General features: G+C 43.4%; 3 protein-coding genes across 5 annotated transcripts in view; all 3 read right to left on the minus strand.

Moving 5' to 3' along the window:
• Positions 1-7,639: 7,639 nt before the first annotated feature.
• LOC310772700 (zinc finger protein DPF3-like) lies at positions 7,640-37,150 on the minus strand (the record flags this gene model as incomplete). Of its 3 annotated transcripts, none has more annotated exons than XR_014552512.1 (10): positions 7,640-9,725; positions 10,189-11,017; positions 11,711-11,815; positions 12,543-12,683; positions 14,480-14,543; positions 16,351-16,446; positions 18,494-18,621; positions 23,772-23,879; positions 25,403-25,563; positions 37,119-37,150. XR_014552512.1 is itself a non-coding variant. In XM_083632574.1 (9 exons), the coding sequence occupies 9 exons, from the start codon at positions 37,148-37,150 to the stop codon at positions 10,857-10,859; spliced, it is 996 nt and encodes a 331-aa protein (XP_083488700.1). In that variant the 3' UTR covers positions 7,640-10,856. The 3 variants fall into 3 exon arrangements, 1 of the variants encoding a protein (XP_083488700.1); XR_014552513.1 differs by lacking the exon at positions 37,119-37,150 and adding an exon at positions 34,459-34,518; XM_083632574.1 differs by having other exon boundaries at positions 7,640-11,017.
• A 576-nt stretch (positions 37,151-37,726) lies between these two features.
• Positions 37,727-50,416, minus strand: LOC310772707 (zinc finger FYVE domain-containing protein 1-like). Its single transcript, XM_083632582.1, has 11 exons — positions 48,926-50,416; positions 48,292-48,796; positions 46,563-46,777; positions 45,640-45,746; positions 45,436-45,544; positions 45,071-45,168; positions 44,700-44,817; positions 44,250-44,420; positions 43,838-44,018; positions 43,577-43,690; positions 37,727-40,367 (listed from the first exon to the last, which is right to left on the minus strand). The coding sequence occupies exons 1-11, from the start codon at positions 49,421-49,423 to the stop codon at positions 40,135-40,137; spliced, it is 2,349 nt and encodes a 782-aa protein (XP_083488708.1). The 5' UTR covers positions 49,424-50,416; the 3' UTR covers positions 37,727-40,134.
• A 19,539-nt stretch (positions 50,417-69,955) lies between these two features.
• Positions 69,956-72,089, minus strand: part of LOC310772704 (glutathione-specific gamma-glutamylcyclotransferase 1-like) — a 2,227-nt gene continuing 93 nt past the window's right edge. The window contains exons 1-3 of the mRNA XM_083632578.1: positions 71,944-72,089; positions 71,689-71,724; positions 69,956-70,681 (exon numbers count right to left, since the gene is read on the minus strand). The exon at positions 71,944-72,089 is cut by the window's right edge and continues 93 nt beyond it. Of these exons, the coding sequence (XP_083488704.1) occupies positions 70,259-70,681; positions 71,689-71,724; positions 71,944-72,089 (605 nt within the window). The 3' untranslated portion in view covers positions 69,956-70,258. The remainder of the gene's footprint in view (positions 70,682-71,688; positions 71,725-71,943) is intronic.

Here is a 72,089-nt window from a genome sequence, read left to right on the forward strand (position 1 = left end):
TTATGAAGCACATTATATATGTCACTTAACTGATAACAATTTTTGGCAGTGATCAAGAATATAGTTATGTGTTTTCTTCTTCCCCCCCATAATTATAATTACTGCAGTCTACAAAACAGATTTTTGAGGGTGTAATGTTTCATGCTTCATTACATTCCAAAATCCGGCATAAGGGCTTAATGTAGCATTGACAATACATCGTTGCATGTTTCATCAAAATGTCTTTGTTAAGAATTAATGTTTCATTTCTACAATAGTGCTTTATAATAAGACTTATGGCACAGTAGGCTTGATGACAGATGGGCTGAAACACCTGCTACTCCAGTTAAATTGACTTAATTGAAGCCAAATTAATACACCACTTACATAACTTAGAGGCTTGAATACCCACAAAATAAGTTGCAAAGTTTTCAGGCCATACACTCTAAAATTAGTCAATGCCAACAAATAAAAGTGGGTGTTTACAGCAAAAAAAAAAAGTGTAAAAACATGGTCCCTCGCAGTTATATCAGTTCTTCTGTATGAATCACAATGATTTGAGATTTTATTTCATTCACAGTTATAGTGTGTATGGTCACAAAAGTTCTGTATGAATGTCACTTTTAGTCATGGAAAGGTAGAGATGACTGGAGCACACGAAATCACTGGCAAACAAATTTAATAAGGTACAAAAACTGACGTTTCGACGCGAGCAGCGTCTTCTTCAGAGCTTTTTGACTCTGAAGAAGACGCTGCTCACGTCGAAACGTCAAATCCCACCAAATTTGTTTGCCAGTGATTTCGTGTGCTCCAGTCATCTCTACCTTTCCAATATTCTGTCCTCGTCCGAGAGCACCGATCTCCTCTTGTGGAGGGGCTGTAGCGCAAGAGATTCCTTCTACATTGTCACTTTTAGTCATGCCATGAAATAGCATCTATCTAACATGCTTCTTTTGGACTCCAAGTGCAGTCTTCTATTAAAAGTTGCCAGTGCCATCTAGTGGTGGGTAAACCACAAGACCTGCCATGGTGGGCGGAGACAGTGTTACACAGCTGTGCTGCGCAGCGTTCACCATACTGGAAGAAGTGAAAAGTCTATCTTTTTACCATGATATCAAAACGACTCTCTCTCTCTAGGCAGAGAGAATACAAGGCTTGTTGCCTTATATGGGACGTTCCTTTATGTTTTGTTGCTTTTGTATTGCATGGATATCTCATTCTTCCTTTTCTCGAAATGCCGAAACATACCCATTGTTCTTGAGGAATATGTCCATCATGACTCCTCACTGAATAACGTTAATGTGTTTTAATGACTATTGGGAAAACTGCATGTTGTTGGACAGTCATGGAGTCGCTGTACTCCTCAAACACAGCAGAGAGACAGACAGACAAGGGGAAGCCCTTTAAACTACTGAACTGGAGCAACACTCTTCAGTGGATGGACATCACCCCACTTGAATGCAACTGAGAACAGTGTTTGAGCCGTCATGGCCGTCACAGACTGAATATGGAAGGCCTCTTTGCTCCACTCCTCTTCAACAGAGAGGGTGTTGGACTGAGGAGATTTCTGTGTCACAGCTCCCCCATGGGGCCACGGTGTCAACTGCCAGTGACATTAGACCACACTGCTGAATGAGTGACTTATTTTCTATTTGAGTCATTGCAATGCACTGTACAGGTCATATTTATAATAATTATTATAAACCAATAACCTCTTGATTATAAGGTAGAGAGAGATGCTTAATTCATCAAGTCAATGTACTGAATATTATTCTGAATATTATCCTTAGCACAAACACAGATGCTATGTACAGAGTACATTGTAGATATAAATTGGCTCTATAGATTTTCATTAGCCAGAAGCACACTTTATGATATGAGCACATTACTATGCATGTAACATATCCAGGGCATTTTGTGCTTCTAGTTTCTCAATCAGCAAGATAACTACTGGCACTCTAAAACAGCCAAGCACCTGCTATCTTATCATAATAAAACCTCTGGACCTGTCTGCTCCTCTCTTATTCATGTTTCCTCTGCTGTGTCAACAAACAACCAAGGTGTCTCCTCTTTTGGCTGATGTCCTCATAACGTGCTACTGCTAATATAAAATGTCAATGCCTTTATCAGGTGTATTATAGTTCAACGCTGCTGAAATATGTGCAAATGTAAATCCTAACAATGGAATACTTAGAGAAGAGTGTGTCTTCAATCCTTTTGTACTGTGTCGTTTGATGTTCTTTGTACATTGGTCACATTCCCGATATTCACTGCCACAAACTGTTTAAACATATCACACACATTTATGATGGAGCATTTCTGTTCTCAATACCATCATCAACCCAAATAACAGTAAGTGAATGGGATGGATATTTCAGAAGCACATTGTATCAGCAAATAGATATAACTGTGATGAGTATTACACCAGGAGTGATGGGCAATAAAAGACTACGCCATTCTTATACCATAGCTACACAATCATAAGCTGAATTTGGCATCCATGCTTGCTTAGCATGCCATTTCCTCCTCCAAGTGTATTTACTCCACTACTAATTGTCTTTTTGCTCTGTTCCTTATGGGTTTTCATTGTTATACCTAGTATGTGTCCTGTGTTTAAGCACTTTCATTCTACCCAGGGTTCCTACACATTTTTCATTTCAAAATTCCATACTTTTCCAGACTTCTTGACATCTGAGTACACAAGGCCGTCACTTTGTGTTGGAAAGTGGTGGGGACATGTTGCCATTGGAAATGACTATGGCCACACCACAATTTGGAGGTTTTGGGTTGGAGCCTCAGTGAAAGCTTGGACTTTGAAGAACGTCTCAGTTCTCAAGTGAAGAGTGAAAAGCTCTGACAGAAATAACTTGACCTTGTGAGACTCAGTGGCTCATAAAGTTTGAGAGCTGCATGACAGTTTTGAGGTGGGTTCGAGCCTCGGTCAGTTTTGAAAGTGGACACCCAGATGAAAGACTGAAAAGCTCTGAGAAATCCTGTCTTGAGAAGTGTGATCCAGTGGCTCAGAGAGTTGGATTAGTGCTCAACGGTATTAAGCTTCTGGGTTTGAGCCTCAGTCACTTTTGAGGTCGTGGGTTCGAGCCTCAGTCAGTTTTGAATGCAAGAAGTGTGACCCAGCGCTCAGAGTTTGATAGCTGCCTAGCACTATCGAGATTGTGGTTTCAAGCCTCAGTATTTTCTGTGCAAAGTGAATAGAAACTCACGTCATATTAATTTAATTCAAATACTATTAAACTTAAAAGATCCCCTCAAAACAACTTTTAAGATGCATAGACTATAGTTTGATTAATAATTTGTGTTTTTTCCACAAAAAAGGTGCACATAATGCGAGAGCGTGAGACAGACAAAACCTAAGTCAGCTTTGACCGGCAACAGCCAGAGGAAAAGCTGAAAAGCTCTGAGAACACCTGTCTTAAGCAGAATGACGCAGTAGCTCAACTAGTTTGATTACTCTTTATCAGTTTGTGGGTTTGAGCCTCAGTCACTTTTGAGGTTGTGGGTTCGAGCCTCAGTCAGTTTTGAATGGCGACAGCCAGAGGGTGGCAGATTTGATTGTGCCACCACCGTAGTCCCACCGTAGTTGGTGAATTTTGAAAGTCAACAGCCATAGGAAAAACTGAAAAGCTCTGAGAAAAACCTCTTTTAAGCACTGTGGCTCAGTGAGTTGGATTGCTCTTCAGCAGTTTGTGGGTTTGAGCCTCAGTCACTTTTGAGGTCATGGGTTTGTCAGTCAGCCTTTACATCCACATAGAGAGGCGGGAACATGCGGGTGGCAGGTCTGATTCCCGCACCACCACCACAGTCGGTGCATTTTGAAAGTTGACAGCCAGAGGAAAAACTGAAAAGCTCTCCCAGCAAGCACGGACGGACCCGGACGAATCGAGAGAGCCCAATCGGGGCCAGCTCAAGTCATATCATGACGAGTCAGATCTGGCCCAAGTATCACTATCCAACTAATTTCACTCACCACTGAAATATCCATGAGGATAACTGAGAAAAACCTCTTTCAAGCACTGTGGCTCAGTGAGTTGGATTGGATTGACAGAAAATATGTCTAGCTAATTCTAGCTGACACAACAGTAGCAATTACAGTAGTAATAATAACACATTGAACATATGATAGAGAAATATAGAAAATATAGAATAGAATGGGTGCCATGCTTTAGGGGTGGAATGGGTGCCATGTTTTAGAATAGTGGGGGAGGAGAGATCAGGAGAGGGAGGAGGTGGGGAGGGAGAGCAGGGGGAATGTGAGAGGAGAGAGTAGGAAAGTGATGAGGTGGGGAGGGAATGGGAAATGTGGGGGAGGAGAGAGCAGGGAAGGCGAGGAGGTGGGGAAGGGGGAAAGAGGAGGGAGCAGGAGGGAGGGAGAGTGGGGGATGTGGGGGGGGAGAGAGCAGGGAAAGGGAGGAGGTGGGGAGGGAATGGGAAATGTGGGGGAGGAGAGAGCAGGGAAGGATAGGTGGGGAAGGAGCAGGGGAAGGGAGAAAGAGAATGGGTGCCATGCTTTAGAATATAATGGGTGCCATGCTTTAGAATGGTGGGGGAGGAGAGTTCAGGAAGGGGAGTTATTGATAAACGGGAAAAGTACACACATTCTTTACTTAAGTAGAAGTAGTTACTTGTGTAAAAGAAGACTGGTAAAAGAAGTACTGATTCAATTTGTTTACTCAAGTAAGAGTAAAAGACTGTGTTTCTGTGCAAAGCTAATAGAAACTCACATCTTCATATAATTCAAAGGGTAACACTTTGCAATACTGTAACACAAAAATTGGGTAGTTACTAAGGAACGAATCAGAAACGAACCATTAGTTCATGATTAGTTCATGAATAGTTAATAGGTAGTTCCTTAATGGTAGTTACTTAAGAACTGACCATTAGTTACCATGTTAATGAACCAGTAAGTAATGATTACTTCCTTAAAACATTTTTTTTTTCTTTCGCTAGTTCATGAGTAGTTTAATGGGTAGTTCCTTAATGACCCTTAATGGTAGTTCCTTAAAGATCCTTAATGGTAGTTACTTAAGAACTGACCATTAGTTACCATGTTAATGAACCAGTAAGTAATGATTACTTCCTTAATTTTTTTCTGCTAGTTCATGAGTAGTTAATGGGTAGTTACTTAAGAGCAGACTATTAGTTACCATAGTTGTTACTAGGGAATGAATCATTAGTTAATGATTACTTCATCATTAGTTACCATATTTTTTTCCCCCCATCAAGTAAAGCAGGCCATCATACTTAGTTGTTACTAGGGAGTTCATCATTACTTCATGATTACTTTACCATTAGTTACCATGTTTGTGCCCCCTCAAGTAAAGCAGGCCATCATACTTAGTTGTTACTAGGGAATTCATCATTAGTTCATGATTAGTTACCATGTTTGTGCCCCCTCAAGTAAAGCAGGCTTCATACTTAGTTGTTACTAGGGAATGCATCATTACTTCATGATTATCTTACCATTAGTTACCATCACGCTACCTATAACAAATAAATACAAGAGTTGTTCCAGGTGAGGTTTGAACCCTTGGCCCCAAGAACGCAAGATTATTAGTCTCTACCAAATGAGCTATCTATTTGTTATAGGGTAGGGTGATGGTAACTAATGGTAAGATAATCATGAAGTAATGATGCATTTCCTAGTAACAACTAAGTATGTAGCCCTGCTTTACTTGAGGGGGCACAAATATGTAAGTAATGATGAAGTAATCATGAACTAATGATTAATTCCCTAGTAACAACTATGGTAACTAATAGTCTGTTCTTAAGTACTGTAACTACCCATTAACTACTCATGAACTATCAGAAAAAAATTAAGGAAGTAACCATTACTTACTGGTTCGTTAACATGGTAACTAATGGTCAGTTCTTAAGTAACTACCATTAAGGATATTTAAGGAACTACCATTAAGGGTAATTAAGGAACTACCCATTAACTATTCATGAACTAGCTAAATAAAAAATTAAATATATATATATTTTTAAGGAAGTAATCATTACTTACTGGTTCGTTAACATGGTAACTAATGGTCAGTTCCTAAGTAACTACCATTAAGGAACTACCTATTAACTATTCAGGAACTAATCATTAACTATTCATGAACTAATGGTTAGTTCCTGACTAGTTCCTCAATAACTACCCATTTTTTGTGTTACAGTATTGTAAAGTGTTACCATTCAAAGACTATTAAACTTAAAAGATCCCCTCCAAGATGTATAAAGACTATACTTTTAATAATTTGTGTGATATGGTTTTTCCACGAAAAAGGTGCACATAATGCGTAAAAGCTGGGGGAGCGTGAGACGAGAGAGACAAACAACAAATGTTACATCGTCTGTCATGCATTAAAACTAAAGTAACAAGCCTGATTTGAAAATGTAAGGAGTATAAAGTACAGATAGCTATTTGTGTTAAATTGTAGGGAGTAAATGTAAAACATTGTCAGAAAAATACTCAGTAAAGTACCTGAAAACCCTATTTACTGTAAGTACAGTAACAATCAAACAATGCAGTAACTTCCCATCGCTGCTTTTCACTTGTTTATTGCCATCTGATGCTTTTACCCTATCTAGGACTACTTTCCAATCTGTCTTGATCCCCATTCCCTCTTTCCCCTGGCCCAAGATGGTTTCAGACTGGGTCTCTCTCTGTCTGACCTCCCTGCTCTCCAGGCCCTGTTTCAGACTGGGTCTCTCTCTGTCTGACCTCCCTGCTCTCCAGACCCTGTTTCAGTCTGGGTCTCTCTCTGTCTGACCTCCCTGCTCTCCAGACCCTGTTTCAGACTGGGTCTCTCTCTGTCTGACCTCCCTGCTCTCCAGACCCTGTTTCAGTCTGGGTCTCTCTCTGTCTGACCTCCCTGCTCTCCAGACCCTGTTTCAGACTGGGTCTCTCTCTGTCTGACCTCCCTGCTCTCCAGACCCTGTTTCAGACTGGGTCTCTCTCTGTCTGACCTCCCTGCTCTCCAGACCCTGTTTCAGACTGGGTCTCTCTCTGTCTGACGTCCCTGCTCTCCAGACCCTGTTTCAGTCTGGGTCTCTCTCTGTCTGACCTCCCTGCTCTCCAGACCCTGTTTCAGACTGGGTCTCTCTCTGTCTGACCTCCCTGCTCTCCAGACCCTGTTTCAGACTGGGTCTCTCTCTGTCTGACCTCCCTGCTCTCCAGACCCTGTTTCAGACTGGGTCTCTCTCTGTCTGACCTCCCTGCTCTCCAGACCCTGTTTCAGACTGGGTCTCTCTCTGTCTGACCTCCCTGCTCTCCAGACCCTGTTTCAGACTGGGTCTCTCTCTGTCTGACCTCCCTGCTCTCCAGACCCTGTTTCAGACTGGGTCTCTCTCTGTCTGACCTCCCTGCTCTCCAGACCGTTTCAGACTGGGTCTCTCTCTGTCTGACCTCCCTGCTCTCCAGACCCTGCGACTAATAATACAACCCTGTCTCCTCAGTGGCAGAGAAACTGATATGACTGCCAACTTTGTTTCTTTTTACGACCGGCTGCTGGACTTCAACTGCCTGACTTGGGTGATTTCTCAAGAGGCACCGATCAATGCGAGGTCCCTGGTCACAGCTGACCTATAGTCTTTACCAAACGGCAAGTTATTCATGACCTTTCTCACAGAAAATAAACAGAGCTTTACCAGGGCAAAGATTCTTTATTTTTTTTCAGAACAATAAAAATAGTTTAACAAACAAAGACTTCATTCTCTCCATTTGGACTCGTATTTACAGCTGAAGATGAAACAAACGCCCAGTTATGTCCATTTCATCTCCTCTTGGCTCCGTTCCCACCCTGATTCTCCCTCTCTACACATGATAGGCTTGACAAGAGAGTACCAGGGCCTATTGCTGTCTTTGACGAGGTATACAGGCTATTACATGATTGGTGACACTTAATAAGCAGACATCACTGACTTTGCATTAGAAGCGTTTTTGTTTTGTTTTGTTCAGAACTGCACCAGACTAGACCTGCTCATATAAGGTTAACGTTTAGAAGACTATGATTCATGACACATGCTTTCACTTATTGACATGACTTTGGAAGATAACGACATGGACCCATATTAATGTGGAAACTCCACATAATGGATACAGAAGACGAGATCATTAACTAGTCTCAGATCTATTCTTTGTCGAGAAGAAACAAATTGTTGCGGGGAGGGTCCCTGAGGGAACTGAGTGTTGTAGAAAGATATGAATGCACAAGCACTTCTGAGAGTCATCACAGACACATAGTGTATAATGATGTAAGCACTTCTGAGTCATCACAGACACATACTGTATAAGGATGTAAGCACAGCTCTCACCTTGTCCCCATAGGATTAGCGGCTGTCTTCAAATAACGGAGCAACATTGCGGATTATTACATTGTAGCTATACTGGATGATCACATGGAAGGACACAGACTTCTTACACAGAAGGTGCAACCTACGAGGACCTAAAAGGCTCTTTGATACAGCACTACAAGCACCTTCTAAATGTCATAAAGCAATTAGGCCTTTTAAAGCACTCAATTGAAATGTCACAGATAACTTGGATTTATAGATTTCATTTCTCGCCAACTGTGAGGCTCTGAGCAAAGCGACAAATATCATTTTCAAATGCTTCTGAGATGACTCTCTCTATTCAGTCACAATCTGAGACTGAAATGACCGTTTCAAAAAAAGAAGTGAAGAGGTTCTGAACGGAAAGCGTGAAGCCAGATAAATCAGTAGAGAGCAAATGGAGTAGAAGCTTGTTATTGCAATGTTGTCCGACAGCATGTGACATTGGTTACTGTGACAATGGAACTGCAGCATCCCAATTGATTACAATGGGATCCTTGTGAGGCGTTACTGTCTCTCTTTGCCAATTGAATACAATCACATGAATCAGGGCTGAATGGCTGAACAATCAACAGCAGAGTAAATGAAAGATGCCTGAGTAGTTGTGGCTATTGTGCACCTGATCAGGACAGAGGTATCAATAGTCTGAACAAACCCAAGGAGTCAATATCATACAAATATCAAATCCAGTCTTTCAACGGTTCAAAAACATAGAAATATACAACGGAGAAAAGATGCAAAAATGAGCTAAATTTATTGTGACCCATTCAAGTCATAATGAGAGGGCCAGGGAAATAGAGCGCAAAAGAGAGAAAGGGTGAAAGAGAAAACCTTCGAGTCTATGTGAGAGTATTAATACAGTAGTCCAGAGGTCTGCTTGGATTAGTGGTGGAGTTAAGCACCGTCTCTATGGCTGGGGTCAGGGGTCACTGGTCCAATCAGGTTGGAGGGTCATGGCTGTCAGAGCTGGCTTCCAGTGCAGGGCGGCAGGCTGGCACAGTGATGAGGATAATGACTTCTTAGTGTCACAGTGGATCACACAGCACAGACACAGTCACAGAGCAGGAGTGGGCAGGCCGAGGGGACAGCAGGGCCCAAACCCGTCCAGAGGCCGTCCGTTAGTGTTCCCACAGTCCAGTGGAGCTCCAGCACAGTGCAGGAAGGACCAAACGAAGCTGGATCTACTCACATTTCAAATGTTCAGAAGCGATCGATACATATTCTCAAGGGAGCGGTTGCTTCAATTAAGCCACTGGGTCTATGAGGTGGTTGATGGCTATCCAACCATTTGAGTCTGTTATTTTGGGCCCAGTTCAGGAGGGGCATGAAGGCTCATCAGTTTTAAGGGTTAACCCCTGATCTTCACTGGCCACCCTCACCCTTGGGGCCACATGCCATGGTGCTGGGTGCTCCTACATAACACAGACAATATGGGTTAGACTCACGGGCAGTATAGTTTGTTGAGGGTTTGCTGAAATAAGTCTCAGCAAAAACTAGGATATAGCTTGTTCCTAACAAGAAACATTGTTTCTCAAATTAAAAAGAAAAGAGTATGTTTTGTTGTTTTGGCATTTGTCAATTGGGTCCATGTGCCTTGAAGAGAGCAGAGATGGGAACATTTTCATTTGTAAGGCCAAAGCAGAGCTGTAGCCGTTTGATTGTCTGATTACTGTGCAACAATGATGCATTTAGTCCTAACCACACATTGGCACACATCATTACTCTGAAAAAGATCTCAGCGATGTACTTACTGGGACAACAATAGTCACTAACACATTACAACTCCTAGTTCACTGACAGTCTGAATGGTAACTTGCTTGTTGATCCATCAACAGATATTGTTAAATGCTAAATGAGAGGAGTACTGATGCTTACCTTTCATCTAACCAGTGCCCCATGTCTATAAGGTCTATGGTCTTCTTCATCTCCAAGCAAGTTTTCAGTGGCCTGTGGCAGTCCTTTCATTGGTTCCTTCATTTTCATACAAGTATAATCCAGAGCTAGAGCAGAAGAGGAGGCCTTCATAGTCACATTGACTACTGATTCTGAAACATCCAGTAGCTGGAGTATGGGTCTGTAATGACATTCAATCATCTTCCAAACTCATCATTCATGCCCTTCAATTTAAGTTAAATTGTTAGAACTTCCATTTCCCCTGGCAAATCATCCAGAACTGAGAATTAGAATTATTTGTATTCCAGTGTTTTTTTTGTTCATAGTTCATATTTGCTCCTTCTGCTCCAGTGGAAGGGGGGGGGGGGCTACTCTCCAAAAACGTTATTCTCCTGTTTTGCATGGAGAACATGTCACTTGTCAGGAAATACTGACAGTCGCTCATTGCCTTTAAAGTTAATATATATTAAAAAAGAGTGTTCATAAATTATTCAACAATGTTCAGTAGATAAAATAACACTTGCATTTCTGTCCTGAAATCATCACTTTGTGCTTTCTGCAAACAAAAAACATCGAAAAAGAAGCAGCAGATTTTTGCCAGAGGTTAATCCATATTTAAAAAATGTCTCTTTAAATCTAGAGGGTTTTCTCTATCTGTGTCGGTTGGATATTCCGTTGCCGTTCCGGGCCGGCTCTTCCAGCTCGTCGTCCTCGAAGCCGTGGAAGGTGGAAGTGTCGCTCTCCGAGGTGGTGCCAAACAACTCCTCTGCCCCGATCAAAGTCCCGTCTTCCTTCTCTTCTACACAGTTGGCTAGCATGCAGGACGGGAGGGGAGGAAGAGAGTGAGAAGCTAGAACACCATAACAAAGTAATCTAAGACTAAAGAACATTACAAGACTACAATGACTGGCTTTCTTCTTATTTTTTCATCCTGCCATCATAGAGGGACGTGCACACACACTCTCTCACTCACACACACACACACACACACACACACACACACACACACACACACACACACACACACACACACACAAGGTGGATTCAGGGATCACACACTTGAGGATGAGGTAAAGGCGGTGATTACACACTAACAAAGTTGTAATGCCACACAACACCCCCCCCCCCCATCTCATGAAAACATAAGCTCTCACAATATTACAGCATGGAAACAAAACAAACATGGAGCATTGCTTTCCACACTACCCCCACCCCCCTGTGTCCAACTCTCATTGGCTCATCAATCAATCAAATCAAGAATCAATGTGTAAAAATGAAACGTATGTATGAAATAATTGTGGGGTATCAAACATCCATTGCAGTCACGCAAAACACAGATGTGGCCTGATGTTGAAAACAATTGTGATGGACAAATTGTGGCTATAATTGGGCTAACAGTCATATAGTGTGTCCCTCAGCACAACACATAACCCAACAGATTTATAACTAGTAAAGGCATCGCTGGTATATTGGCTCCTAACGATGTCAGTGTTTGTACACTCACTTGTGCATTGGCAGGCTGAGCAGGGTTTAGCGGTTTTCCTGTTGGAGCCATGGCATTTATTACAGTAGTTATTGGGAATGCCAGTCCCACCTGGACCCTTTGGACCTACACGGGAACGCCAGGGACAAGAAGACAAACATGTATCCTCTCTAACACATCACACTTTGTCCTTAATGCATTTGTGCTGCTGCAAACTGGGCATCGGATTCAGTGAGACGGTTTTTTTCTCCATCACAAAAAATGCAATGTAGCGCTAGCAAAAAAAACAGAAGTGCGAAACATCTATTATATATCAACATGATGAAGTAGAAACACAATGCAATGCATGCAGCACCTTCATCACAACGCGATGCACCTGCAGTCTAACGGAACGATGGAGTGGAAACAGATCATCTCATTCCAAATGAATGAGCTTCCACGTGCAAGCAATGCATTCAAGTCATGAAGTATGATTCAGGTGTAAGAAAACAGTTAATCTGCCATAGATACATTACACAGTCATTATGTACAAGTGTCTGCTGTCAACAGCCTGAATCGAGTGGATGATAAGAAGATAATAACAGCCTGTTGGGATCCCTGAGATGATGCAAGTACAGGTGGAGCCAGGTTCAAGGTTCCTAAACCTGGTGCAGTGTTACTACTACAGCTACTTAAGGTAATTAGTTTCAGTCCGGCTTTCAGCTCAAACCAGCTGCCTGCTGTATACAGGCAACAGGCAAGTACTGCGTATGTTTACGCAGCTCTTTAGTCGTATGTAAATATGGGACCGTAAAGTGATGGTTAGTTTGAGGGAGCGGAGCCCCGTGATGCACGCCAGCAGTCCAGCTCTTACGTTTGTGTGTGTGGGCTCGTTGTGCAGAGGGCGATCTGGACGACACGGAGCCTCTCTCCCCGGCTCGCTCCTCCTCTGCCAGGTGGGAATGGGTGTAGTGGTAGCTTAACCCTGTACGGTTCCTGTAGCGCTTCCCACAGACTGCAACACACAGAGCACAAAACACAGAGGCTACATGTTCAGGCCTACCATTCCCATGACCGGTTGCACTTATTATACACAAATCATTTCTGCCAGACAGATCAGGGAGGACAGTCCATTTCTACATGCATCTTTTGTTTTGTTTACTTCTCCGACCACCTCAAGGATAGAGGCTTATAAACCTCAGTATCCCTTGATTGTAAACAGAACTTCACACAGCAAGAGGTCAAACACCCGCCCGCCACCAAAAATCAAGTTTTCATCAGGATGTTCACCTGTGTGGAAGCTGTTAACGCCCCTAAGTTATAATGCAGCATGTCTCTAGTTTTGCATGAGTGCATTGTTATTTGTAGGGGGAAAAACAGCAAAGTACGGGATGATAAATTCAACAAGTGGGGTTATATATGACTGATACTGTAGCATCCATATCTACATCTGACTCCACGAGGAAAGGAATGATCTGAAGGAGCTGATTAAGTTACTCAGTCAAATAAATGACAAATACAGGAGACAGCACAGCCCATTTTTGGCAGGCTACAGTATGCCTCAGCAGGGGCTGGAGAAGAGGAATGTATGAATAAAGTCAGAGCACCAAGGGGGCTTTTCAGCTTGGGAAAAGCAAGACAGTGTAGGGGCTAGATCATTCATCACACTACCACTCAACAATCTACCAAACCACTCCAAATATCCTAAAGAACTACCGACAAAAAGAGTCAACAAGTCCAGATACCTGAAGTCGAAGATTTTGAGTTATGCTTTTGTTTGTATCTGTCTGAAACAGAGAAAACACAAAGCAAAAAGAAAAGGAAAGGGAGAATAGCATGAGTATGTGTCGCTGAAGAAGAGTCACCACAAGAGTAAAATCCAATACCCCCCCGCCTAGGTTTCCACATGCAACTTGCATGTCTGTCTACGGGAATACATGAGACATCTGTGGTTTCATCTCTCTTGCTGTACTGTCTCAGTCTTGGTCCCCGGTCACCTTTTTCAGCACAGTAACCGTGACTGTATTTTTGGAATAACATCTTGATCTGTATGTATTCCATAGATAGAAAGCTTAAACATATGAAGTGGACCAGACAGAACTGGACCTGCATTATGAAAGGTTCTTGTGCAAGAAATGTTGTAATCACAACAAAACAGAAGACAGGTGAAGCTCATGAAAACAATGATCTTGATCATGTGTTCTACTTGTTTTGTCTCATTTTCAGCACATCGACAAGAAAACTTCCTTCATAATCAAACAAATGGAATCAAGACTAATTCTGAAATAATTTATAATAGAAGTCAAAGAAAATTGGAATAAAAAAGGCCTAAATGAGGCCTGAGATGCAGTAAGAAACTTAGATATCCAGAGTGTATCCAATATAGTGTACCACGTACTGATATACAAAAATGTACAGGTGTACATGACTGAATGACAATGATCAAGGGCTCTGGCATGTTTTTCCACAATATATTTGATACATTACCTATAATGTATAAACGTACACAATATTATTGTGATACTTTGTCAATGCATGTTTAAAATTCAAAGTAGATTTTTCAGTCTAACATCTAAGTTACATTTTTACATTTCAAAATAATTTTAAGATGAGTGCTTTCTGTATTATTGTATTATTATACAATGGTGTATAATAAACTAAGAACAAAACCCCAATACTGTACATTGCAGAGACTCACTAGATAATTAAGAAAATGAGTATTATATTGTGTAGTCAGCACTGCAAACTAACCAGATGAAAGTATATGACAGCACAACACAGCTGATGTTGTAGAGAGTGATGTGTACTTACTGTCACAGACGTATGGCTTGTCCAGATCGTCCATGTCCGTCCTCCTGCGGCCCGACCCCCGACCCTGTAGAGAGATGTCCAGTTAACCAATCACTGAAGACCGAGCCAGGCACCTTCAACCAGAGTTTAGTCAGATCCTATCACACGATATAAAGCTCCAAACTGCAACTACAACATATATGGTGGCATTACATTCAAGCTATTGCTGATTCTATTCAGGTTCATGACAAGAAAAAATCAATTAATAAATAGAAGATATTTTGGAACGGAATCTGGAAAAGAATATATTTAACAAACAAAATTCAAGTTAATTTTAGTAGCAAAGGAAGTATATAAGACAAGCAAACACATTCTACTGTCAAAATTATGAGACAGATTGTTCTTAAAGGAACACTCCGCCGATTTTCAATGCTGAGTTATTTTGCACATAATCCCACACATATCCGAAAAATGTAAACAGTTTTGCAGTCATTAATTTAGTTTGACAGTTATTGTGAGTTGATTTGAGTAAAGTTGTGGAGTATGCGTGTTTTTCAGTGGATTGTCCCTTTAACAACTGCAACAACACAGTGTTGTTGCAGTTGACAGTGACAGAAATCACACTGTGTGTGTGTGCGTAGCCCTTTTCCCACATGCGTACCGGAAAATTACCTGTAAGTCAATATCGGACATTTCCCTGAATTTCCCTTCACACCTTAGCGCACGCATATGGGAATCTAGTCGTCAAATAGCCGGTATGTTGGGGGACGGGGGGAGCTTATTTGGGGGGTCGGCAAAACTTCACTCAGTCCTCCGTACTTTGCAGCAGCCTGACACAGGACAGACAAAGCGAGAATGGCAGAGGCTTGCAAGGCAAGCTGCCCAACGCTTGTAGCCTATGTATGTAGAGAAAGCAAATGCATGAAGCGAAATGTGTGGAAGTAGTTTGCTTTGATGTGCGCGAATGATTAGATGATGCACTTTGAAGAAGTTGGGATCCGTGTCTGAGAGAAATAGTTGCTGGTTCGATGTTTATCCGTTCACCTGCGTCGCGTTGAAGCACTTTTTACAGACTGGCTTCGTTTGATGTGTCCGGCTTGCCTTCGGAAATCAGCAAGCTGACATACTGCTCTTATTAGGCTATCACAAGATCATTTCGCCAGTTTGCTTTAATGTGCGCGAATGATTAGATTATGCCCGCTGGAACATTAAGCAACGTGTGTAGGCTACACTTCGCCCATGATTGAAGGAAAATGACTGGACCCGTTTCCACTTGCGTCACCTTAAGAGCATACCGCTCTTCTGACTGGATCGAAACTGGTGAAATGTCGGGGACGACGGGGTCGCGCTTATACCGGCACGGCGCCTTTCCCACATGCAGGCATTACACCACGTTCCGGTCATTTTGCGGTACAAAGCGCATGTGGGGAAAGGGCTTGTGTGTGTGTGTGTGTGTGTGTGTGTGTGTGTGTGTGTGTGTGTGTGTGTGTGTGTGTGTGTGTGTGTGTGTGTATGTGTCAATATCACTATGAAAGCATCTACACAGATATAAGTCACAGTGGGGGAGTTTAGGTGCAAGAATCCTTGGTCAGACCACAGATGTATTGATAATTACATTATAACAGGGTAATGAATGTATGGAGGTGGGTGCTTTTCCATACCAGGACTGAGTGAAGCTTGTAAGGCTTAAAATGTTCACAACATGGGATGAAAGCACTCTTTTTATATTGAACTCTGGCACACATGCTTTGTTTTTAAGAAGGAAACTGCTTGGCATGAAAATAAAAGCCCCATCAATTCCCCTTGAACCTGTAGTGGAGACCTGGCAACTGTGTGACTGGGAGTAGTCTCAGCTCAAGCACATGAGAAGTGGTGTCCTTCAGATCACTTACTCTTCCTTTGCCCCGGTGCCTCCTCTTGGGAGTGTCCACCTCAAAGTCATCATCGTCATTGAAGGCATCCTCTGCTGCATCTGCCTCAAGAACCCTCTATGGCAGAAAGAGAGGAGAGGTGAGTACAACTAGGCAACACCATTGGCTGTATTTAATATATGCCAGTGGGCTCACACACCACTTGCTTTGTCTCTTTTGTGGTGCAGGGAATCTATTCCCCCAAAGATCCAATTCCAAAGAAAAAATTCAATTCCTGCACACTTATCACCTCTGCATTGATTTATTAAAAAGAGTCGACATTTTGGTCACAAAAACATTTGGGAATTAACTTGTATATATATTTATTTTAGAAAGAGAGGAGAGACCAGTTCAACACTCTGCTTTGGGTAAACCCACAGCTTGCTGGGAAAAAAATGCTTGGCAAAATACATAGGAAAATCAATCATTTCATTCTCCATGCAATCTAGGTTTAGATAGATTTCTGTCCCAATAAAAAAAATGCCCATTTGATGTTTCTGTTGCAAAAGCAGGGAATAATATCTCTATAGAATGTGTTGTTATAATACTGTACCTTTATTTCTCAAAGAAAGAAAGAAAAACCTTTGTCTTAACAGGACGGATGAGCCATGGTGCTCCAAGTCTCATCATCCTGTGTTTCCTGAAGTATTGTTCTTGTTGTTGTTTTTTAGCAGGATACAGTATTAAACAATCTCTGACAAGGCAACTTCATAACTTTTGAACTGAATGTACTTTTTTTAGATGTCCATTAGGCACAGTGGTGCGTGCCAAGTCTTCTCTTCCTGTATTTCAGGCCTTCACATGGACTTTTTTGGGATGTGTGATGTTAAGGGATATTATTGCCTCTCACCTTCCACAGGATTGCATGGACTAATCATTTTAGTTACTGTAACCAGTAAAATGGGACAACTGTTTAGATTGATAAGACAGGAGATGTGTTCAGATACTTTGCTTCCTTTGCTTTACTCTTTTTAGATCTACCAGTAGTGAACTAAGTGTTGTTAGGATTGTAGCTTTTTGGAGGATTATTTTTTAAATCAATTAAAATTTAAAATGACAATACAAAAATTGGCCAATTCATAACAGCAAATATTTAATTTAAAATCATATGAAAAATGATTTAATATTTTATTACATTACATAACCCTATCATTATTATTATTACTTAGTAGTAGAAATAGAGCAAGCTTTCTTTCTAGCGTCCCTCGCTGCCTCGCCCACTGAATTGGCAGCGCTCATTTCTGTCGTTGTTGTCGTAACCTTCTGCTCCTCAGGGCTCATTTCTACTGTGCCTGGGTGGTTTGCCCACGAGGTCTCCACTGCGCAACCTCGCCCGCTCAACTGGCAGTTGAGCAATTGTGCGCCGCCACACTGCGCCATCGGCCGCCCAATTATATTAGTAAGATTATTATTATTATTATTATTTAAAGCAACTACGAGCAACATTTTCGCTTGTTATGAAACAGTCTAAATTTAATAGTGATGCCTCACATCTTACCTATAACAGCAGATGAGACCAAAACCGAGTGAATCGGCGAGTTGTTTATAGAGTCTCTCTCCGAGATGGAAAGACTTGGAAGAGAGAGAGACTCTATAAACAACAAGAGAGCACTCGCTGATTCACTTGGCTTTGGTCTCATCTGCTGTTATAGGTAAGATGTGAGGCATCACTATTAAATATAGACTGTTTCATAACAAGGGGAAATGTTGCTCGTAGTTGCTTTAAAGAACAAACTTTAAATTAAATATGATTACCATACATAATTTTCAGTAAATGGAGGGTCAGAGTTGAAGAAGCCTACTCCAGAACGCTTCTCGGCGAGTCAGCTAACGAGCCCTGTAGGACCAGCTGGAAAAACTTGGTAAGTTGCCTTGGCAACCAATTGGAGTGCATCACTCAGTGGCCTTGAATGGTTTGAGAGCTATCGCTGAACAGTTACATTTGAAATGTTTGGCTGACTCTTATCCGGAGCGTCGTACAGTGAGTGAACAGTCGGGGGTTCAGTGAGTTGCTCAAGGACACTTTGACATACTGTAACTCCTGGCTGCTGATGGGCGCGCAGGGTAGGAGTTTCAAACTACCAAGAGAACCTGCCATTACAATGAATCCCCGGTCAGAACTCACCTGGATCTCCAGCAGGCTCTCCTCGTCGTTCTTGGAGTTGTTCCTCTTGTCCAGCCCTTCTCCTCGTAGCAGAGCCTCCAGCGTGGTGCTCTGGGTGGGAAGGCTGTCCTTGGACATGAGGCCGCCGTCTGCACAAGGACAAATGAACACGATGAATGATCAAAGTGACCTCTGGGGAGAAGTCACAGCATGCAGGGCTCACACTGAGGAGGGATGCAAAGACTTGACCACCAAGTCATAGACAGCTAAAGTTTCCTTCACCTCTAAGAGGGTTTAAATGTTGAGTGAAGCAATAGGACAATAGGACATGTATATTGCTAATGCATTGTGAATACATTCTGAAGAACCATCAGTGCTACAATCTATGGACCCTGTGCGTATCTTTCTATTAGTATATTTCCTTCCATTACTTCTTCCCATTTTTCTTTTAGAAATGGAGCCCAAGACAACTCACACTGGACATAAAAAAGCAAATGGCAAATTACTCGAGCACTTATTTGTCATAACGGCTGTCACCTTTTTTCTGCCTGTATTCAAACATGTCATCACAACTATTTTCACTGCACTATATTAATAAAATCCTCCTCAGCCATCTTACTGAGACTAAACAACTAAAACATGCTCAAAGGGACTGCACTGCTCCCATTCAATAATTAAAGGTAATTAATGCTTTAGTTTTGACTTGGTCCATAGGCATCTACAGTATGAGGTAGGATGTAGTTTAGTAGCTTGTCACGACCATACACATCTCCTCCTACGTTGAGCTGAACATCTAAACAAACAGAGTAGGAGGAGACAGGTTGAGCAGACAAAGGAGAACAAACACTTCTGACAGTCAGTCAGATCCGCACAGTGTATTTACACTCTCTTCTCCTCCGCAGAGAGCTGTGTGTTCATCTCTCTTCTCCTCCACAGAGCTGTGTGTTCATCCAATAGCTTTGGTGGATGTTTGAAAAGAGAACACACTTCAAAGCCCTTCAACTCCAGCTTTCTATCAGTCCTTCATAGGTGTTCATCTTCCCACTGCACCCACTAAAAAGACTTTTTCACAATATTGAACACGAACATGCTGCTTAGGCAACCAAGGTCTGCCTAGGTGAGAGGAGATCATCTAGGAGGTAGGCGTGAGGGGCAGATGCAACACGCTTCTCTAATAAGGGCCTCTCCAGCACGCGGCGGCAGCCCCTCACCATTGTGTCTGCACACGTTGACTTTCAACTCTCCGCGACGAGACAGCCCCCCCTCCCACCCCCCTTCCCTTCTAACCCATGGGAGCTGGGGGGCTAAAAATAGAACCGGCAGCAGCCTGCAGCAGGGAGCTGATTCTGCATGCAGCCCCAGTCTCTAGCACACCATCAGTTAGACAACCTGCCTAAGCAGTCAGCCAGCCAGTCAGCCAGTCAGCCAGCCAGCCAACCAGCCAGCCAGCCAGTCAGCCAGCCAGCCAGCCAGCCAGTCAGCCAGCCAGCCAGTCAGCCAGCCAGCCAGCCAGCCAGTCAGCCAGCCAGCCAGCCAGCCAGCCAGCCAGTCAGTCAGCCAGCCAGCCAGCCAGTCAGTCAGTCAGCCAGCCAGCCAGCCAGTCAGTCAGTCAGCCAGCCAGCCAGCCAGCCAGTCAGTCAGCCAGCCAGTCAGTCAGCCAGCCAGCCAGCCAGCCAGTCAGTCAGCCAGCCAGTCAGTCAGCCAGCCAGCCAGTCAGCCAGCCAGCCAGCCAGCCAGTCAGTCAGCCAGTCAGCCAGTCAGTCAGCCAGTCAGTCAGCCAGCCAGCCAGCCAGCCAGCCAGCCGGCGAGAAGGACTCTGGCTGCTGCCCTATGCTGGCCACACGACGTGCTCCATATAATAGACGCCAGGTTAAATCAGTTAATGTTTTCCCTCTGCTGGCTATTCACATTCAGGGCACTGTTGTCAGAGAAGGGTAGGGTCTGTGTGGTGGCACAGGAGAGGGAGGGTCTCAGGCAGTGAGTGGTCTGTGGGGTGGCACAGGAGAGGCTCAGGCAGTGAGTGGTCTGTGGGGTGGCACAGGAGAGGGAGGGGCTCAGGCAGTGAGTGGTCTGTGGGGTGGCACAGGAGAGGCTCAGGCAGTGAGTGGTCTGTGGGGTGGCACAGGAGAGGGAGGGTCTCAGGCAGTGAGTGGTCTGTGGGGTGGCACAGGAGAGGCTCAGGCAGTGAGTGGTCTGTGGGGTGGCACAGGAGAGGGAGGGGCTCAGGCAGTGAGTGGTCTGTGGGGTGGCACAGGAGAGGCTCAGGCAGTGAGTGGTCTGTGGGGTGGCACAGGAGAGGGAGGGTCTCAGGCAGTGAGTGGTCTGTGGGGTGGCACAGGAGAGGGAGGGTCTCAGGCAGTGAGTGGTCTGTGGGGTGGCACAGGAGAGGGAGGGTCTCAGGCAGTGGGTGGTCTGTGGGGTGGCACAGGAGAGGCTCAGGCAGTGAGTGGTCTGTGGGGTGGCACAGGAGAGGCTCAGGCAGTGAGTGGTCTGTGGGGTGGCACAGGAGAGGGAGGGTCTCAGGCAGTGAGTGGTCTGTGGGGTGGCACAGGAGAGGGAGGGGTCTCAGGCAGTGAGTGGTCTGTGGGGTGGCACAGAAGAGGCTCAGGCAGTGAGTGTGAGCTGAGTGGAAAACAATGGGATGTGTTTGGGAAACAAAGGCTTGCTTCACATCATGCTATCTCTCCATCTTGCTTTCCCTCTCTCACTGCCTGCATGGCTCTCTCTCCCTCTCGCTTACTTTCTCCACTTCCCAAACACTCATTCTTCCCACATGCACAACACAAAGTGCAAGCTATTTTTTTTAGCAAAGGCATGAAACTGATAATGGGAGTTTTCTATCGACTGCATACTGAATTTCACACGGCCTTTCTAAGAAACTACTCGACAGTGAAGGATGTAACATATTATGTTTTTGTCAAAGAATACAGGGATTCTTTCTCTAGTCAAGCTCATTCTTTAGTATAGTGTAACATCCCAGTGGGGCTGCAGGCCTCGGGCACAGAATGGACCAGTTACTTGAGCTGAGGAACGCTGGCCACTAAACACACACAGCCAGCTAACAGCCAGCATGGCAGAATAAAGAGATGAAAGAACCACCAGAAAGAAAGAGACAAACCCAATCAGCGAGGGAGAGAAGGAGATAGAGAGAGAATATAATGGAGGAAACGTGTTGAGTGAGAAGTGAGCTATTTCAAGTGGCAGCCGGAGAAGGCCAAACTCCATTCCATAACATTTATTAAATACTTGTCTGCAGTGGCCGAGCTCTGTCTCGCTGCTCCCAGCAGTCAATCTAATTACATGTTCTACTTCTCACAAAACAAGTTTACCAGTCGGGGTGAACGACCACATTTCATCCTGTGTTCTGCTGAGAGCACACTGACACACAGTGATGTGCTTTAGAGCACGCTGACACACAGTGATGTGCTTTAGAGCACGCTGACACACAGTGATGTGCTTTAGAGCACGCTGACACACAGTGATGTGCTTTAGAGCACGCTGACACACAGTGATGTGCTTTAGAGCACGCTGACACACAGTGATGTGCTTTAGAGCACACTGACACACAGTGATGTGCTTTAGAGCACGCTGACACACAGTGATGTGCTTTAGAGCACGCTGACACACAGTGATGTGCTTTAGAGCACACTGACACACAGTGATGTGCTTTAGAGCACGCTGACACAGAGTGATGTGCTTTAGAGCACGCTGACACAGAGTGATGTGCTTTAGAGCACGCTGACACAGAGTGATGTGCTTTTAGCCAGATTATTCCAGATCATCACCAGTAATCACATGAGCCCACAGAGGTGCAGGGCGGGAGCCAGGGAAGGACAGGGCTGAGCAGGGCAGACAGAGGAGGCTAGGTGAGGAGCAGGGCAGGCACAGGAGGCTAGGTGAGGGGCAGGGCATACAGACAGAGGAGGTTAGGTGAGGAGCAGGGCAGACACAGGAGGCTAGGTGAGGGGCAGGGCATACAGACAGACAGAGGAGGCTAGGTGAGGAGCAGGGCAGGCACAGGAGGCTAGGTGAGGGGCAGGGCAGACAGAGGAGGCTAGGTGAGGAGCAGGGCAGACACAGGAGGCTAAGTGAGAAGCAGGGCATACAGACAGACAGAGGAGGCTAAGTGAGGAGCAGGGCAGACACAGGAGGCTAAGTGAGAAGCAGGGCATACAGACAGAGGAGGTTAGGTGAGGAGCAGGGCAGGCACAGGAGGCTAGGTGAGGAGCAGGGCAGACAGAGGAGGTTAGGTGAGGAGCAGGGCAGACAGAGGAGGTTAGGTGAGGAGCAGGGCATACAGACAGAGGAGGTTAGGTGAGGAGCAGGGCATACAGACAGAGGAGGTTAGGTGAGGAGCAGGGCAGGCACAGGAGGTTAGGTGAGGAGCAGGGCAGACAGAGGAGGTTAGGTGAGGAGCAGGGCAGACAGAGGAGGTTAGGTGAGGAGCAGGGCAGACAGAGGAGGTTAGGTGAGGAGCAGGGCATACAGACAGAGGAGGTTAGGTGAGGAGCAGGGCATACAGACAGAGGAGGTTAGGTGAGGAGCAGGGCATACAGACAGAGGAGGTTAGGTGAGGAGCAGGGCATACAGACAGAGGAGGTTAGGTGAGGAGCAGGGCATACAGACAGAGGAGGTTAGGTGAGGAGCAGGGCATACAGACAGAGGAGGCTAGGTGAGGAGCAGGGCATACAGACAGAGGAGGCTAGGTGAGGAGCAGGGCATACAGACAGAGGAGGTTAGGTGAGGAGCAGGGCAGACACAGGAGGCTAGGTGAGGAGCAGGGCAGACAGAGGAGGCTAGGTGAGGAGCAGGGCAGACAGAGGAGGTTAGGTGAGGAGCAGGGCAGACAGAGGAGGCTAGGTGAGGAGCAGGGCATACAGACAGAGGAGGTTAGGTGAGGAGCAGGGCAGACACAGGAGGCTAGGTGAGGAGCAGGGCAGACACAGGAGGCTAGGTGAGGAGCAGGGCAGACACAGGAGGCTAGGTGAGGAGCAGGGCAGACAGAGGAGGCTAGGTGAGGAGCAGGGCAGACACAGGAGGCTAGGTGAGGGGCAGGGCAGACACAGGAGGCTAGGTGAGGAGCAGGGCAGACACAGGAGGCTAGGTGAGGAGCAGGGCAGACAGAGGAGGCTAGGTGAGGAGCAGGGCAGACACAGGAGGCTAGGTGAGGAGCAGGGCAGACACAGGAGGCTAGGTGAGGAGCAGGGCAGACACAGGAGGCTAGGTGAGGAGCAGGGCAGACACAGGAGGCTAGGTGAGGGGCAGGGCAGACAGAGGTGACTTTGAGGGCTGGACTTACCTAGCTGGAGGCCATAAAGGCCCAGCCGGGGGTCTGTGGCAGTGTGCAGTCGCCTCTTCTTTCTCCAGCAGCGGGCGGGGTACGTGTACATCTGCCCGGCTGCAACCCCTGCATTAAGACAGATGTACGATCAAGAAACGTTCACGTCTTGAACCACAGCATTTTTTCTTCCGGATTCTCCCCCCCCACACACTTTTCTCCCCAATTCTACTTGGCCATTCCCCCTGACAGGCTGTGTCGTTGCTCCACCCACTTTGGTGCTAGTGCAGCGACCAGGACACATAGCGACCAGGACACATAGCGACCAGGACACATAGCGACCAGGACACATAGCGACCAGGACACATACCCTTGGGGCGAATGTACACCGCCTCCGGTACAGCGCTGGTACAGCTGCGAACAGACACACAATCTGTCTGACAGATGCGGGATCCAACAAAAATAGAACAGGTGCGTCCGTACCACATGCATCTGGCTTCCCAACCGCAGACACGGCCAATTGTGCCTGTATGGACACTCGACCAAGCTGGAGGTAACAAGCTGGAGGTAACAAGCTGGAGGTAACAAACTGGAGGTAACAAGCTGGAGGTAACAAGCTGGAGGTAACAAGCTGGAGGTAACAAGCTGGAGGTAACAAGCTGGAGGTAACAAGCTGGAGGTAACAAGCTGGAGGTAACAAGCTGGAGGTAACAAGCTGGAGGTAACAAGCTGGAGGTAACACGGAGCTCGAATCTGCGACCCTCGTGTTGGGAGGCAGGGAATCTACTGCTGCACTACCGGGGAGCCCACACTACAGTGTTTTATACCATCAAAAAGCTACAGGATCTATGGCCTCTATGTGTCAATAACTTATTACATTTGGGTTGCAAATTAGTCAGTGTTTCCCCTACCATTCTACAGTGACCAACGGCGCCCCCTGCCAGGCCAGGTTTTTTTTAGCAAAAAAAATGTCTCCCCAAAATTTCAGTAAACCTTTATGGCATATTATTACAATACAACAATACTGGTGTTGACAGTGTTGACAGTAATAGAAGATGCCAAATCATTCAAAACAATAAGCATTTTGCTTTTAGGGGCAGTGTGTCAGCATGTAGCGCTGTTCCAAAACGTGTCAACGTGTGTCGTTGCCTGGGAAACGCACATCCCATAATACAACTGTTCGCATCGCATCCCATAATAGTATGATGATACTTGGGATGCCATTGCGAACATAGATGCGAACAGGTTAGCTAAAAGTTTAGCGTCGCCAGTGGGGGGCCCCCACCGTGGTGGTTGGGGTACGCTTCGAAATCTCTCCAGGCCTGAAAGTTTCTAGGGGAAACACTGTTAAAAAAACAAATAGCACACTGGTAAATATTACTAGACATTGAAAGATTCTTTACATTTCTGGTCAAATTGTATCCCGTTTTTACAGTGAATTGCTTTTTGGTTGTTTGTTATTACATTTGTTAAGGCCACTCAAAACCAGCTTTAAACACATTCAAGTGCCGATACTAGGTTTCAGAGGGTTAATGGACCAAATAATAATCTTCACAATCCGCCACACTTTGTAGGCATGTGTGTGTGTGTGTGTGTGTGTGTGTGTGTGTGTGTGTGTGTGTGTGTGTGTGTGTGTGTGTGCGCACGCCCACCGGGGCTGCGGTGGTGACGTTCCATCCAGATGTAGCAGTTGTTCTGGGCCACGCCGGTCTGTGAGTCCAGGAATGGCAGACGCACGCTGCGCTCGGCACACAGGCGGGCATTGTAGCTGCGGCACTGCTCAATGGCGTCCTTGTAGAACTGGTCACCCAACCTGCGGGGGCAGCAGAGGTCAGTGACACTGAACGATGTGGTCGACACAAACGAGACGTGTGGCCAACCATAAATGTCAGCACGCATACAGAATCTTAGCTATGCAGATCAACGCCGTTAGCTTTTCATCATTTCCTTGAGTAGCTGTAAATATTCATTCACATCCAGCTATGAAGATCCATTGGCTGAACAAGCTTGGAGATTAATATAAGTAAATAAGGGAAGCACCAGTGGCTTCTTTGAGCCAAGACTGACAGCACTTCATACAACTCTGTAGAAGTACATTCAACCTTCTCACCCTGCTGAGAATATAAACAAGGATATAGATTAAGGACCGTCCCTTAGCAACCGTCCGCCACACAAATTATGCTGGTTAACGACCATCTGCCCATATTCATGCTAATCAGACCAGTTGGATCAGGGTCCAACTGACTCTCTCTCTCTCTGCTTTTTCACTGACCACTCGAGAGAATTTGTGGAAGGGAAAATGGACAAATCCTAGTTACTACATCACTGCAATGACTGTGCTGTTCTCACACCCAATGTCCACCAGATGTGGTACGGCTCCGTGCGGATCCGGTAAAACTGCCAGAACAGACTCTTACCCGTGTTAATAGATGGGCAATACATGCGGTACGGAAAAAATATGCACCTGTTGTATCTTTGTCGGATCCCGCATGCGTCTGACAGATTACATTGGTGTGGGTGTGCTACAACCTCAGTGGGCTCCCTCCCACTGTGATCTGACTCTAGACCGGGTGTGAGCTATGGTGGCGCTGTTGTCAAAGAGGGAGATGACTTGAGTTCCGGTATGTGGAATGTGAGCTTTCATTTGAGGGCTCTCTCAAACACTTGACATAGTGATTGACAGGTCGCCACGCGCCAACATATATTCATGCAAGAAATCAAGCAGGGTGCAGCCAAGGCCGTCGCACTTAGTTCCACTTTTGTCAGCGCCAGTGAGATTTTGGCAAATCCCTCTCAGGGTTTCAACCTTAATATTCACAGTGAAATGGGGGAGGATATATTTCACATTCAAGCCCTCAATCACTGCCACACGCCTGGTATGGTAATTAGCCTACTTAATTAATCTCAGCAGAGTGCCTAGCACAAGAGCAGGTTCTAATTTGACGGTATCAAAGACAGGGGTAAATGTTGGATCTCTGAAATGATGGCAAGTCAGGATGTCTAATACATGATGGCCATGATGTCACATCACATCAGCTCCAACTGTAATCATGGCTGGTGGTTCTTCCGGCCTGAACATGGCAACTCCACATCTCCGTCTAATCACATGTTATCCTCCACATGTTATCAATTAGAACATTAGCAGGCGGCCATTTTGAAATGAAACTAATGGGCTGATGGAGCCTGCAACTAGACGTGGGAGGTGGGAGCCTGACTTCTCTCTGTTCCTGTCCACAGCATTCCAATCGGACGCTCAGTCTTTACCCTGCTCCCCGGTGGGACAACGTCCACCGCCGTGTCAAAAAATGTTGTCCCGCAGAAAGACCGCTGCTCTGCGGCTAGAGGACAAAGGCACAGTGTTTCAGGCTTGTGGGAAGCAGAGGCCTCACGTCGGTGTGACTGAGAAGTGTAAACACTCTCAGGTACAACGCGGAAAGAAAGGTGTGAGGGAGAGAAAAGAGGGAAAGTGCAAAGTAAGTGAAATAAAAACGACAACAAAACGAAAGGGAAAAGACAACAAACAGGGAGGTGCAAAAAGGCAAGAGAGTGTGAGAGAGAGAGAGAGAGAGAGAGAGAGAGAGAGAGAGAGAGAGAGAGAGAGGACGGACGAGTGGAGCTCAAGACAAACCATCAGATAATGACCAATAAGTAAGTAAGTAGTGGGCTGTGCGCGGCTCTTCCTCATGTTACAATCTAACTAAGTTAGTGGCTTCCTTGTGGTTAATCATCATGTCAATACTCTCTGCTGTCAAGATATCATCCCGTGTTGCTCAGTGTGTACAATGCTGAGCAACAGCCTTTCCTGAGATGTGCTCAGACACTAGCTTTTAAAACACAGGAATTTTTACAAGAAGAATCACAGAGTTATTGAGTTATACTCAAAACAGATTGACCACATAGCTTAATGCACAACTTCAGAGGTCTGACACCGTCAACAGTAGCCCGTTCCAGGCGTCCATATTTAAAGCCTACAAAATAAAAATAATAAAAATAAATTATTAATAATAATAATAGTATTATTATTATTAATAATAATAATAATAATAATAATATAATAATAATAATACTAATAATAATAATAGTAATAATAATAATACTAATACTAATACTAATACTAATACTAATAATAATACTAATAATAATAATAATAGACTGCTGTGGACTACATTTTTATAAATTGTGTTCCTCAAGGTAGATCTATTCTATGTAGGGATGGGCAATATAGCGCTATTATATCAAGATTGTGATATGAGCCTAGATATCATCTTATATTTTGGATATCGTAATATATAGTGATATACAATAATAGAATAATAAGTGTTGTCTTAAAGGCATGCATTACAGTAAAGTGATGTAATTTTCTGAACTTACCACCACACTGTTCTAGCTGTTCTATTTGCTTTTATCGCCATTACTAATGATTATTTATTTATTGCTTTTATCACCATTACTGATGATTATTTATCAAAAATCTCAATGTCAAAATTTGGTGAAAGCACCAATAGTCAGGGAAGGAAACCCTGTTTTGTTTTGTTTTTCACACATAACAGACACTATACAGCTACAGAAACCCTGTCTTTGCATTTTGTTTTGATCAGTCTTGTTTTTAATAACAGAGCTTGTGACATCTCACACTCTAATGCTACTTATTCTTTCTTAAAACAACTTTCAACAAATTCCTTTTAAAAAGTCTTAGCTAATGCAGACTGTATTGCACAGTTGATACTACTGTTGACAAAATGTACTATTGTAAGTCACTTTGGATAAAAGCTAAGATAAGGTTTGCTAAGTGACATAATGTAATGTAATGTAACTTTGACTTCCAACTGAACATTTAGCCCACTTCATACAAAATACCAAGATATGTATCACCATTCAGCCTAAAGCCTAATGTATACTTATTGGAAAGTGTTGCTCAACACATGGTCGCCGACGAAAAATAAACTGTCGCCCATGGTGTTGCATTTATGGTTAACCACGTCCACGTCGGACATAAACAGCTGCTGTTCCTGCATGTAACATTCAACTGTAGCATAATGTCACACAACTCACCTCCTCTCTCTCTGGGAAGTTGGCCACGGTGTTCTTTGTGATTTTCACGAAGTCATACATCCAGGACAGGCCGATAAAAATAGCGGGGACACGTTTTCATATTAATTTCAATCAATTTCAATACAGCGAAGACCAAAACAAGGAAGTCAAGTGGGCGTGGCTTCTATCTAGCCTGGTAGCTTCTATCTAGCCAATCACACATGCGCAACACTATATGATGTAGTCAGCGACATTAGAAATTTCACTCGGTAGGAGACACTTCTCGTCGACACTTGAAAGTGCCAACTCAAGTCCTCATTTCTGTCGGCGACGGTTTCAAAAGTGTCGACAGACCAAGTATAAATTGGGCTTAAGAATACAGAGATATGCGGCCCTATCTTGGTACAGGCGATATCCCCTATTTGCGCTTGCGCACCTGTTTGCATGTACCTTAAGGCAGGGAAGATTGCAGTCCAGTGAGTCCACCTTGCGCTAGTGTCCAGGTGTTATGCTGAGTTTTGCACCCCCACCCGGCAGCAGCTAAACACATCCCCACCTCACGGGAGCATATTGTAATGATTTATACGGAAACATAACTGTTTAAAAATGATATAATTGTTTGGGTAGACCTCCCTGTTTTTAAGTTAAAACAGCCCCAAAATATGGTGGGGATGCAATTACTCGCGGGGGAGCATAACTCATCACAACAACGGGCACAAGCGCAGATTAGAGTCATGCCAAATCATTTATGCATGGCGCAAACGGGATTTGGGCGGTGTTAACCACCAGAATTATTCACAGGTGGCCTGGCAATGCCTGGGCATTACATCAATCAAACAAGATTCCCGTCTTGCACTCCCTGTACAGTTTGTGTGAGGCATGCTGTAATTCTCCCCATGCGTAATTTGGATAGGTGTAGGCCTATTGACTGTATATATTATCCCTATCTCATAACGACACCATCACATCATATACCTGTTAAAAACATCTGTGTTTTGATGCAATTCGGGTTATTTTGTTGACTGGGGTGGGACAATTGAAACGTGTTTGCAGCGGGTAAACGGCGGAGACAAAAGAAAAGATTGGAGGATTTACAGTGGACTCAATTAAAACTCGGTGAAACATTGAGCTGCCGACTCGTGCCGAGGACAGAGAGAGATGGGGAGAGCTTGTGACAGATCAGCTGTGGTGACAACGAGCCTCCGGGTTATAAGATAGCAGGTGAAGGTGAATAGCCTATTGCAAGTAGGCTACAATGTACAAGTTTTCTCAATTCATTTACCATAACCCCTCCTTGCGATGTGATAAAAGTTTCTCAGTGAATTATAGTTGATTGCCTCACCGAATAATCTGCTGGTTACCCAATTTTAGCAGCAGAATTTGATGTCCTGGCATGGCACGTCCGTGCATAATGATGTTTCTGCACTGCGCAGCGCAGAAATTATGGTGCGCTCAAGCGCAGCGAGTATTTTAGCGCCTAAGCAGTGGTGTAGTGGTCGCTGTAGAAGTGGGTAGACTGTAATTTACGCCCACCCCGGCCACTTTTTGATATATGATACACACACACACACACACAAACACACACACACACACACACAGTGTGTGTGTATATATATATATACACACATATATATATACACACATATATGTGTGTATACACACACACACACATGTATATATGGCTACCATAACCTGAACATTACTGAATTTAGTTCATTGATACAAAAATGTCAAACCAAGTCACTAAGTTAATTTGAACCCAAGTAGCTGCCAAAATAATGGAAGCATTCAAGTAATTGAGGGATGCATTATTATAGAAAGCAGGCTAAATTGCCTGCCCAGCTCGATCTGCTCTGTGTTGCTTGACGCAACTCAAAGCGAAAATAAACAGGCCAATTTGTTTAGTGGAGGAGAGTGGAGAGCCGCTTCGGGGACGCCTCTGGTGGACACAGGCGTTCACTAGACAGGCCAGTGTCCAGCTCCACTGTCCGCCTCGCGGTTGTTTCCTGGTGGAATCTCAATCTGCCTGGCAGAGACTTTAGGCAGAAAAGAGAAAAAACTTGAATGGATGCGTATCAGAGGAGATTTAGAAGTGAGTAGACGCAAATCCGTCTGAAAAATAAGTAGGTAGACAGCATCTACCTGCGTCTACCCTCCACTACACCACTGGCCTAAGAGGTGCTTTTCAAAGCTCTTAGTGCAAAGTAATTGCGCGCTGCTGGCGATAGGATAATGCCATCTATCCCCACATTGTAGCGCTGAAACGCCGGTTTGGCATGTGGCACGCCTACGTCCAGTACAATTACAACAGGCATGCCCTTGTGCACGCCCCCAATTTGCATTGTGCGCTGCGTTAAACAAGCGCAAACGCTAAATTACCGCTTTTGCGAAGATAGGGCCCACGATCTTTGGTCCATATCGCTCAGCCCTAGTTATACTGTTCAGTAACATGCAAAATCGTCTTTAACCAACATGAAAAAGAATCGTGATAAGATAATGGATCGGGATCCTGCCTGGAAAGAAATCGTGATATGATATTTAAGCAATATCACACGAGAGGGAGTGCTGTTGTTGGCTAATATCAGCACTGCTGTGATTCGGTCATAGGCACGAGGCAGATACTCACAGCAGTGACGATATTAGACAACAGCACGGCCTCGAGTGTGATATTGCTTTTATACAACAGTTCTATTAAACAAAGCTGATTAAAAAAATGACAAAAAGCTGAGAAAATATATGATTTCTCTATTTATTCCTCCGCAAACAAAAATAGTTCCCTCAGCTTTCTGCTTTGCCGAAAATGTAGCCTAATCAGCCTAATTAACTGCAGGCTGTCTACTTTACTACTGTCTACTCTACAGCTGTGAAGCATTTTGTTGATTAGAGCAGCTTTGAAGCGGAGTGATCTACACACAGTGAAGCGCCAGTGCGTTATCGTGAATTAGAACACGGCTCTCTCGAATACTCGATTCTGATTGGTCAATCAACAATATTCACCGGTCATTATTTCTCGACAACCGACCGCTGCTCTGCCACACCTGGATTAATCAGTTGGTAAGAGCATTTTGTCCGCAGACGCTACTAATTAGGCCAACCAGTTGCAGCTGTGGTGTCTTGTGTGCCAATTACGAATGAAACCGCTTTGTGTTGAAAACGCTATTAAAAAATCTATTTGAATAATTATTTTTGTCAGATTATTGAATGATTTAGTTGTAGGCCGTGTTCTAAGCGGGATAATGTATACTGAGCCGGTGATTACTGGAAATAATGACCTTCAGGTGAATATTAAGCCCTCCGCTGCGCGTCTGGCTAAATCATTCACCTGTCGGTCATTATTTCCACAGTAATCACCGGCTCAGTATACATTATCCCTTACATATCGGCACTGGTAGGATCCCTCTTGTCCAATCAAATTGCCCGGCCGGAACTAACTGTTGTATAATTCTGCCATATCGCCCACTAGGGGTGTCAAAAATAATCGATTATAAGATGCATCGCGATGCGGACCTGCACGATTCTGCATCGATTCACAAATGTCAAAAATCGATTATTAAAAAAAAAAATATATATATATATATATATATATATATATATATATATATATATATATATATATATATAATCAAATAAAATATAATGGAAGTACATGCAGTTGTTTATTTTAATTATGGATCATAATACAATGCAATTCTAAATGCACTTTTATTTTAAAAGTAGCCACACTGTGAGAAAAAAGAAGTGAGAAAAAAAATCATGTATTCGGGAAAAAAAGTGATGCATCGATTTAAGATGCATCGAGATGCATCGATAATCGTTATCGAATCGAATCGTAGCCCTCTGAATCGTAATCGAATCGAATCGTGAGGCCAGTGAAGATTCACAGCCCTATCCCCCACCCACAATTGTATACTATTACTATGTACACCAAGTGTATCATTTCCCACTGGCAGTACCCTCAACTAACTAACCTATGTATTTTGGAGCCATCTCTTTATATCAACATACAGCAAGCTCTGATGGGACATATCAGCTTACTAGAGACAAACCAGTCCTAAATGGTCCCTGAAGTGGGCTCAGCTAAGGGTGCATGCTCAAAGGTTACGCACTGTGGTGCAGCAAGAAAGCAGCACTCCTGAGATTATGTACTCAAGTCAAACAGACCACGAGAGAGGAGGCAGATCTGTCTCTCAGCAAAACAAGTGCTGAGGGGGGCGGGGGGGGAACAAACAAGTGTTGAGGGGGGGAACAAACAAGTGCTGAGGGGGGGAACAAACAAGTGCTGAGGGGGGGAACAAACAAGTGCTGAGGGGGGGAACAAACAAGTGCTGAGGGGGGGGAACAAACAAGTGCTGAGGGGGGGAACAAACAAGTGCTGAGGGGGGAGAACAAACAAGTGCTGAGGGGGGGGAACAAACAAGTGCTGAGGGGGGGAACAAACAAGTGCTGAGGGGGGGGGACAAACAAGTGCTGAGGGGGGGAACAAACAAGTGCTGAGGGGGGGAACAAACAAGTGCTGAGGGGGGGAATAAACAAGTGCTGAGGGGGGAGAACAAACAAGTGCTGAGGGGGGGGGACAAACAAGTGCTGAGGGGGGGGGAACAAACAAGTGCTGAGGGGGGGAACAAACAAGTGCTGAGGGGGGGGGAACAAACAAGTGCTGAGGGGGGGGGACAAACAAGTGCTGAGGGGGGGGGGGGACAAACAAGTGCTGAGGGGGGGGACAAACAAGTGTTGAGGGGGGGAACAAACAAGTGCTGAGGGGGAACAAACAAGTGCTGAGGGGGGGGAACAAACAAGTGCTGAGGGGGAACAAACAAGTGTTGAGGGGGGGGAACAAACAAGTGCTGAGGGGGGGGAGACAAACAAGTGCTGAGGGGGGGGGGAACAAACAAGTGCTGAGGGGGGGAACAAACAAGTGCTGAGGGGGGGGAACAAACAAGTGGTGTGAAAGTGTGTCAGTGCAGAGGCATGCTCTCGCTCTCCATCGCTGCCTGAGCAGCAGGTGCAGTGGCCTAGGTGAGAGATCTTTCTGACACTTGTAATGAGTGACGAGTCCCACATGTCCAACCACACAGGCGGGGGTGGGGGGTCACGCCGCTCGCACACGCACACCACGTACCACCCCATCTCAGCACAGCAGCACTCCTGACTCTTTCCCCTTGTCTGGTTTCTGTCTGATTGTCCGGAGGTTTGTCGAGACTCTCAAGTGGTTGGAGTCTAGTTCTGCCTAAAGGTGAGACAACAGTGTGAACGTAGAGTGAACTGGAAACACTGAGTGTGCGTTTAAAAGCTAAAAACCTCAGAGGCATGTGCTACTGACGGGTCTTACAGTTAAGAAGAGTGGGGTGGGGGGACTGCTTGTATGAGGCGGAGGAACAAAACTACAAAAGCAAATCTTGTGGCCAGCGGGGCCTCCACTATCAGTGTGTTCCTGTCAACGGTTTGCTGTGTCACATGGTCACGTCCGTAATGTGAGCGTGTGTCAACACGCATTTTGCATATTTTGACGACAAAGCATCTTTTTCCCAGGAGAGTACAGAAGCAAAGTGATCTGGAGGAATGACACAAATCCACTGTGTCCTCGTCTCCTCCCAGAAAACAGCAACACAATATTGCAAAGACTCAAGCTCAAGAGGGTTGAACGGAATAAAAAAGTATGAAGAATACAGACGAATACATCTAGTCTGCAGAACACATCTTCACCCTCCTCTGCTCTGTTCACAAAGTCTTGTACATTTGCAGGTGCACACTGCCTCTTCACAGGAAGCTAGAGCTGCCACATAACAAGGGAGGAGGAGGAAGAGGAGGAGGGGGCTACAGATGACTGCATCCTGACAACAACCTCCTGATCACACCAATCACAACCACACAGCCTGGGCGAGGGCATGAGCAAAACCAGACCATACACCTCCTCACCGCAGCGTCAACACACAGCACAGCAGGCACGCATGACTCACTCAAAGTCTACTCAACAGCAATGACAAGGTAGCTGGCGAATGCCAAGGCCTTAAGGATCTGGCTGGTGCCATGTTAGGAGAGCTGAGGCTTAAGATGTGATACAGCCCATACAAAACTCCAGCTGCGACTGCATTTTTAATGAGGGGCTTTATGAGGTACTTTATTAATTAAATATTCCAGACTCCATTTTATCAGCAGCTTCTAGAGCTTATTGTCCTCCCAAGCTTATACAAGAGAAAGAGACAGAGCTCACACAGGCATACACACACTGTCTGCCACTTCATCCACCACATCTCTACTACAAAGTCAAAGCAGCAGTTCATTTCCCTGAAGTGAATCATCTTCATACAAAAAAGGTCAAACTGGTCCATAGGAGCAACATCCAATTAGTGTCAAGTGTGACTAATTATAATCTGACAAACGTGTGAAATGAAGTCAGAAACCCGAGACAGAGGCTAATTATAGCAGATTGAAACAGTTCATTAAGCTCAGCTTATAGCAAGGAGACATTCCACATCAGAATGCTAAGACGTCTCCGAGATGAAACAGCAACTTGACAGCACACACACAACACAACATCTTGCTGGGACAGAAGAAAGGTAAATAGACCAACAAGATAATAATGAAATGCACTTTACAAGCTCCAATTAAAAACACAAGCATGTGATGAGAGGATTGAAAGAGCTATATCACTATTTTATTGAATATTTACACTTAACATTTTAACATCAATTGCTCCCAGTGGAGCTGCTCAGTCATCAATAGCAGAAGACTGTAGCTGTACTGCACAGTTTCCAAGTGGGAATAATGTGTGAATGTGAATCAGGGTGTTGCTCAGTCAGCTTCCCCTGTATAAATAAAGATTTAAAAAAGTATGCAATTAGCCAACAGTCTTATCCTGAGCAACATACATAGAGTGTTTAATATTTTGCTCAAGGACACACGGCTTCTGAAGCTGTTGAACATGAGTCCACCATTATGGGCCTGTGCCTGTCTCTAACTACTAGTCTACCCTCCTGTCCTTCGTAATTTCATATAATTTTACTAACCCACATGCCCTGATAATTATTAGAATGTTTACTAGTCGGCTAGTCCGTGGCTAGTGTTCCCCCAAACTGGTCCAGTGCAAAAAATTATCCTCACCAGACATAATTTAAATGTTCACTGTTTGCCTTTTTTTCCATATCTGGCAATCAGATAGCAGTGCTGCGCTAATACCCCAAATCCTTACACTACTCTGCATAATTTAATGTGTGTAGTAGTAACAATGTCATACTAACAATGGCAACAGTGTGGGTGAGGTGTTGTGTGGTCCACTGACTCATTGTCCTACTCCAGTCCGTGGAGGTGCCAGGGTACCTCTGTGGAGGAGCAGATGGATCTGCTGCTTGTGCCCAACACTTCCTCTCTGTTGGAGCATCTCTCTTGACAGATGGGCCCAGGATCCTGGACCAAGCTAATCTCCAGCACTCCACTTAAAGGCACAGCCTGCTTGTCTGCTTACCTCAAGCCTACGCTGCACAGTCCCAAACACCATGCATGATAATAACACAGTAATATAGGCTGTATACTACTGCCATGTCCAGTTGAACCTCGTTTCAAGACACGATCATTATTATTTTAAATTAAAAACAAAAACAGCAGGCAAATTATCTCTATTCGAACTTGGTATAACGTTGTGTACCAATGCAATTGGTGAAACAATACAGAAGAACAAAGGAGAAATAGAAAAATAGGTGCAGCATTGCTTTGAAAGAGGATGAAAATGATAATCGAACAGTTTATCTGAGCGCAGAGTGACAGTCTATTTTCAACACGGAGCTCAATCTGCTGTCACTTTTTCGCTTTCGGAGCAGGCATGCAAATACAAAATGCCTCCTCCCTTGCTTGCACCGGGTCCTGACCACGTCTGCGCTCGGAGGAGCCAAAGTTGACATGTCGACAATTCACACCAACTACAACACGACTTTCGGAATGCCAAATGTTATTCCTATATGCCTGGCCAAGCACGACGGAAATTGCAGTTTAATATTTCGGTACAACGCAAGGCACGTTGTCGACACTTTTCAAATAAATGTATAGCCTGAGAACGACAGTCTGGTCTGTTGAATACAACACCATACGGAGGAAACGCTCTGCCAGTGCATTCAAAATGTCACGCTGCCTGAAGCACATGTTTGAGACTAAATGTAAAATCTTGTTAAATAAAAGAACTATACGAGGCTACTTTGCCATGCAAGCATACACAAAATGCATTCAGACAGCTTATTCCTCCATATGCACATGACTCGTGTTAACATGCACGAACAGCACGCTTTAATCTACGAGTTGGCAACAAAGTAATTGTTCAAAAATTCTTTAATGTGCCAAATTACTTACGCTTTTAGTGGATTCTGAATGACAGCCGCCATTTTGCTACAATGTAATGCAATATCGGCGTCTTGCAGTTCTGAGGGAAACCTACGAAAAAGTGACCAATCAGGGCTCGGGTTGAAATCGTGGACCAATACATGTGCCGCATACGTGAACAAGGCGTGGCCTGTGGGGTAAACTGTCAAAATTATTTTAAAGGGTTTTCCCTTGTATTATTGTACACAACTGAATGCCAAGACTTTTAAAGAGACCCATACTGTAGTCTGCGACTGCATTGATATCCAGACTAATCCCTTCTCTAGAATGCTGACACCATGCAGCAGCTCAGACGGCACAGAATATCAAGACATGTAGGCCCCATTTCATTATTTATTACAATAATTATAAATGATTTATCGTGATCAAGCACAAAGTAAATCAGTTCCCCTACTTTTATATGACGCTGCGGTGTGTAGCCATGTAGCCTACCTACGTACTGCACACACTCGCTTCCTCCCATAGGCGGACGCGCGCACGCACATACGCGCGCACAGACAGACAGACACACACACACCAGAGATTAAAAAAAGACAGACAAGTGCTGATATGACTTTAATCTTATGCAGTTCTTCCACCAGTTTAGCAAGTATCCAGACATCATTGCTAGAAGTGAATTGTCAACAGTTAAATGTAACAATAATTCCTGCATGATCTTTAGTCTAGGTGAGACTACCCCATCAAGCATGCTGGACGACTCAGTCACAAGTTTCTCTCTCAAACTCCACAGAGGATATTTGAAACAACAGACAGCACAACCCGCAGGGGAATGAGCTTCAGCATAAGACATCTGCCATGGTCTATTTCCTATCCTATCCTGTGCAATATTAGCATCTCAGAGGAGGGCTTGTGTGATGCAACGTTCAGACATTGAAACCTATTTGGAGACTAGGCAGATACATCTTCCCAGACATTACAACCAAGTTCCGAGTTGTGAGCGAAGGGAAAACAACTTTATCCAGAAGGCGTACAATCAACCAAGTCTTTTCCCCCACTTTTTCAAATCAATATCTAAACAAAAACAAGGATAATTGAAAAGGCATCTCCATGTGCTTTGTAATATATTCAGATGTAATGTCTGATTATTCAACGAATAAAACTATTTATGACACAAGAGATATTGTCAAAAAGTTAGTTAAAGCTTTCAATTGCTAAATACGGCTCAATATCAACATTTAAGTTGGGCATTTGTTTACGCTTTAGGCTACTTGATGTTGAATATGAATGACTGGTTAAAATAAAAAATAAAACATGGTAAGGGATGGCTCACTTACCATCACTACATACAGTAGTCATACAATAACTAATTAACATCTCACAAAATACAGCTTTCAATAATGGATGAAAAACAATTCAAAAACAAACTGTAATGGAGGGTTGAAACAACACACAACTGTGTTCAGCTTAGTGACAATTTCTTATCTCATCAGCCGGTGCTAGAGACCTGGAGGCATGAATGCGATACGTAAAACTGGTTTGGAGAATAATTTGTATATTCTTCAGCTTTGCAAAAATATATACATACCGTCAAGCAGATAGCAACTGTCAATATTGGGAAATCATTGAAAATCAAGATGTGAGGAAGATAATGGGGGACAGATAAAACGTAAAACATAAGATAATATACTACAAAAATGCCATCTGATATAAGAGATGGAGGTTTAATAATGGTTTTCAGAGACCATCCCCTGAACAAAAAAGGCCATGGATCTCTCAGAATGTCATGCATGCCAGAGTGCTACCAAGTATTTTTTTTAATCTTCAATACATAAATAATTTCCCCACATTTCAAATGTACACTCTTCTAACATAGTTCTATGTCTTCATACAACCACAATCGCATGGTAAAATATAAAAGTTATAGCACAGACACGGTAACCTGAATGATTTTTGGCACACCAGATATCCACAAATCTAGACCAAGATTTCAAATCAATTTTCAGCTGACTAATGAATCTGGAAACCCAGAGTCTATTTTAATTTGAAAAATGGGCAACTGGAGGTGTAGTTGTGACTAGTAGCTAGCATCACCAAAGTCGCGGTGCAAATTGCTATTCAGACTGTAAACAGTGGAGCACGGACACGGAAAAGGAAGTGACATGCTCCACTGTTTACAGTCTGAATAGCAATTTACGCCGCGACTTTGGCGATACTACTAGTCACAACAACTACACCTCCAGTAATTTTCCACTGTTATTGTGAGACGAGTTGACGTCTTCTATGCAGTGTGTTTTTGCGTTAACGTTATTAGAAGCGGACGCGGAAAAGGAAGTGATGGTGGCAGGAGGCGCTCTGTACAGGAAGCTGGGAAAAAAGGTAGGGCTGTCCCACAGTCTATTTTTCAAATTAAAATAGACTCTGGGTTCGCAGATTGCTGACTAATTGATTAGTTGGATATCTAGTTTTTCGCCATGTAAGCAACAGCTTATTACAGCTGAAAAGGGCTTAGTGCAAAAACTAAAAAGGGTTGCAAGAATAGAGCATGCAATGGAACCTGCGGTTGTAACTGCATGGATAAAAATATCCCCTTACTATTACACATACGACATCAGAGAAACAATGCTCAATAATATGAATTATTTAAAATCAGACCAACCCCACAGGGTTCTCAACTATCTAATATTTTTAAATGATACTTTTTTTTTTACTGTTTTCCCCCATAGTAGAAAAATATTTTAACAGCCTTATTCAACATAAAAGTAGTGATTTGTATCAGTGAGGATCAAAATATTCACTCTGTCAATAATCTGAGTGGAAATACAGTTTTCACACTCAAGTCAAGTAACACACATGTTCCGGCTGTTCTACAAGGCCACAGGAACTCTCAAATCCAAAATCTGCTAAACGTCCTACAGTTGCTAAAAACTTCCTCGCCACAGATACGGGACAGAACCAGAGGAGTAACGGAGGTATAGCAGTAGCGGATCATGGGGCTGAGTGAGCGAGTGGTTCTCTCTGGTGCTCTGAGGAAGGAAGGCCGTCCCTGTTAAAGCTCTCCGGTTTTCTGGTTGCAGCTCGTGCAGACGCGCACAGGGTGATCCCAGCCCCGCGAGGGGACCGCGCGGCGCTCCGAGGAGCAGTCGTCACACACGCCCTGCCCGCAGGCGCGGCAGTGGTGCTTGGACAGCTTGGCAGTGAACTCACGCTGGCAGTTGTGGCAAGACAGGATTTCCTGGTCAGGCACCCAGTAGGCAGGACGGGCAGCATCCTTCACCAGGCCTATGGAAAACACACACATGCACACAAGCACTTATTGCTGATAGCCGTAAGGTAAGGTAAGTCATTTACATTTATGACATGCAGTGTGAGAGGACGGTCTGGGGTTCCTCCATACTGTATATAACCGCCAACTAAAAACATGCAGAAGATCGTCGTCTGACCAGCGGCGGTTGGAAGAAGTTGGTCCCCGGGCGCTTCACTGCAGCTGCCCACCGTTCCTGGCCTGAACCATGGAGGACGAGCCAGGATGGGTCAAACGCGGGGGGACATTTTCATGGCACCTCCAAAGCATGCGTGTGTGTACTGGTCGCCGTGCACATGTGTGCATGCCGCAGTGTTTGTAACAATTAAGACGGGGTTTGTCCGTCCGGTTTAATCTTTAATTTTTAAAAGGTGCAAAGCAGCACCAGCAACCGCATCATCACAAGCCATTTAGTCATCTTAGATAATTCCACTTGTTTTCAAGGTAGTGTGTGTGTGTGTGTGTGTGTGTGTGTGTGTGTGTGTGTGTGTGTGTGTGTGTCATCATGGCAAAATGTGGTCCTGGAGACACCTATTGTAGTGGGAACTGCCACTGGTTTTGAGTTCTTTGCCAAGTGTTTTAATAATTTATGACTGTGGACAAATCTTGTCCCCACAATAGTGTCAAAACTATGCAAGATGCAATCACAAAATTTTACAGGTCTGGAGTTTACATCAAAATGAAGGCAGATTCGGCTGGTGTGATCCCATCGCAAGATCTTCTCTAGTTTATTTGAAATGTTTGTGTTGTAACACTCTTTGCACTCACTTATACTACTTGAAATACTTTAATTACTTGCATCAGTCACTTAAACCAGTGGTTCTCAAATCTTTTCACATGAAGGATCCCTAAACTGACAAAAATTAGACCACAGACTTTTGATAGGATTTTGTCCCTCGGTCCAATTATGATAATAAGATTGATGCTTTTAGATGTTTTATTACAGAAAGTGTATAAAACCCATGACCAAAAATAGTCATTGTATTACTTATGATTGAGAACCACTGACTTAAACTACTTCTGTTAAGACACAACATTTTGATCCCCAAACACCACTGCATAGCTGTACTTTATTGTATTAGCCATGCTCTTCTTTTCTTACTTTTGTAACCCCAAGAAAAGGTTTTTCGATTCACTGCATAATTGTGTAAGGCCAAAATGACAAAGTAAAACTAAAGACCACCTTGCGATGGGATCACAGCCGCCTACCCCCCTACTTCTGGCTCCCTTGCTCCAAATCACACCCAGCATTGAACATAGCCTTCATTGTGATCTCAACTACACACACCTGTGAAGTTTCAGGACCGCATCCTGCACAGTTGTGAATGTGATGCTATCGCGTTGACAAAATCTCTCCACAGACATACATTTAAACAACACGTAGACACACAAGGTGAAAACAAAGCCACGCACTATCACGGCTGCTAATAATACATTGAATTGTTATTGGTCAGCCTATATCTATCTGCCTTGGCCTAAACTAGACTTGAGTCTGGGACGCTACTTAGCATGTAGCTAAATCATGGATTTGGAGGTTGATTTTGTTGTGATTGGAGCAGAACTTGTTCTAGGGGTATTTTGGGGGACTGGTGGTGTTGTTCTGCAGAAGTGTTCAACAGGATATCAGGTTGTGGAAAAAAACAAAACATTCCAGCAATATCCATTACCAATACTGTATATGTGGGCCACATTTATTGGTAATAGATATGGCTGCAATGTTTTTTTTTTTTTAAGTAGATGTAAAAATCAATCATATAATGATCATACATTAAAAAGCTATTTTTTCAAATATATAGACAGGCCACAAACAGTGGGCTGAAGGGAAAAAGCCTATGACTTGTGGTGCACGTTTGATTGGTTTTGCAGAATGTCACATTCCATCTTCTTGAAATATACCATCTCTCCAAGAGGTGCAGACAGTCTCATTTAATTTTCCATGTGGATAAGCCTATCAAGTTTTATATATTGGGCTTCTTAGGTGTTGAAAGTCAGCAGGGCCAGCTGTCCCTGTAGCCTTCTCTTGAAACTATTAGCCATGTTAGAACTTATTGGGTGTAGGGTGTGAACTAGGTGTATGCCTAAGTGTGGATATAGGGTAGCATAACATCTGTTGTGGGAGGAGCCCACCTGATAGCCCCAATGACATATGGTCCTGTGTACATGAACCAGCTTTAGATATAAATACCAGTAACCTAAATCGCAAGCCTATTTTCTGAATGACACTTTCACCTAATTCTACAACTTATTTCTTTAATTGATCATGAGCAAACAAGGAGTGCTTGGCAGGGGACAATGAGGCACCAGCCAAGCAGCATAAGAAGAGTTAGAGTATTCAAAATGCTTTGTGTACACCTATAGTTACACACTACACAATAATGCAATGTATATATAAATAATACAATATGCATAAAAGTAAATTGCCATCACTCTCTAGGCTCCTATAAAAGTGTTAGTCTCTGCAGAGATACTGGACAAAACCATATCCTAGACATTGTTACAGACAGTTTGGAAGTATTTTCATTTTTATTAGCAAGAAGAGCAAATTATACGCAAATGCAAATTCTGTATTTCAACACCTGCTTCTTGAATCAGACCTCACTGATATCACTCATCTACTATTGCAAATAAAAACAAACAATAGCATCCATTGAGCTAGGTGGAAATCAACTGCCTCTATCTGAATTCAAGCTACTATTTACTGAGCATTTGGTCATAACCACTCCAGACTGAAGTAAGTATGATTGAGCATCATCATGACAGATCAATTCCCTCCATGCAAGACAATTCCCATGTATATGACTTATAATGAGTGAGCAGGTTAGATTGAGATTTGTGTCTTGCTCAAGCACACTTCAACAGGACACATCACTGCTGATGTACACAGCACACTGGCTCTTGCAGGAACCTGGGACTTATGAAGACCGGCTCTCTTACCACTGGGGCACCAGGCCATCCCACATTCCCTATAAGGGAAGTCTTGTTGGCTAGACTCCTGCATAACATATTTGAGAGTTCAAACTAGAAATAAGATCCCCCTGGTATTCAAAATAGTATGGATTGTTTCTTACTGTAAACAAGCACAATCCCTCTCTGCCACCAGAGGGCAATGTACCCATACTCTCGTGTTTACTGGGTCATTGATTCCTATTACATAATAATTCTCTGTCTTGTTTTGGGCAACACTCACCAAGTGGGATGTCAATAGCAGTAACCACCGCCCCTAGGGTGTTGGTCACCGCCTCTCCAACCTTCCTGGCTAAGGTCCCACCTTCTTCTTCCTCAAGCTCCGCCTCAAGCAGCTCTGCACAAAGGAGAAAAAAAACCTTGCTCAAGCCATAGCTCAAGCAGACATTAAATGGCTTCATAATAAACAGAGAGGACATAGAGAGGACATCTAACACAACAGAGGAAGGTGGGTTTGAGGGGACACTGGACAGTGCGTGTGTACCTGTGTGTGAAGCTCTCTGCTCGAAGCAGACGTCACAGACTCTAACAGGGGCAAGACCCCAGCCTCTCTCAGGGACGGGCATGGCTTTGGAAGAGCAGCTATCGCAGAAGCCCTCCCCGCAGGCACGGCAGTGATGTTTGGTGTCATTGTCCTGGAAGACTGTGTGACACTTATGACATGCCTTGTGCAAGAGAAAAACAACAACAAGGGAAGTACCGTAGTTATTGTCCAAGGCCTGGAAGGAAGAGGACACAATTTGAGCCTGTCCGAGCCTTATCTAATGACCTGCAAACATAGGTTGTGTAACAGGCTCTGAACACCAGGGACAGACTGTAAACATGTCTCTGGACAGGAAAGTGTTGACTTGGCAGTTGGTGGGGAGGGGGGGGGGGAGGCTGTGTGTGTCACTCACCAAGATGAGGGAGTTGGGTTTCCAGTAGGCTGGGGCGATCTGATCTGTCAGCCAGGAGGTGACGGCCTTGGCAGGCTTGACACTGAGCTCTGACACAGACTGGGCCACTAGGTTGACTCCATCCAAAAGACGCTGCGCTGCATTGCTATTGTCCTTCAAAAAGCCATCCGACTGCAAAGGGCAGAGAATGAATTGACTACATAAGTACACCACTCGTTACTACACAAGTACACCACTCGTTACTACACAAGTACACCACTCGTTACTACATAAGTACACCACTCGTTACTACACAAGTACACCACTCGTTACTACACAAGTACACCACTCGTTACTACACAAGTACACCACTCATTGCCCATGCGTGATTCTATGTGGGCACCATTAAGGATAATGAATCAAATAAAGTCTAGGTTTGGATCATTTATTTGAGAGGATGGTTTATCTTACCCCTGGCCAAATATGCTGGATCTCAGTGCGGACAACTGTATCCACAGGGTCCTGGTTCCCATACCAGTATTGACGGCTCCGATAGATCACTCCACAGCCGGGACATTCAATCACATACCTGCACATAGAGGAATGTAATGTACAACTCAAGACTCTACAAATAATAATTACATTTATTAGCATATATAATTCACTGTGGGACATCTACGTTTAGTGGGAAATGAGTTATATTATTAGTACATTATTTATTAGTATATATTATATATATACCAGTTATATTACCAGTACTGAAATTAGGGCAAGCAAAGGTAACATAAGCGTAACACCTGCCCCGTTACACACAACCTTTTAGTCATTCCCCAGCTACTCACCCAGACCAGGCGTATTTTGCAAGGCCCATCCATGGAGAGTCTGAGGAAGCTGAAGTCTTAGGAACAACTATGACTTCCTTCCCCCCTTCATAGCAAGCCTAGAGTGGCAGACCAGGACATACAATGATTTCAACTTTAAGCTCACCAGTCATGGAGCAAGGGTGATAAGAGTGTCAATGGTAAAGAACGAAAGCTTGATCCTATCTAAGCGAAAAGGCCTAGTTTAAGCAAATCCAGGCTAAAGAGGCGAGCCACATGCTTACCTTACAGGTGTAAAGAGGTGAGCCACATGCTTACCTTACAGGTGTAAAGAGGTGAGCCACATGCTTACCTTACAGGTGTAAAGAGGTGAGCCACATGCTTACCTTACAGGTGTAAAGGCGATTATCATACTGAGCAGAATAACGGCAACGATGCTTGGCCTCATGGCACACTCCTTCTCCTAAGTGGTTCATGCTGTTCTTGCAGCCAGATCTGGGATGAGAGCAGCAAGACACAATGTTAAACAATCTAACTAAGAGATGCCAAAGGAGAAATGTGGGGGGTGGACAAAGCTAGAAAGTACTGACCCACAACTGAGGCAGAGGATTGAGCAAGTGAAGTACTCATCTGGGAAGAAGCAGCCGTGGGCTACAAGCTCATCTGCAATCTCCCCATTGAAGCGCTCACTCAGAGCCTGGAGGAAAAGCAAGGACCAACATGAGATAGAGTCAGACTGCATCAAGAGCACAACCATTCACAAAAGCAAATGGAAATTGTTATCTATGCAAAGAAATCCAAGTACAAACAGAAGAAGTTAATTTTGCATAGCATAGACCTGGCTTATATACTTAAAACTTTGAATGCTACAAATTCATACAAGATCACCTTTATGTGAATCCAGGAAACCGTTTTAATGGTGTATCAGTTCAGTTGAAAGACTCTCTTAGGCCATGTTCAGACTAGGAGGCCAAATCTGATTTGTGAACTTTAATGACCTATTAATGACTTTATCCAGATTGGTTTTATGAGTCTGGACGCTCCAAGTCTGATTTGTGTCACTTGTCCCAAACCACATATGGAGGTAGTTTCCAATCTGCTTCAAATGTGCTTTTGACTGATGTGTCTTCAGTGTGGACGCGCAGATCCACCAAATCTGATTTGAAAGTCACTCGCAACTCGTCATCAAATGCTTCTGCACAGGAAAACCACGTCACCAACGTACGTATTTACTGACGCCCATGTCATTACCATAGCAACCCATGCAGATAGGCTGTTTAGGTCTGGACACACAGATCCGACTTGAAAATCAGATTTGTGGCAGTGCGGACACACTCCGAAATCAGATTTGGGAAACCAATCAAGATAATGATGAATAATGACTTTACCAAATCGGATTTGCCTGTAATGTGAACATGGCCTTAGTCAGCCGCAGTGTTGGCTTTACAACAACATCCAGCCAGCCTGAAACAGGTTAGAAGCCAGAAGATTTCTGCTCTAAAAACAGCCATACCTGCAGAGCTTTGAAGATGACCACAGGAGTGCGAGGGGAGCGGGTGGCATTGTTATCCAGGAGCTGCTCCAGATTGTTCTGCAGGCCGCGAAAGTCAGTAGGGGGGTTGAGGGTCTGTGTGCCCCGGTACTGGACAGAGCTGAAGGCCTCTGGGAAACGGCCCAGCTTCCTGAAGCGCTCCAATAGCAACCGATCTACTGACTCGGATGCCTTATCTAAAACAAGAGATAGATGGAGGAGGACAAGACATCGTAATATAGACATTCCTCTAGCTTGGGCTTATTAGTACATCTATGGCATGCATGATGTCAAAATCAGATACAGCACACAGAAATCTCAAACTTTAAAAACTAGGCTGCCCTGCAGCTCGCCCACTGTGATGTCATCACTGATGACATCATCACTGAACTTATAGCCTCAGCCAGGAAGGATGACATCACTGATGTCATCACATCATTAGGTAATTAGGGCAATCACCTAATTAAAAAATCAGGCTCCGTCAGGTCACCCACACCTGTGCTGTTTACACCCCCTGAAAGTTTCAGCCCGATCGCACATAAAATGGCATAGCTGTGGCCGGCCGAAATTATGCTCACACGCACACTTCTCATTCTTATTATTCTCATTCTTATTATATAAAGTATAAGTGGCAATAATGTTCAGTTCAGCAGTTCAACCTTAAAGGGATAGTTAATTTTTTTATGTGGGGAGTTACTTGCATACAGTTAGTGTAGTACATGCAGTAGAATGCAGCCGGTGCAGTCCCAGTTTGGAGAAATGGAGACCAGCCACGTTGGGCAAGTAGAGCTGTTTGCTGAGTGTGAAGGGGGCCATGAGCAAAAACGTAAAAAAACAACAGAGAAAATATATAAAATGCTTCCATACTGCTCACCTGGCGTAATCCATGTCTCCACAAGCCCTGAGATACCAAGTTGACTTGAAAATATGTCATTTACACCGTTTTTACCTGAAATCTTCACTGTAGCCAAGTCGGGCAAGAAATAGAGCTGCTGCACCACCTGGCTACATTGAAGATTTCAGCTAAAAACATGGGGTGAATTATCTTTTTTCATGTCAACTTGGCATCTCAGGGCTTGTGGAGACTTGGATTATGCCAGTTAAGCAGTATAGATGCATTTTATGTATTTTTTCGGTTGTTTTTTACATTCTTGCTCATGGCCCCCTTCACACTCAGCTCTACTTGTGTGATGCGGCCGGTCTCCATTTCTCCAAACTGGGACCGCGTCAGCTGCATTCTACTGCATGTAGTACACTGACTGTATGCAAGTACCTCATACAACCCCACATCAAAAAAACTGAACTATCCCTTTAAGCCGACATTTGTCACACTGACTGACACAAGTAAATACTAGCCCTAGTATTTACGTGTTTCACAAGTTGGAATGCCAACAGCTATTCCTACTGTTGTGGAACATGTCAAAGATTCAGCGAGGTGAAACACTTGAGGCTGGTACTCGCTAAACCTGTAATCATCTGTGGAGGTTAACGCTCATTTTACTTTAGCACTGCCTTTTGTCACACCTGCTGACACAGATCTACATTCACAGTGATACAGCAACAATCTACTGTGCTAGTACCAGTGTACGGGCCCTATTCTACTTAAAGGTGTAATTTGTTTAATAAATGTGTAACAGCCAATGACACTGCACTCACTAACAGTGGCACTTGAGATGTTGAGTGAGATTGAGATTTCTCCGACTACACATACCTGAACCAAGCAACTTAGTGTGGACTGTTTCATGGAAGATGACCACTGCAGGGCCTAAGGTGGACAGTGGGACATCCAGGCCGCAACGGGCTGTTGTGGCCTTCAGCTCCTTGGTGAAATGCTTCAGGTAGGCGTCCGAGGCGTCCCCGAGGAATTTGAAGAGGTCATCGTGGAGACGGTCAGCATGGGTGCGGTAAATGATGAGGTCGGAGATGGCGAGCACCTTGAGCAAGAGGCGGGTTCTCTGGCCCTGTTTGGAACTGTTCCCCAGCAGCCCCTCCGTATCGATGACTACCACTTTACGGCTAGGGTCAAATGCTGCCCACACCCCCACTGTACAGGACTCTTGTGCGGGAGAAGTCTTGAACACCTCGCGGCCCATGAAGAAGGTGTGGTTCAGGGTGTGGGATTTGCCCTCTCCTGTGTTGCCAAAGATGGACACCACCTTCAGCAGTCGGTCCGGTTCGCAAGTCAGTTTCTTCACAAAGGCAGCTTCATCTTTAATCTTTGGAAGAATGACAGTTTATTAGTGAAAACAAAGCCCTGACCCTCAGATTCCATTCATATAATTTATATAGTAATAGACCTAAACATTTCTGTATTGAGTGGCAAGTGCAATTTTTGCACTACTCACCTGCATTTCCTCATTCTCATCGACCAGGAGAAAACTGGATAGCTTCTCCAGTAGTTTTGCTCTCTGAGCTTTGGTCTCATCGGCTGTTTGGACAGATGTCGTGACAGAGTTGACCTCTGCAGGTTTGGGAGGTGGAGGATAAGAGGTGAGCTGGTGTTTCTTCTTGTTACCTCCACTGTGGGTGCGTTTCTGACAGTCTTGGCACAAGTTAACTTTGCAGTTCTGGCAGCGGACCACAGCTCTCTGCCGTTTGCCACTGTCTCCATTACCTCCTTTGCAGTTGTCACAGTAGGGGACGTGCCCAGGACCTATCTGAACCCGCTCATGGTTCTTCAGACGTTCCTGGCTGTGGAGCTCAAGCTCACAACGGATACACTGCAAGCTTTTACACTCGTCACATTCAAATGCAGCCTCCTCAGAGCCGCCACAAGCATAACTTTCTTGACATATTAGACTAGTATTGACTCCCTTTTCTGAAGAAGAGCCATGCCCACTCATCGTTTCTTATAAAGTAAACGTGAACAGTGTAATGCTAACTGGAATAGCTTTGACTACAACGCCAACTATTTCCAATAGCAGTGAATGAAAATGCAAAATATGTGCAAATACTGTGAGAATTGTGCTTTACAGGATGCGCCAAATGCCCAAATACACAAAGGCTAAATCAACTTGAACAACAACTAAAACAGCTGCATGGTGACAGTGCTCCCTGTGACCTCTAACAATTCAAGAAGTCCCAACAATTCACACAGCTTATCAACAGCTTATCAAATAAATTTTAGCAGCATGAATTCCAAACACTGAGAACGGTTTTGCTATGAGAGTGCAAATACACAGTGAGGCAATGAGGTGGGATCAGCCGTCTCCTTGAGCATACCTCACCAAACTATTTTGCCACTAGTTTGTTCATCAAACAAAGTAGTTATAGCGATTTGCTGCAGCTGCCCCAGTAAACATGAAACATACAACATTACTTGGGTTAGCAAATCAAATAATTATGTTGCTGAACCTAACAGAAATAAGTGCAGATAGCCAGTACCACGACCAGACAATGAACTCTCCCTGAATAGATGAATGTGCAAATGTTGACGTATCATCCGCTAACAACAGGCTAGCTAGCAAACCGATTCTCGGTAACGTTAGCTCGCTCGCAAACTCGGCAAGTAATTTGACATTCTAGCATGAATACTTACAACTAACGTTAGTGGACAAAATCCAAAGAAAAAATATTAATAGCAAGCCAGCAAGCCGTGCAGTTCCTATGCGTTCAAACGGGCTATAGCAGCTAGCCTCCGTTTGTCAACACATATCAACAATAACAACAGCCAGTCGATGCCAAATGCTCGGATATCCGATGTCCTTCTACAATAAAAGGCAGCACGGGAAGTAAATTGGCACAAATCCGTTTGAACAGTCCTTAAAAAATGTTATTGCATTAATATCCTTCCGAGCAATGTCATTGTTTTGTTCATCAGCCCCCTCCCTGGCAGATTTCTCTAGCTACGTTATTTTGTTGCCAGGGTCGGATCAGCTGATCAGATTATTTTGAGTCACAGGATGAGGTAGGGTGAAAGTACGTGTTGCATGATGGGAAACGTAGTTCTACATCATTGCTCGGAGACAGTTGCTCAAGCAGAGGAGTTGTGGGCGCTTTCACACCTACCTCGTTTGGCCGGGACTTTTGACTTTCCAGTTTGATCCGAACCAAAATGACAGATGTGAAACCTCCCCCGGACCACGGTGCGGACCAAAGGCCCAGTCCTTGGTGACCAAGGAAAAGAGGCACTGGCGCCGGAACAAGGGGGACATGGGGACATTTTGTCCCCCTTAAAATTTGGTCCCCCTAAAAAAATTTTTTTTTTATTTTTTTATCTGAGGGGGCAACTGCCCCTGACGCTTAGAGCCCACTTTACACTGTTTACACAGCCTGTGATGCTTGTTTAAGCCGTGATCGTTGTGGGATTATTACACCTGAGACAGACAGACCCAGGGATCAAGTTACAGAGAGCCCACTTTACACTGTTTACACAGCCTGTGACATTTTTTTTTTTTTTTTTTTTTTTGGTCTGAGTGAATTGTTGTCTTCTCTTATGTTATGTTCTGATTCTAAATATAGCTGAATCTTTGGGTTTGACCAAGTAAAACTTTTTCTAAGCATTTTACCAAATGTAGATGGAAAAGTGAATGGTGGATGAATATTCAAAATAATATTAGGCTTATCACAAATAGTCCAGCAATGATGTTTATTTAAGAAAACATGTTCCTTGTACAATGTACATACATTCATTGCATTAGAAAATAGGTCAGATAACCAGAGCTTAGTTAATATTCATCAGTGATGTATTGGTGCTGTCTGAAATGCTAAAATAAAATAATTGATAATAAAAAAAGACACAGCCTTTGTTTGAGCTCCTTATCAATAAACAAATAAGTAAACTTTGCCAAAACAACAATGAGCCATGAACAAAAAAAAATCTGTCACGTATTGCACTTAAGAGCTACAGGTTTACATTCAGTATAGCAGCTTCAACAGTCAACTTCAGTTAACAATGAATGAACATACATTTTAAGAGCTACAGGTAGGTTTACATCAGTATAGCAGCTTCAACAGTCAACTTCAGTTAACACTCTTTTCTTCAAGTATGTTGTCAGAACTTGTCACTGTTCTAGTATTCTAAAAAAAAAAAAAAAAAAAAAAAAATCGTTTAAAAAAAATAATAATAATCGAATTTCGTTCATAATTATTAAATTCGAATAATATTCGAATATCAAAATTCGTTTCAACAGCCCTACTACACAGCACAGACTCATGCACAGAAACACAGTACTAGAGCCAAATCCAACAATTTCGAAAATTCCATCTCTTGCCACCAGGGGGTGCTGCCGCACCCACCGCACCCACCTTCCCGTGCCCTTGGGCTCAGCCCCCAATGACAATATGGTGGACCGCAAACCACCTAGGGGGGTCCAGGGGCATGCCCCCCCGGGTGAATATTTTGTACATTTTAAAGTAAAAATGGATCGATCTGGTGCACTTTGCGATCAAAATGAAAATATCTATGAAGAACTACACACATCACATTAATATCATCTTTACTGTTCTGTGGCTGTAGGCCTATGTGGTCTTGACTACTTGTCCACTTTCTCACCTGGTTCTTGCTCTCTCTCTCTCTCTCTCTCTCTCTCTCCGTGTGCTGACTCCATCCTGCTCTCTCTCCTCCTCTCTCTCACTATCCTCATCTGAGAGGATTATGACATCTCCCCCCCTTTGCAATGACAATCAGTGGACTTAGGTTATAGATAGGAATCTGATAATAAAGCAAAAACAGCATAACACTATACACTGCTTAGTTGTGTGAAATCATTGTTGTACTGCAATGAATGTGGACAAAACAGAAGCTGCCAAGCATTAACCACTGTACTTACCTATGGTCTTGACTACTTCTCAACTGGTTCTCGCTCTCTCTGTGCCGACTCCATCCTGCTCTCTCTCCTCCTCTCCCTCACTATCTTCCTCTCTCCCTCTTTGTGCTGTCAACCAAAAGGCAAATATAACAACCAACCAACCAACCAACCAGAGTATTTATAATCTAATAAGAGGCATCGATCCATATCAATTTATAACATTTATTCTAATTGAATATGGGGTTGCTGTGATGTAGTCAGTCAGGTACTGTAACATCATTTTGACCTTACTCTCTCACCTGAACTTGGCTGTATTCTTCTGAAAAACTTTCGTATATCCATCTAAGGAAAAACAAGGAATGAGGATTTGTTTCAATGCTTCAATTCACTGTCCATAAATGTAGCCTACTGTAAATATACCATAAAGCACAATTCTATCAGAATAAGAAACATTGTGTGACCACTTTTGCTAAAACAATAAAGTACATCTTTTAAAATCTCCCCAAAACACCACAGGTCTGAAGACTTAATTATCTTTGGGAAAAACACCCTAGAAAACTCTGCAATTTGAAAATCACACTGTAATGGTTAGTTAGGCTACTTATAAGGCCATTTCATCACACATGAATGCAATTTGGCTCTTTTTGGATTCACACAAACTCAGTTTTGCAGCACACCCATTTTCTATGATTCTGACTGGTTGGAACCACAGTGTGCAAAAATAGGGAAAGAAAGAAAGAAAAAGGAATAGCATTTTTCACTGCATGCACACATGTAAGCTATCATCACATCAGCCATGATGGCTGTAAAGCAGCCACTTGCGGGTCCAAAGAGCCCAGTTTCATTCAGATAACAAGGGACCGGTCTGGCTGAATATGATCATACAATTTATATCCACTTTGACAAGCATCACAGGTATATCTCTTTGCTAAAGCTGTGACAGGGGGCCTCTGCAGGGCCTTGCTGCAGCCGCCCCCTCCCTCTGGAATGCCCTCCCCAGTCACATCTGACTGATTTGCTTTCATACTCATTATGTCATCTTTCCAAAAAAGCCTTCAAAACCCACCTTTTCACTGTTGCTTTTGACCTATAATGTTTTCTCTCTTTCGCTCTCTCTCTCTCTCTCTCTCTCTCTCTCTCTCTCTCTCTCTTTCTCTCTCTATCTATCTATTTTAATATTTTCTCTCCTTATTAAAGTTGTTTTATCCTGTATTTTTAAAGTGTCTTTGAGCACAGTCAAAAGCAACAGTGAACAGTGAAGCGCTATATAATATACATTATACCAAACATACAATAATGAGTATTAATGTTCTGTAATTCTACTCATATTCTAATATTTCTTATATTTCCATTCTTATACTTATTAAACAATAATTAGAGAGAGACCATGATGATGCCAGCCTTAAAATGAGATATTCCTCTAAATCTGGCTTCAAACTGGCAAAATTTCAAATGTAAAACGGACACATTTTTTGCCACCTTTTTGGGTGGGCTGAAGGGTCTAAAACCGCCCTGAACAGTCTCTCCTAACGATCCATAAATCATAATTAGCCGTTTATTGTTCTAGGCCTGTATCGCTGCCGACAAGGAAGGCAGCATTAAACTGACAGATTTCTGAAGTTTGGTATGTGCTCCATGCAAGTGAGAACGGTATACACTAAACGCTGGCAGCCTGCCATTCTTCAGCCTGAGTTTGGATGGCATGCAGCCTATTGTAGGCTAGTTATAAAATGACTGATTTGGTAGTTTTGGCTTGGTGTGAGTCAACCTCCAAAACACTGTTTCAAATGGCAAAGAAAATAACATTACCTCGATATTTAGGTCAGTGCAAAAAACCCATTCATACAATAATAATAATAATAATATTAATAATAATTACCCATTCACAAGATGCCAACGTCAGATGCATGCCAATCTACAAACCAATCAATGTCAAGTAGCCTATAGGGAGATGCAGCCCATGTAGCTATGTCATCAGGGTGTCCACGGGTCCTTGAAAGTTTGTGAATTTGAAAAATAAAAATCAAGGCATTAAAAGTTTTTGAAAATAGAGATGGGTCATTAAAAGTGCTTGAATTTAGGGTTTTTCCTGCATAGAGAATTACAAGGCAGCCGCCTTCGCTCCACCTCCAGCTCTCGACAACTGAAAACAAAATATTTTCTAACAAGCATTGCAGTCGGTGCATTTCTGTCATCTGCAATTGCAACTAACACAGCACAGTTGAGGAAGTGTTCACACATTCAAGCCTCTCCTTTTAATTGCTGTCTGTGAGTTTCTGTAAAGCTTGCTAGACTAGTTCTCATAAAATTCTCAGTGTTGTAGCAGTAATTATTTTAACATTGATGCCTGTCTCAAACTATGCCATGTTGGGTCATTGAATTTGGGGAATTGGGCCTTGAAAGTCCTTAAGTCCTTGAATTTGATGTTGAAGAAGGTGTGTCTGTGTCATGTAAAGTCCTTTGGTCCGCTTGCATAATTGCAGTGTGAAAGCAAACCTAACTGGACCAAATGTATACAATGTAACAAAAACATGAGTTTGGTTCGGACCTTGGTCTGGACTTTTAGGTGTGAAAGCGCCCAAAATGTCCTGTTTGGACTTTGAACAGTTGTGATATGAATTATGTCTGTGTGGTTTGATTTTATTTTATTTTATTTTATTTGACAGTTACAAATTGAAATACAATATACTGAACAAAGTACAGACACGGATCTCAAAGAATAACATCAAGGATAAAGCACAATAAAGTCAAGACTTATTTCCATTGTGGTCCTTGGTCTAAAACAGGTGGATATAAAAAACAACAACAACAATATAAACATGAAATAATTAACAGAAGCATTCAATACTGTAGGTTTATGCAATGAGAGATAAAAAACATACATATCAAAATACACAAAAGAAGCTGTAGCCTAGACATGGACTTGATCAAGAAGCCACAATTTTACCTTCTTCTTGAAAACACCTTGGCTGCTTGTACACTTTAAGTGGAGGGGCAACATGTTCCAATTTTTGGCCCCGATAAATTTAAAAGAGCACTTACCTAGGTTTGTTTTAAAGCCAGGTAGACGTAAGTCAGCAGTACTGGCTCTAGTGTTGTGGGAGTGTGTATCTCCACTCCTCTGAAAGTGATTGCTAAGATAATCAGGGGCTCTGTTGTTATAGATGTTATGGACAATGTTAAGTTGGAGCTGAACATATCTAGCATCCACGGGGAGCCAGCCCATCTTCTGGAAGAGTTCTTTTCCCACATGGTCTCTAGGGGCTAGGCTTAGAGTTAGCCTTACTAATCGGTTCTGGGAAACCTGCAGTTTCTCCTTCGGTGGTAGGCTATGGCCACACATATCTAGCTTTTATACACACACACACACACACACACACACACACACACACACACACACACACACACACACACACACACACACACACACACACACACACACATACACACACACACACACACACACACACACACACAAACACACACACACACACACACACACACACACACACACACACAGCATGACAAGATCTAAATCCTACAGGAATATTATAGGACTATTATAAGGCTTTTGTGTTGTTGTTTTTATTGTCATGTTAAAATAACTGAAGCAAATTATGCAACATCATGTAGCTCAATTTGCTTCTGTGTCTGTAATGTTAAGCAGGCCAGTGAATATAGCCTAGCCCGGCTAGGCTATATTCATAGCCCTAGCCTACTGTAGCTACTGAACTAAAGCAATAAATTAGTGTTATACTCATCTTGGTCTATAGAGGGTGGTGTTGCTCCAGTGTCGCTGCTCTGCATGTCTGAGTCCACTCTGGTTTTATGCTGCTTTCAAGTTAGCTCCTACTTCTGAGATAATGAGCCATAAATAAAGTACAATTTAGCATGTTCTTTGGTCAGAAACAAAATAAACATGATGAACGTTTATTTAGTATGATTTATGATTTATGATTTATGATTTATGATTTATGATTTATTATTTATATTATTATTTAAGAAATCAAGTGGCATTTTCCCAGACAGTCCTTACCAACTTTGTTGGATGGTACAGCTGTGCTGAACTCATAATTTCAATATTTCCGAAGGTGCTCGAAGGCAACATTACTCTTCCGTGTAAAGGGCAAAGGTCACTGTTGAGGGGGCATTGTTAGACTGTCAACAGCTGTGCCAATTTCCATTCTGAACTGTGTTCTTTTTCAGGGTGACTGGGTTCATTCATAGCCTACGCACAGATTTACAAAACTTGAAAAAGTGAAATTGAGTCTTCACACTACCTCTCTGATAAACATTCCGATATAAATTTGGTCAAGCGTGTAAATGGGGTAGATTAGAAGTTAGAGAAGCAGCCTTGTGCAAAATTTTGGATCAGCTGAGAAAATGTGGGTGAGAAAAATGCTCAACGCTCATTCAGCAATTTCACTCGATGTGCCACTGAGCAAGGCACTGAAACAAGCAGTTGCTCGAACAGTACAGTGGTTTTCCCTGGATAAGTAAAGGTTTGAACTTTAACGGAAGCACTGGCAAGTCGTGGATACATTTTCCGCCACACGACCCACCAGCTGTAGCGCAAAAAGAATTGTGCAGCAGCCAGCAGGCATTGTGAGGTGTGGTTTTGGTGAGTGGGAAAGGCTTGGGGGTGAATATATGGCTTTAAACAAAGCAGCGCTCCTTATCTGTCTTAGCCTGCAGGAAACTCAGCCAGCATTGTGTTGTAAGGTCTCTGCTTCCTGTTTGCCGTTGTTCCTCACTCTAGTTCTCTTCTCCCTTTCTCTCCCCCTTTTCCCAGCACCTGCAGTATGAGTGATAGGGAGTTTATTCCCCACAGGAAGGCAACATCTGGCCACCCCCACCACCCCACACACAGGTTACCAGCTCCCATGCTACACTTTTGACAGCTGTGAGTCACAATGCTGTTCCTTAACTCAAGGTAAATGTCAAACACAGGAAGCAGGCTTTTAATATCCCCATTTTCAAAGAGCCTTTTCTGTAACGATCGACCACTTTTACCATCTCAGACGAAACACTCGGCTGCGCTTTTATGTTACAAATGCAAATACAAACTAAAATGCAAATATGACTGCATGTGCTGCATACCTTAACTTGTGCAGCAGATGTCAGCAATGCACTAATGACTTTAACAGTGGCTTAGGGTCTAGTTTCGTGCAGCCAGGATGCATGATCTGCTATTGTAAACATGTTTTGTTGAGACGTTCTCACGCTCTCGCCGAAGCGTGACCATTAGTTTTGAACTGCTTTGCATGACTAGACATGCAGAAATGTATCCCGACACAGATTTGTGGATGTAATCTGCTTAGTAAGGGTGTCTCAATGCGTGCAGCTTAGGTTGACAGCACTCTTAACTGTGTCCATAACCTTGGCTGTGACTGTCTGACCCCCTTGGATTTATGGGTGGTGTATTGTGAAGATTTCTGTAGGCTACCTGACACATAATTATATTGATCAACTCCAGTCCCTTCCTGCAGTCTCCCTGAAACCATACTCTGTTGCGGAGTAAAAACAGTAACTGACTCAATTTCCTGTTCCACGCTAAATCTGACAACAATAGAGAAATCTGTCCGATAGGATAGGTGTTAGAAGATAATGCCACTCCCTAAGCCAGAGATCATCATGGCATAGACAGAGCAGAAAACAAGTGGCTGACGCAGAGATGAAGTGATAAACAAGCCATTTGCATAAGATTTCCCGCATAATGTCTCTTTAAGCAGAGATTCACCCGCATGCCTGGCTCTTAAGTGAAGGATTAGTAGAGGATAGATGCTTCCATCACATGCAATATATGGGATCCCCCCTATAATGGAACCCCTCTTCCTTTCTAGGGCCTGACCTCTGTTGAATTTGACACGCACCATACTGTAATACATCAGAATCAGCTTTATTGGCCAAGTATGAACACATACAAGGAATTTGACTCAGGTTTGCATTGCTCTCAAAGTACTCCCACACACAGAAAAAGGTATGCACAAGTTAAAACAAACAAGGCACGGGTACATTTAAACATTTACAAAAATTTGCATTAACTACTATACAATAAGTGTGGTGTAACAATTTTTGTCCCACTGATGATGTTATCAGTGATGTCATAAATCACTGATGATGTCATATGTGATCACATCAGCATGCAGGGCTAGTTCCGCGAGCTGCGGGCTCGCCCGCCTAGGAATCGAGTAGTGTGCGAGATGCCTAGTACAGATATATTTCCAGATATTGCACAGTTATTTACCATTCAATAATAATTCAATAATGATATAAGAATCAACTTTTAACCTTGTGTTCTTTCACAACTTGCCTTTATTGGCTCCAACTGAGCATAATCAAATTTCAACACACCTACCTAAGCCACTTTCTGACCAATGCATCACGACATAATAGCTAAAACAATTATAGTTTATATTTTCCACAACACATAACCGCATGTTTACAGGTTATACCACTACATACAGTATGACGATATAACGTGACATGGCCAACTGAAAATGACAAAATGTAACCCAAAACAATAACATTTTACCCACATGCCATGTATCCCTCCAGTTTTTGAGAGTGGATACAGTCCCTCCCCAGGACAACTGGAATTCTAACACCTTGTGGTCACTGCACCAAGGGAATTAAGACCTCAGTGGACCCCCAACCCCTCCCTTCCATGCCCCCATCCCACTCCTGTGTTGCTCACATTCTTGACTTGTCGCCAGTTATTGAGAGCATGTCTGCAAATATACACTGTATAGTCACGTGAATCAGGATATATTGTACTGTCTGGATCACTTTTTCGCTGTTAATCTGAATCCATTTCATAACCAGTATTATATCATTTGTATCCGCACCAGCTTATGGTAAGTCGGCCTGTCCCAGTTTCTAAGTAAAGCCCAAGTGTTTTTGACATCCCCATTCAATTCACTTACTCCTGCTCCATTAAACCCTGGCAGGGGGTCAAGAGCAGCGGGGCTAATCCTACTTTACCCTCCAGAGAGCATCACAGGGGGTCTGTCCCCTGTCCCGCACGCAATATAGCCCTGCTCCTAAACTATCAAACAATTGTCCTTCAATAGATCTGCCTGTTGATTAACCATAGGAGGATACATGTAAATTGACAAATTGATTGATTTAACCCATTTTTAGAATGTGCACAGTATGATCCAGATCTCGTGTATAGGAATAGGGTTTTCAGGTCTATTGGACTTCTTGTTTACATGAATGCTTCATGTTAAGGAAACAGTCAAGAGCACTTAATTAGCCTACACATCAGGGGCCAAATGTATCAAGTATACCATGTGAACACACGAAAAGTGTGCTGCACCACTTTCCACACAGGTTTCTGAATTAATAAAAATCCACAGGCCGTGAGAACGTGCGTATACTGGTGAAGTTGGGTGACATTTTATTTAGAGAGACAGAGTTTTATGCATTTTGCCCCCAGGTATTTACAGAACAATTACCAAACGAGTGATGAATTGGTCAATAAAAAGGTGGGTAAACTTTGACCCCCAGTCAGTGCTCATCGTAAGGAAAACAACAACCATTACAAATTAAAATCAAATATATTTACAGAAAAGCATCAATGTGTTTTTCCTCAAAAGACCCTCTCAGACTGTGCACTACATCCCTGAGTGACAGTTTAAGTGATTTTCCTTAGCATGAAAACTACAAGGTAGACTTCCCTTTCTTTTTTTTTCTTCTTTTTTTGGGGCATTTGCCTTTATTAGATAGGACAGTGTAGGCAGACAGGAAAGGTGGGGGGAGAGAGGGCCGCAGGTCGGATTCGAACCCAGGTTGGCCGTACGAAGGACCGAGCCTTTGTAGTATGCGTGCTACCAGGTGAGCCACCACGACGCATGGTAGATTTTCATTTTAAATGATAGACCAACTGCATGAAAAATAAATTTTAAATCTTTCCCTCAGAAGTGACCAAAGCCATGATGATGACTGCTTCGTGAACCGATGCGTTACAGGGACATATACGTGACTCTCACCCTTTGGCCTTTGATGCATCTGTATTTTATGCTTGTGTAGTTGCAATTGGCTCCACATCAGTCCGCACAGCAGCAGGTCTTTCAAAGCCTGATTACAATCTATATCAACAGGAAAACTTTGCTGCAATTGGCTGATTGCTCTCATAACTAGAGAACATGATCATTTCAAAGGGATAAAGCTCTCCGACACACACACACATACACACACACACGCACGCACGCACGCACGCTCGCACGCACGCACGCACGCACGCACACGCACACACACACACACACACACACACACACACACACACACACACACACACACACACACACACACACACACAGCATCATTGTTTGCCTTAACTCATTTCAAGAAACATGTTTATGTTGATAAACACTCCAGCAAGGGGGATTCTGACCTCCAGCATGGGCATGGTGATGAGTTTGCTGATTTATAAATTGTGAAATTGGCTCTTATTTAAATGCATAAAACTTTATTTTAAAGGGAATGGAATGGGCAGGAGATTAAAGCAGTTCATGATAAACTTTATCAACTGAGCATTCTGCAGAGAATCAAATGAATATTTGAAAGTACGGATGAAATTAGATTTCTAGATTGAATGCAGATCTTGCCAGTGTTGAATGAACAAAATGAACAAACATTGCTGTTTAACCTGAAAGTCAAAGATAGAGGCAGATCAAAGCTCTTCACTGAAAGGCCTTATCACAAAGCACACAGATTGTTGATGCAAAAAAAAAAAAAAAAAACTGTAAAAAGGCAACAACAAAAATTCTGGCATTATAATGCTCTTCAGATAATGCTAAAGCCTTGTATTCAAAATTAAAAGTCCTTTATAATCAATCTGAATGTAAGCATTTTAACAAGGTGTATCAAGTTTAACAAGGTGCATTTCCTCATCTGTTCAATGTTCAATGTTCAACTGTCAGAAGTTTCAGATTTAACACCACAATGTCAATCTTTGCTTATTAATAGAAATAGAAACCAGCTCATATAACAAGTAATGGAACTGTACACAGAATATGGAATAGAGAATATCATCCCTATTTTGTCTGTGCTGTGCTGTAGGAAAGAGGCACATGGACTCTATCACAATGACTCAACCTTATTGTGTGCTGCAGGAGTCCTACAGTGAAATGGCTTGATATCAAACCTCTGTGAGTCTGTGGGAAACAGTGTTGCCTTTCCTGTTCTTTGAGAGAAAAGGTTCTTGAGTAAAATGGCAGGAAATCTCCAGGGCCTTTTGATACAGGCTAAGAAAATGACTCAGAGTACTTCAGCTACACAAGAGCTTAAAGAGCGTGGTGTTGCAGGTTAAAAAATATGAATTAACATTTTGGGCTCAAGATTCCTATGAAAATACCCAAAAAAACATGACTAAAATTTTAAACATGCCCCCACGGCAGAGATACAGAGAAAAAGGTGGCATTCTAATGCACGTGCTAAAAAAGAAAGAAAAGAAAAAAGAAGCCATCTGGGCGTATAACACTTGTGACATTGTGACTGTGAATGGGATGTACAGTGTACAGCAGATACATTACTCACCCAACTGGGTGAGTGTGAATGGGATGTACAGTGTACAGCAGATACATCACTCACCCAGTAGCCTGGCTCGGCTGGGTGAGCAATGTCAAAAGTGTTATAACACCCAGTTTTGTTGAGTGCAACAAAAGAGATTCCTATTGCTACATACCAGTCCCACACATATTAATGCAATGTGGTCTCACCTGCACCATGCTCTTAATGTCAAGGCCATCTTTACCATACCAATGATCTCCTAGAAAACTCCACAAAGGTCAAACAGTAGGCTAGCTGAGAAAGTCAAGCAAGCATCCATAATTATTGATTACATTAAGGTTACAAATGCCATTATTATTATGATGATGATGATGATGATGATGATTATTATTATCATTACTATTATTATTATTTAGATGTCATTGTCCCCTTTGTCTGAATAAAATGACTCTTGCAGGCTTATACGTCAGATGCACCACACCAAATGTGATTGTTTAGGGTGGATAAGATGTTGATATAGGAGCATCCTAAAAGTCATGTACATCTACTGTGTTGCTCCCACTTTGCTTGTCTAATAGTGCCTCTTACAACCAGTATCTGCCAACAGGGGGAGCTGGAGTCCCATCCCTTAACTTCACCACTCCCACTGCCCACATTTGACTGTCTATTTCAGCTCTGCTGTGGTTCCGAGGGGGGGTGGGGGGATAGTTTTTCCAATGTTGTATACCCAAAGGTAAAAAGGTAGCACACACAAATCAGGACAAAGTTGACTAATCTCAATTTCAACCATGTATTCTGGCCATGTCAACATGCTAGTGTTTCGACTTAGTGGTCTTCGATCATCAGAGCATCAGACAAAAAGTTGTGCAATAGGCTACTACTTTTTAGACGTGTGGACATTGTGCATCATGCAATGCTGATGATAACGTCATTCACCAAGTAAGCAGAGCATTTGGTCAAGACAGCTTTGCTGGGTTGCCACACCGGCTCGGTGGCACAGGCTGCTGTGCAAACACAAGTGTGTGTTTAGCGATACACAGAGCGCTCCTTCTGTTCACAGTTTGATTACTAGCTACACATTGAATTGATACCCTGAGTGTCTTCCATCCCTCCCTCCCTCTCTCCTCCCTCCAGTGGGTTACAGAGGAAACGTCCTTGGTCCACTGTTCCCTTACAGTTTGAATTTAAAGAACCCCTAAAGTCAAAAATCAGTTTTTCTTCTTGTTCCTACAGTTGAATGTCCGAGCTTCCCTGTGCAGAAGGATGTCTGTGCAGAGTTTGACACTAGAAGGCTGTTTCCACAATTGTTTGCTGAAAGTGGAAAGTTTCTCAGAGCTCACTGAAAAGGCCGTTTTCAACAAGCAGGATTCGTGACATCACGAATCCTGGAGCCAATCCCTGTCCAGTATTCAGCAGTTGAAGCCCCCACACATTCTCACTCCCAACTCGTCATATACTGCAGATCGGTCAGGAACCCTTGTCGTCACTTTATCAAAAAGCCCATGTTGTATGGCTATCATAATTGGTTGCTTTGGATTTTTAAATGAGGGAGAAGGAGGGGAAGTGCTTTTAAGGATTAGGTTAAGATAATTTAACCTTTTTTGTGGGGGAAACCATCAGAGACAAATTATTATTCAAAGTAGAGTATTTTATACACATCTTGAAACATGACTTTAGGGGGTCTTTAAAATATAGCCATCACAAATACATAAAAACATGGTTGTTTGTAATTAAGATTGTAGCTGAAGTAGTAGTTGTAGTTTTATGGATTTCCTTTATACCAGACATACATACATGTTATTGCAGTACTGTATACAGTATGTTTTATATTTGACATTGAATCAATAATAGTGTCTTTTGAGCATTTGCAGTACAGAACCTTCAGCAGTGTTCTGTCATGGTGCAAGGAGGTAAGAACAGTCACTTTGCTGCCCTGGGGACAACTGTCATGACAGTTAACTTTAAATGGATACGCCACACATTTCATTGGTGACTTCTACACACATGGCTTTGGAGGCTGGCTCTAAAGTGTCCATCACAACATTAGGAAGCCATTTCAAGACAGCTTTGTTCCTGTTGACTTTCTAGCCTTCATTGATGCAAAGACAGGAAAGAAGAATTCCAAAGCCCATTCTGGCAAAGCTGTTATGAGAAAGGTGTCTGCAAAGTTTGCTACTAAACAGGATGTCAGAGCCCGCCTAGACGCTACTGCAAAACTCACCTACATATGCTCCTTCAGATGTTTGTGTCTCCACAAATTTAGAAGCAAAAGCAGTTTCTTCAGCTTCAAGGTAGATGACCATAGGGATTGACATCCATTCTGCCAAAGTGGAGCAGGATCACTGGACAAACACCCTCCCACTCCTGCACCTGTCCTCCTGTCCTCCTGGGGAGCCATCTTGTCTCCACACCTGCTGTGAAACAGTCCTTGGTGAGGGTGTAGCAACTGCTCTTAAGGAAGAAGCTCCCGTGCAGCTCCTACACTAGATATTGTTGATCTGAATTATACAAACCATCTGATATATTTTCAAGCAGAATATAGCCTATATAGAAAAACAATGATTCTATTAAATGTGACAAGAGATGTGAATTGAGAACCATAACAATTTGAAACTATATTACTGCCATTACTTTCCTCCAATACAGATGGAACCAAGCCCAAAAAGACCAAGAAGAAGGGAGTTCAATGCATTTGTCAAGCTTCTCCGAAAGGCATGTTCCATCAGGACCTCAGAGGCCAATCCTTGAGTACGCCATGATCCCTTTCTCAAACAAATAAAGGAAAATAGGCAGGATGGGTTGAATTCATGCTCTGATACAGTACACCATAGAATGTGTCCAATTTCAAAACACTGATAGGGTTTCAAGTTAAAACAGATATGAAGTTCTCTCATGCAGGGATGATCTCAGTAAGACCTTTCACCTCAGGGCCCGACACCCCTGAGCCGGGCCCGGGTGGCTGTGGAGGCCCCGGGCCCGGGCGGCTGTGGAGGCCTCTGGGCCGGGCCCGGGTGGCTGTGGAGGGCTTGAGTGTAAATGACATTAGGGAAATTAAATTAAGAGCAGTGAAAGTGCCATTCCTCAAGGGCGGGACAGACTAATGAAGCAGGGTGCAGCTCTCTGGCCGGGGCTGTAATTGGGTCAGGTCTGGTTCAGTCACCAGTCCTGGTCCAAACAGATTGGATTAAAGATCCGGTGGTCGTGAGTCATGTTGTGTTTGGATGAAAAGAAGCAATAGTTACATCACCCAACAACAATGATGGGTGGATGAAGAAATGGGCTATATCACTGTGTAATGATGAACAAGTCTGATCAGGGTTTTTTCTCTAATGCGACATGATTTTTTTTACATCACAGTGGAATTAAAGTAATTTTGATTTTGCAAGAAATGCGCTTCCACATGTTTTACTCTAAAGCAAAAGCCAAGACAAATCCAGTCTTTTAATATAACTGTTCAGAATACTGCTCTCTCAGTATAACATCAACCATATGGAACCTTAGTTTAATTTTCAATTTGGTTGATTGATAGAGGGCTGAAAGAAGGCTACTGCCAAGTCATTAGCCATTGTTTGTGCTCTATTAGTGGACAATCTTCCTTTCCTTCTGTGGTGTGGTGGCCTTTATGACCGAATGTGGTGGCCTTTATGACCGCATGGCTCTCACGTCCAGTGGCAGGAGGAGCCCAGAGCTGAGTGAGCTGATCCTCGGCTGACCTTGGGGCACGGCCCAATACAGGGAGGCCGCGGCTCTGAAGTGGAAGGACTCCATTAGCAGCCCAATCACTTTCTCCTTAACGCACTTCCAGGGTGACCTTCAGCCCTCCCCTGACCACGCCAAGGTCAAGGGTCGGGGTTCAGCCTGGGTGCACATTAGCATGCAGGTGGAGGATGGAGAAGTGGGAGTAATGTTTTTGGAATGTATGTCCACTATTCTGAGCAGTGATAGGCCAAGCACACATCCTGAAGACATGACCTCAGCCTCCATTTCTCAGCATTGTGAATGTTCCACGTAATCAATTCTGCTCAGAAGATAATAGCTGACGTTTTCGAAGCGAAGTGACGTCAGGAAGGACAATAATGTTGATGATTAGGTTTCTGAAGTGCATATGAAAGCGCATGATATGCCCATATAGTCTACATTTATTGCAAATTTTCTTTGATATCAATAGAGTCATGAACCTGCTTTGATTTTGTATTTTATACACACTTAGAATCTACAGTGGTAATAGAAAGGGTCAGAGATACGGACATGGCTTGCACTCATCTTCGTGACCAAGCATTTCCTAACTTGATGACCCCAGGGTCATATATTCACTCTGTGCCTCTCCAAGGAGCCCTAACAGAGCTTAGTGAGGGGCCTTTATTGATTGGCTAACCTTTATTGTTATGCGAGACTGACAGCTTACTAAATTATAGTGCTTTAATATAGTTTTTATTATCTGTCATTTCAAATATACGTCCTCAGTTGTTTCATTGTTTTGAAAAATAACAAGAGAAAGAAAGAGGTTAAGGCTTACTTCAGCTCTCATAAGCACGGTATCAGATGTGTAGCCTAACTCTTGGAGAAATGTATAATCTACGTTTTCCATTTGTTCAGCCTTGACAGAGCAGCAGCTGTTTGCGGCAGCTGCAGCTTCCTCAATACAGTTTGAATCAGCTGATATTGATCCTAAATGATCAGGCTTCATATTGTTCTTCAGCATTTAATGCACTACTTACAATACTTATATTCAGATTCAACCATTTAAAGGCCTTGTTGATGAGAGAGGTCAGAGAACAATGGCCAGATTTGTTGGAGCTGACAGAAAGGCGACAGTAACCTCTCTCGATAACCTCTGTAAAACTGTGGTGAGCAGAAAACCATCTCAGAATGCACAACACGTGGAACCTGGAGGCACTTTATAGGAAGATCATAATAAAGTGCTCGATCCGTGAGTGTACGTACGTACGTACGTAGTGCAGTAGAGAACAAATTAAATACATGGTGTGAATTGGAAGGCGATGATGAGTCAGCCAATATGCTTTGAGTCATCATCATCATCTGTTATGAGTGAGATATCATGTTGTTTTGTTAGAACACAAAATAACCAGTGATGTCATTCATGCACAAATGACATCCCTAGTCCACAAACTAACTCAAATCAACTCTCAATACACACACGCACGCACACACACACACACACATACACACACACACACACACACACACACACACACACACACACACACACACACACACACACACACACACACACACACACACACACACACACACACACACACACACACACACACACACACACACACACACACACACACACACACCAGTGATATCATAAGAGCAAAATCAAGTCCCAGGGGCAGACACTGAAAGAAGTGGGAGTCTGGCTTCAGACCCCCATCTTGGACAGATGTATGATGCCAGCTCCAGGACAGGTGATCCAGCATCCCTGAAGTATGCCATCAAGGAGCAGCCAGGGTGAGGCCGCGTAGGGCCGAGCTGCGTATGCGAGCTGCAGGGCCAGCTCGGCGAGGTGCAGGGCGGGTGAGGCTGCGCAGCGGGCGAGCCTAGGAATCGAGTGCACAAGATACCTAGTGATACAAACAAAGCTGGTTGAAAATTGGCGGTGTTCCTTTAATGTTTTACCCACTAACATCCTTAAAGGGATAGTTCACATTTTATAAAATCTAGCCCTATTTGCTACTTACAAATGATGATGTTGATTGGCAGAGTTCTTTCTCAGCACAATCCAGGCTGTTCCTCATAGTAGCTCTGGAAAGTTGGGCAAAATCGAATGCAAGGTCAATGGGGGTCACGGTCCTGTATCAGCTTCAGTCAGCTTGTACATAAAGGAACGTTTGACCTTGCGTTTGTTTTTGTTTTCTCAACTTTCCAGAGCTACTATGAGGAGCAGGATGGATTGTGCTGAGAAAGAACTCTACCAATCAACATAACCATTGGTAAGTAGCAAATAGACCCATTTAGAGTGGACGTCAGGGTTAGTTGCAAAACTCTGAGGAAGCAAGTGAAGCTGAAAAAGGCGTCTTGTGCCATATAGACGATAGACATTGCCACTAGGAATATGACGATGTACGGCGCTGCAACTTTGGTGATGTAGTTGGATCCTAGACCCATCCTGACAGTGAGTCAGGATGGATAATCGCTGTTTACAAACATAAAAATGGTCTATACGAGGGATAGACAAAACGCGTTTCCGGGTGGAAACGGCAATGGGACCCTATGGAGCGAGCCTTGAGTGCTCACTCTAGCCCCGGCTGTGTGGTGTACATTTAAAAAACTGCAACAGTTCACACAACTTTACCATGACATGCATATATTACATCAAACTCTCAGCTACTTCTGCTCTCACTCAGAATGTCAAAATATAAGCGATGTCATGTATAGTTTTTGAGATATTAACGTTTGTTTGGCACAAATCATACTAGTTAACTGCTCCGGTTCTGGGTGTTTTGCAGTGATTTTTGTTGTTGTGACGTCACGCTGATTCCTCGTATAGGGCTAGACATAAAAAAAGAAAAGAAAAGTGAACTATCCCTTTAAAACAGTTTTGAGCAGCCTGGTGAAAAAAACTAATACAAGTAGTAAACAATTCTCTCCAATCTGACATTTCCCCCTCAAAGGCTGAAAACGGCAGGCATTAACCCTCTCCCAAAGAGCAGTAGTCTTGATGTTACTGTACTGGATAACCTATAGGCTATCAAACTTAGGTACAGTTATTGCATTTTTTTTGTTTACAATTGTACTTTTGCACTTCTAAATTGTAAATCTTTTACCTTTATGCTGCTGTATTTTTATTAGCTCTGTAAAGCACTTTGAATTGCCCCAATGTATGGAATGTGCTATAGAAATAAAGTTGCCTTGCTTGCCATGTGCATGTGCACAGCTGTTGAGCTGCATGCTTCTTGCACTGTTTCATGGCTCAAACCTTTGACCCACTTTTGAGCTGGTTTCTAGGAATATGGTGAAGCGAGCTGCAGAAGTATGCAGCTTATAATGTATGTGTGTTTATCCTGGCCTGAAAGCACTTCTTCTTTGCTCTGGTATGTCGCACGTGTACATGTTTTTGCAACGTGAGCAAAACTCAGACAGGGAGAGAAATCCAATCTGCCCCTCCACCTCCCTGCTCCTGCAACACCCCTCGCCTCTATATGCCCGTCTACTTCTCAACTAAGTGCAGAGAGACTTTCAGGAAAGGAATCTGCTGGCTCTGAAAGCATGGGTTGTGTTTTTCCTTGTGGCTGACTTGGTGTACTCAACAGATACCTCCACGGCAGTCTGTTTTTACAGACTGCTATGTGACATATAGCATTTCCACTCAACCTTGGCATATGCTCAGAACAAAAGATTTATGCTGACAAGTGTACTTACGTGACAAACACGTGACTTTGACCTGTTGTAGGCTATATAATACACAACATTCATGGCTGAGTGTTTCGAGTTTATGCCTACCATATGTCAAGAGATGCACCAAACTTACACATTTAAAATATGTTTGAAAACAGCATAGTACCAATTACAGCTACCCAAAAGAGGTGTTTATTATTATTAATAATAATAATAATAATAATAATAATAATAAACAATGCATGTTGACCGTAGTTCAGTTTTATGAGGAGCCCCCAATTCCTCACAGCTGTGCATTGCCTGGCCATGTGACTTGGGAGCAGAGGAGCATGTACAGTGTGTGGCTGGGCACTCATGCGTCACATATGCGTGTGTTGAAAGTCACAAGGCATTGGGGAGCTACAGTATGTGAACGCCTATAGGCGTTACCCAGACCCAGTCCTTGGCTTCATCAAAACAACAATATATATATTATGTTTTCTTCCAATAACTGCATGTCAGCATTATCTGCATACCTCTGTCGAATCAGTTACAGTACCTAGATCAATGACACACAGATATAGCTATTCTTTAACTGTTCATTTTAGAAAGGATTAAGGCATGTTGCAATATTTCAGTGATTCTTTTTAATTAAAATATATATTTAAAAACAGTATATTTACAATAGGTTTTGACATCCTTTTACAACAAAGGTTTAAAAGATCATGGTGGAAAGGAGTAGTAGCCTAATCCCATAGTGTACATTTGGAGGGGGGGAAAAGAGAGGAAGAAAAAACTCATAATGCTTCTTATAGGTTATAGTTGACGGTGTGTGACCTACATATTTTATACCATGGGTTACTGTGAGAAGCACAGAATTCCTCAGACTGCGTAAACTGGTCACGCATCCCCTCCTTCATTCAACATGTCTTATTTTCCTTTGCACAAAGTATGAAAACATCAGAACAACAAGAACCCGCTGACTGACACACAACAGGAAGGATTACATGAAACAACATAACTGCATTGCTATCTTAAACCTTTTTTTATGACATGGAGTGCTTTCATTTAGTTCCCAGGAGTAAGGATCACTGGTCTGGGGGGAGGCTCAACCTTGAGTTCACAGAACAGGGCCAAGGTGGCCGCCTCGATGGAGAAGAGGTGCTCATCGTGCACCCCGGGGCACGACAGTCTCATGAACTCAGCCAGGCGGAGCAGGTACTCTATGTTGTGGCCCGTGTTGCCCCTGCAAGCGGCGATCTGGGCGGCGATCTGGGCGTCCGGGGCGGGGCCGAGGTAGATAGGGTTGTCGGAGGTAGCGATGTAGGCGAGGGCCACCAGATGACCCTGGCCCGGGCCCTTCTCTCTGGGGATGAAGTCCACCATCTCTGTGATGTAACCTCCCAGCACAGCCTCCCTCATGTTCAGGTACTGCAGGGACTCTTCGATCTGTGAGTCTGTTACCTCGTAGGCCACTCCCCAGGTGCAGGCCTGCAGGGGGGGCAGGTGGAGGGAAGACAGTGAGCATGCTGAATGTTAAAGGCACAGCACGACTAAATATCACATTTCCAGTGTGACATATAAGTAATACGTTGAGAAATAACGAAATAAATGCAAACACAGCTGAATTTCAGTTTTGTTATTAGAAATATTCCCAGAGCCTCCGTTTCACCAGTATTAGTGAACATACACTGTTGTCTCCTGTTGTTGTAGAGCTTGATTAATCAGCTCTGTTGTAGAGCTAGATTAATCAAGAATTTAGAAAATGTGACTGTGGCAGTATTAGGATGAATATCTGAGGAATATCTCTGGACACGAATTCAGCAAATTCACAGCATAGCTGATGTAAACAAAACAAGGATAGGGTCTTTCTAACGGGGGGGAATCACACATAATACATTGTATTGATGGTTACTTATGATCAACGCCAGCTTTTTATTTTCCACTACCCCACTGGTTAGACTTAGAATAGTTCAGGCATCAGACTATAAAATAAGTATCCACAATAGAATACTGGCATTCCAACTAGTTCTTGTTCACAATCACAAATGGTGACTGCCTGGGTTTTATTGGGTTATATGTAGCCTAGGCCAGTGGTTCTACATTTTTTTCACATGAAGGACCCCTAAACTGACAAAAATTAGACCACGGACCCCCATTTGATAGGATTTTGTCCCACGGACCCCCATATGATAATAAGATTGATGCTTTAGATGTTTAATTACAGAATTATTTAACCTCCATTTGAGAACCACTGGCCTAGGCTATTTATTTTCTTTTGTACATAATAATGGAATAGAAGAATTCTATACACACATGGAAGAGAATGCAATTGTCCATGAGAGGTAAAAAATAAATAAATAAATAAAGGCTTAGAACTTCCCTAAATAGATAGGCTATCTATTTAGGGAGGTTCTAAGCCTTTTTTCATAAACCTTAGCATAGCCCACAATAGACTACTGGTACTACAGTACATCAAAACAAGGACACCCTCTTACCTCACGATCCTCCACTAATGTCACCACTCTGCCTGGCTATGGGGAGAAGGGACAGACTGTCACTCAGTATGAAGACATGACAGCTCAGCACATAACAAGCACAGCAAGCATTTTTACACTCATAAATATCATCGTAGAACTATCACATCACATCACATCACATCACATTTTGAATGATTTGCAGGGCAGGACAATCCAATAACTTTAGTAGCCTAGTCACAAAGCTTTAGCATGTAGCCTAAGTGCACAACTCACCCTCTCTTTGTCCCCTCGATAAAAATCATCTCCATGCCAGAAACGTCGTTTATATCCTTTAATGTAGCCGATTTTGCTCCTCTTGTATTCGAAATCAGGTTTCCAGATTAATGAGCCATAACCAAAAATCCACATACTTCTCTTCT

Source organism: Poromitra crassiceps (genome assembly GCF_964638095.1).
Source record: "Poromitra crassiceps genome assembly, chromosome: 3".
In the NCBI taxonomy this organism is placed as follows: domain Eukaryota; kingdom Metazoa; phylum Chordata; class Actinopteri; order Beryciformes; family Melamphaidae; genus Poromitra; species Poromitra crassiceps.

Excerpts from the sequence above, each read along its gene's own strand:
- LOC310772707 (XM_083632582.1), bottom strand. The coding sequence starts at position 49,423 with ATGAGTGGGCATGGCTCTTCTTCAGAAAAGGGAGTCAATACTAGTCTA. Across the intron at positions 45,545-45,639 it reads ATCCTCTGCCTCAGTTGTGG|ATCTGGCTGCAAGAACAGCA; the intron begins GTCAGTACTTTC and ends CTCTCATCCCAG. Across the intron at positions 44,818-45,070 it reads GCAAAATACGCCTGGTCTGG|GTATGTGATTGAATGTCCCG; the intron begins GTGAGTAGCTGG and ends CTCTATGTGCAG.